At 32.1% G+C, this 72,089-nt stretch overlaps 5 protein-coding genes, 1 long non-coding RNA gene and 1 pseudogene across 20 annotated transcripts in view; 1 reads left to right on the top strand and 6 right to left on the bottom strand.

Annotated features, from left to right (window-relative positions):
* Nucleotides 1-634, bottom strand: part of LOC105803404 (protein NOI4) — a 2,136-nt gene extending 1,502 nt beyond the window's left edge. The window contains exon 1 of the mRNA XM_012635564.2: nucleotides 438-634. Within this exon, the coding sequence (XP_012491018.1) occupies nucleotides 438-443 (6 nt within the window). The 5' untranslated portion in view covers nucleotides 444-634. The remainder of the gene's footprint in view (nucleotides 1-437) is intronic.
* A 309-nt stretch (nucleotides 635-943) lies between these two features.
* On the bottom strand, nucleotides 944-5,189 carry LOC105803403 (acetyl-CoA acetyltransferase, cytosolic 1). Its single transcript, XM_012635562.2, has 14 exons — nucleotides 5,042-5,189; nucleotides 4,375-4,434; nucleotides 3,918-4,016; nucleotides 3,638-3,811; nucleotides 3,432-3,537; nucleotides 3,218-3,356; nucleotides 3,055-3,132; nucleotides 2,911-2,976; nucleotides 2,678-2,763; nucleotides 2,255-2,354; nucleotides 2,017-2,127; nucleotides 1,891-1,932; nucleotides 1,504-1,695; nucleotides 944-1,285 (listed from the first exon to the last, which is right to left on the bottom strand). Exons 2-13 carry the CDS (start codon nucleotides 4,418-4,420, stop codon nucleotides 1,519-1,521), a joined length of 1,224 nt encoding a protein of 407 aa, XP_012491016.1. The 5' UTR covers nucleotides 4,421-4,434; nucleotides 5,042-5,189; the 3' UTR covers nucleotides 944-1,285; nucleotides 1,504-1,518.
* A 15,617-nt stretch (nucleotides 5,190-20,806) lies between these two features.
* Nucleotides 20,807-23,829, bottom strand: LOC105803405 (uncharacterized). Its single transcript, XR_001136445.2, has 3 exons — nucleotides 23,708-23,829; nucleotides 22,351-22,436; nucleotides 20,807-21,032 (listed from the first exon to the last, which is right to left on the bottom strand). It is a non-coding gene; the product is annotated as an uncharacterized LOC105803405 (long non-coding RNA).
* Nucleotides 23,830-29,176: 5,347 nt separating this feature from the next.
* Nucleotides 29,177-37,293, top strand: LOC105803406 (nudix hydrolase 2). Its single transcript, XM_012635565.2, has 9 exons — nucleotides 29,177-29,516; nucleotides 29,798-30,026; nucleotides 30,101-30,166; nucleotides 30,258-30,395; nucleotides 30,471-30,548; nucleotides 30,626-30,676; nucleotides 30,750-30,784; nucleotides 36,159-36,267; nucleotides 36,887-37,293. Exons 1-9 carry the CDS (start codon nucleotides 29,428-29,430, stop codon nucleotides 37,073-37,075), a joined length of 984 nt encoding a protein of 327 aa, XP_012491019.1. The 5' UTR covers nucleotides 29,177-29,427; the 3' UTR covers nucleotides 37,076-37,293.
* Nucleotides 37,294-55,168: 17,875 nt separating this feature from the next.
* Nucleotides 55,169-55,634, bottom strand: LOC128034680 (uncharacterized; annotated as a pseudogene).
* Nucleotides 55,635-56,685: 1,051 nt separating this feature from the next.
* On the bottom strand, nucleotides 56,686-58,229 carry LOC105803408 (fasciclin-like arabinogalactan protein 2). Its single transcript, XM_012635570.2, has 2 exons — nucleotides 57,666-58,229; nucleotides 56,686-57,559 (listed from the first exon to the last, which is right to left on the bottom strand). The coding sequence occupies exons 1-2, from the start codon at nucleotides 58,179-58,181 to the stop codon at nucleotides 56,918-56,920; spliced, it is 1,158 nt and encodes a 385-aa protein (XP_012491024.1). The 5' UTR covers nucleotides 58,182-58,229; the 3' UTR covers nucleotides 56,686-56,917.
* Nucleotides 58,230-68,584: 10,355 nt separating this feature from the next.
* On the bottom strand, nucleotides 68,585-71,764 carry LOC105803409 (uncharacterized). 15 transcript variants are annotated; one of them, XR_008191059.1, is made up of 9 exons: nucleotides 71,488-71,764; nucleotides 71,323-71,413; nucleotides 70,815-70,871; nucleotides 70,666-70,713; nucleotides 70,488-70,565; nucleotides 70,321-70,410; nucleotides 69,882-70,223; nucleotides 69,635-69,792; nucleotides 68,585-69,514 (listed from the first exon to the last, which is right to left on the bottom strand). XR_008191059.1 is itself a non-coding variant. In XM_052624064.1 (9 exons), exons 6-9 carry the CDS (start codon nucleotides 70,172-70,174, stop codon nucleotides 69,333-69,335), a joined length of 507 nt encoding a protein of 168 aa, XP_052480024.1. In that variant the 5' UTR covers nucleotides 70,175-70,223; nucleotides 70,321-70,401; nucleotides 70,488-70,565; nucleotides 70,666-70,871; nucleotides 71,323-71,413; nucleotides 71,488-71,746; the 3' UTR covers nucleotides 68,585-69,332. The 15 variants fall into 15 exon arrangements, 13 of the variants coding, with proteins under 13 accessions (XP_052480024.1, XP_052480025.1, XP_052480018.1 ...); XM_052624064.1 differs by having other exon boundaries at nucleotides 69,882-70,037; nucleotides 70,164-70,223; nucleotides 70,321-70,401; nucleotides 70,666-70,871; nucleotides 71,488-71,746; XM_052624065.1 differs by having other exon boundaries at nucleotides 69,882-70,037; nucleotides 70,164-70,223; nucleotides 70,321-70,345; nucleotides 70,666-70,871; nucleotides 71,488-71,746.
* Between the last annotated feature and the right edge of the window lie 325 nt (nucleotides 71,765-72,089).

Here is a 72,089-nt window from a genome sequence, read left to right as displayed (position 1 = left end):
TTTGAAAATTAGGAAATGAATTCATATGCTTCTTTTATCATATATTAAATAGATATTAATAAATAAGAACAAACAGTAAAACGCATTAGAACTTTGTTTTTTTTTCCAAATGAAACTTATAGATAAATTAGAAGCGTAATCTATAAAAATAAATGCTGAGAAAGGAAATACAAATAATAAATAACAATATATTTTTGGTATGATCGAAATCGTGAATCGCATTCACTCCATCACAAAAAGTTCAACAAAATTCATCTGAAAATAAATAAATAGAAAAATTATCAACTACAAACATTGGGCAAGAGGAGGAGGATTAGGAAAAAAAGTATATAATTAAAACGAACAATGTGAAACAAAAAGAAAAATCGATCTTTAAAAAGGAAAGACAAATCTGAAAAAAAATAGATATAAAAGAAGGAAAATAAAAGGGAAATTACCGCCATGGTAGATTGAAAAAGAGAGATTTGTTTGCGATGGAGAGAGTTGCTGGGGTACGGTATTTAAGGTTGCCCCTCTCCTCTCCTCCTCTTCTCCTTTGATGATCTTTGGTTTTCTTTCTAATGAAAGAGAGAGAAAGAAAGGAAAGTGGGCTCTATGGGTATTTAACCTTTTTATATGGGAAAAGAAGAAAAAAACATCCACAATTCTGCAACTATGAAAATGGGGAATTAATAGGCTTAGGCCTCCGCATTAGTCGCAGGGGTAAGATCGACCGAAATCGCGTATACGCTATTTATTTAAGTTTAATTTTTGTTTTTAAATTTATTCTAAATTAATGCTTCTAATCAAATAAAATCAGGAATCATGATTCAATTAGTTTGTTGAACTGACCATTTTCTTTGCTTCTTTTTACCATTCTTCCTTCTCATATCTATTTTTACACCTTTATTTAATTTTCTAAATATAAAAAAAAAATCTTTTTCAGAAATTGAATATGCTAATATTGGACAAAACCACAAATTCAAATTCCATTGCCAATTTTGCCATTGGAGTAGAGAAAATCTAACATTTTAGCTACTAACATTAAATTGAATCACAACGTTAACTAAGTTCAGAGAATCCAATGATAAAGATTTCCTTATTCTCTATGCTAGAGACAGCTTTAAAAGGAAAATCAAACTCTACATTGGACATATATTTCTTCTCAAACCTAATTAAACATTCCATTCGTTACATAACTTATTTGAGAGCGGAATAAAAATTGCACAACATCAAACTGTGTTTTGGCAGAGCATGAATTTATCCCCCGAAAAAGAAATGGTCGCAACATCGTACAATATCGAACCTGAAATCAAACAGCAGATGGTCACATCTTTGGACAAGATAATTAATGATATGTTTTGATCCTAGGAGTTCCAAAGTTTTTTAATACCCTTCTGATAAACCAACTCGTGTATCAAAATTTCCTTGTAAGCTCCTTCATTTATGCAGTTTTGTAGATGAGAATTCACATCTAAAAACTATCCCTTACCAACTAATTTCGGTATGCATGAGATGACTTACCTACTTTAAAACCGCTTACAGAAGCTCTACAACGAGTGCAGATGCACCTCCACCACCATTGCAAACACCACCAACTCCGTATTTCCCATTTTTCTGCTTCAAAACCCCCAAAAGTGTGACCAAGATACGAGCTCCACTGCAACCCAAAGGATGTCCCAAGGATACAGCTCCACCATTCACATTAACCTTCTCCTGCAGGGAAAAAACTTAAAATTAAGAATGAAATAGCAACTTTGTTGCTGACAAAAGCCGACTGGGGAACAGCAAAAAGAGAACTATTTTACAATATCACGTAATTTTTGTCTCACTTTTAGCAATTCATGCTATCAATTCACATATTCAAACTAGAACATACAAATGCAGATGCCTTAGAGAGAGAAAACTCACTGGATTAAGGTCAAGCAGTTTCTGATTTGCAAGAGCCACAACCTGCAGAGAATGGGGCATTGTTTCAAAACTGCTAACTTCATCAGCAAGAAATTAATACCTTTAGAAAAATAAATGGAATCTTACAGCAAAGGCTTCATTGATTTCGTAGTAATCAACTTGAGAAGCATCCAAGCCAGCATTTGAAATGGCTTTGGGTATTGCAAGGGCTGGCGCTGTTGTGAAAAACTCTGGTGCCTGTAAACTTTCTCATGTAAGTATCAGGTTGTATATCAATTAAACGTCAAAAGTAAATTTCAAGATTTCTGATTTGGCAGTTTCTCTAGAACACTTCGTAAAATTTATTAATAGTTGTGAAAAGCACCTGCGCAGCATCTGCATATCCTGCAATCTTTGCAATCACTTGCAATCCCAGCTTAAGTGCCTTTTCTCCACTGACTAGGATTAAAGCAGCAGCACCATCACTGCTCATAAGACCAACTTCACTTTAATTACAAACTCCAGATGACGTCCATGAAGGACTTATGAGGTCAAGTTGAAAATCGTTCCTTAATTTTCAACCAAACAGACAATTGCCTGATTGCACAACCCTCAAGAAGAGGCCTATAAAATAATGGGTTCATTGAAGTGGGATACAAGCTACCAATATAGGGTAAACAAAAAGTTTATAGATGATTTCAGTCAAGAGGTAAGGTTTTTACTTGAGCATTTCCAATCTGATTATGGTTTGATATAAATGTAATTTTGGCCTAAGCATACAAATGAATAAAGATGTCAAGTAAATGACCTTATACTGGAGGCATTGCCAGCAGTAACAGTGCCTCCATTATCCTTGAAACTTGGTCGCAGCTTCCTCAATTTTGCAGCATCAAACTGAAATGATATCAATATTTGAATTTAGCTATTACTCAAGAGGTCTAATATCTATGTAATTTATTTAGGCAATTTAAAGAAAGGAAAAGAAAAGAACAGGAAGCAATCGAAGTCTGAAGGGATGGATAGCTCTAAATTATGATTTACCTTTCCTAGACCTTCATCCTTGTCGACTATGATGGATGGCTTTCCCCTCCCCCCAGGAACTTCAACCTGTGTGATAGCAGATTTAGTTTTACACATAATATATGTAACAAAATGTACAAACTTAATACTAAGAATATGCCCAACCGGAGCAATTTCCCATGCAAAGGCTCCACCCTGTTGAGCAGCAATGCCACGCTCAAAGCTTTGAACAGCAAAGTTATCCTGCAGAAATCATTAAGAAATAAGTCCAAAGTTCTATCCAGGAAAAGGAAGTTCTTCAGGCGACCAATTAGAGAGACCATGGTACCTGCTCCTCCCTTGTAATAACATGTTTCTCAGCACATAATTCAGCACAGCTGCCCATGCCACAATCACTATAAACATCCCATAGTCCATCTTTCAACATTCCATCGACAAGAGTATCATGCCCAAGCCGAGATCCTTTCCTGCATTGCCAATACTAATCAGAAATCACAACTTGAATACAACAAGGCAACCATGAAAAGGAGAGCAGTATTAACCTTGCTTCTCCCAAATATTTAGGTACATTAGACATGCTCTCCATGCCACCAGCCACAACAACATCATTAATGCCCAACTGAATGCTCTGTGCGGCAAGCATTGTTGCTGCAAAGCCCCAAACAAAAAGGAAAAGAATTAACGCACATTTTAGAAATACTCCTCTAAGATCCTCAAAACAATAATACTTAAACTGTAAGGTGCAGACCTTTCATCCCAGATGCACAAACTTTGTTAACAGTGGTGCATATGACCGAGTTAGGAATTCCTGCACCTAGCGCAGCCTGTCTAGCTGGAGCCTGTCCCAAATTCGCGCTGAGTACATTGCCAAAGAAAACTTCTTGCACAAGTGATGGATTAACATTTGCCCTTTTAAGAGCAGCTGCAATTTGACGTATATAGGAATTAAGTAAAATGGAAGAGCATCCTAAAAATATAAAAATGGACCAACTTATCAGACAAGTAAACAAAGATTTTTCCAGTCAAACCTTCTATGGCTATCGAACCAAGCTTGGTGGCAGATAAAGATGACAGAGAGCCAAGAAATCCACCCATTGGAGTACGTGCAACACCAACAACACAAACATCTGCACAAAATATACAACAAACATTGATCAAACCATAAGGAAGTTGAATATAAAGTTTTAGTTATCCTGTGGAAAGTGAAACAACTAAACTACTGTCCTCAATGATCTCAATTATTTTTTGTATGCTAAAGGGTTATTAGCTGTGCAAATTGATAAAATATGCATACATATTTCCACCTATAAATAAGGAAATCGTTATTCAAGTATTGCTATAACATATTTAGTTAAGTAAACGTATAAAGGTATATATCCGCTCATGGATTTTTTAAACTCAAAAGCATAAGATAATAATCCTGTAATGGAAATTACCAACTATGCAAATCTTTCTAGATGCATCAACTCATAGAAAATTTAATACCTCTAGGCTTTATAGAATCTGAAGATGCTGCTGCTACTGGAGCCATAGGTGAAAATGGATCTGCAAGAAGTAGAAACTGTTGCTTAATTCTAACATAAAAGGGTATTGAAAATTGCTCAGAAATAAAACATAATTCTAATAAAACTTTTGCTTTTATTTTCTTCTTAAACTTCATATCAAAAGGATGAGCTAACTTTGGACTAACGTCAGAAACAAAATGTCACTTATTTTATAACAACCCAAAAAGGTTGATCTTAAAAGAAGATATATTTTACTCAATATTTTAAGCTCAATAATGGAATCCCAAAACAAATTCGACTTAAATATGGCTTATCCAAATCTTACAACTTAAAAGGAAAAAAGTTCTCACTGTGAATCACACTCTTTTATTAACAAAATACATAAATATTATAAAGAAAACATAAAGAAAATTCCACTGTACCACCCGAGTGAAAATCTTACGAACGCAAGAAAAAAACTACTTTAAAGAAAGATGCCGCATAAACAATAAATTCTCAAGATAAACAGATCTGATGTAAACATGAATTCAATCAGAAAACTGAAAAGATCAAGATGAAAAAACATAGAGAAATCAAAATAAAAAAGTCTCGAGAGGAGCAAGAAAATGATCGAGATTATTAGGAGAAAGTAGAATCTGTGGAAATACCTGTGGATTTGGAGAAAGTAGAAATCCGTGGAAATACCTGTGGATATTTTCGTTGAAAAAAATTGAAGCAGAAATGAGGGAAATGATGAACTGACTGAATTGAGTTAACGTATTTATAGAAGGGAGAAGCACTACCGTCGAGCACGTGCCTCCTCCGCAGAATGTTTATTTACAAATCAATCCACAAGCAATAATTTATTGACTCTTGTATCCACTATCCACATGAATTTATTTTTTATTTTATTCGCCACAGGAAAAAATGAATGTCGATGAGAATAATTTTCTTTACGAAATGGAAAATAATACGTATTTTTATTATATTAGATTCGAAATTTAGGGAAAAAAATATTATTCTTTCCCCTCTCTTCTTGCAATGAGCATTTTTCATTGCTTCTAAATCAAATCGATTTATTTTTTAAATTAAAAAAGTTATTTCCTAATTATTTTTAAAATCAACATTTATGCCTAATTTCTCCTTATGTTCGTAATATAAGTGAAAATAATTATATAATATATATTTGTAAAAATATTTATTAATTCATAAATGAGGATTTATATACAGATCTTTATTAATTTCGGGTTTAATCTCAAGATTTTTCATATTAAGTAATGTTTTTAGTTTTTATTTAAATATGTTATATAAAAATATGAAAATATAGTAACACAATTTGTATTCGGTATACGAGAGTATATTTTTCTAATTTTCTAATTAAAATTAAAATTATCACGTGTTAATTTCTTTACTGTAATTAAATAATTTTAACTTATACAAAATAATAAATAACTATGAAAATTTATTTGAGCTCAAAATTAAGTATTTTAACTTATACAAAATAGTAAACACAAAATAATAGATAACTATGAAATCTTGTTCCAACTCAACATAGAAATGAATACTTTTATTGGTGGGTTAATGTGAAAATCTGCCACCCTATTTTCAGTTAAAATTTGTCTATTATACTTTATTTTGATTGATATTTGTCTTCGTATTTTTAAACTAAAGATAAATTTACGACTATATTTTTATTTTATTCTAAATTTTCCATTTTACTTTTCTTTGATTGAAATTTGTCATTAATTATTGAATTATATTATTCAAATTTACTATTTTATTTTAATAAAAATAATAAACTAATTATTATAATATTAAAAAGAACAATTATTTATAAAAAAAGTAAAGTTATTTTTTCCTATATATAAATTTTACTTTTTAAGTTTTTCTTTCATTAAATAAAATTATAAATTAATTTATTATAATTTTAATATGTCACAATTAATTCATTATTAACTATTAAAATAAAATATTTAAAATAATATTTTCTTGTTAAATTTTATTTTCAAATCATCAAAGTCAATATTAAGCGATAATATTTAATTAAAACCAAAATGTTGAAAATATAATAACAAACATAATTCAAAATAGAGTATAAGGGCAAATTTCAACATTCACTTATGATATGATAATAAAATTACATTTTAATCCTAAATTGTTTTGTAATGAAGTAATGAGGAAGTCTAAAACCGTTTCATCTTTTCGTTCCTAGCTTTTAAGTATTGTATTTAAATCTTAAAAGCTTGAAGTTTTAAAAGAATTATTATTAAAAAATACATATAATGAATTTACATAATCGAAATAATAATTAAAAGTGGAAAGCGAAGCATTATTCTCTCACAAGCGCGAAGAAGACAAAGAAAATAAATAAATTAGTTGAAAATTTGAATGATAAGGGTAGGTGAGGTAAATGGGCAAAATTGTAAAATAAAGAAAAATAATGACGTCGGAGTTTGAAAATTCACAAATTCTCGTCCCAAATAAGTCAGTTATATTTTAGTAAAATGGTCAATTCGGGGCTGCGCCGGCTCACTCACAAAGTCATTGCCGCTGCTGCTACCAATTTTAATGTAAAAAATAAATAATTTGAGTCGTATTTGTTAGTTTTAATCTATTTTAATGTTGTGTGTAAAATGATTAGATCTAACGTAAAGATTCTTGAGCATGTTTTATTTGGCAGGCGACAATATCGATGTTGTTATTATAATTTAAAGATTGCAGCTCAAATCAGGCAACGCAAAACAAATCGTAGAATATGGTTTCCCAATTTCCCATGGCCTTTGCATGTTTTGTGCCAAAAAGAAAGAAACTGAATTTCTTTGTATTAGAATAGATTCAAGATTGGGCATCTATCCTGTTCCTATTCCTCTTACCATCACGAAACATAATACCATTCTCATAACAATCATATTTTTGTTACATAATTAACATAACAATAATAAATGCTTTTCGCATCAATTTAAAGGGTAGAGATGAAATCCACAACTTTGACTAAGTGAATAAAGTAAGACTTGCGGCACAAACTCATACATAATATTTATTTTTGAAACATATGTTTTAACATATTTAATACATTTATTGTGAATCATATAAAAAAGAATAAATCAATTACAAACGATTGGGTCAATATATATATGGTCGAATAGTTATTGCTAAATGAAAACAAATCTAACCTATTAAGTAGGACAGGTACAAGAGGATTTGGCAATGAGGGTTGGGAGCTGAAAAAATACACCTTTAAGTTCCTTACAGAGTGGAACCAATAAAAAAAAAACAATTAAAAGAGTATTGAAGCCAAAATTGACTTAAATTGTGAGTCCAACAAGTAGGTAAAAGTCCAAGCAAAGATGAGATTGTTGCCAATCTTGGAGTAGGTATACATGCAATTCATCTTCAACTCAACTCAACCTATAATCTATTATTTTATTTTTACAAATCATATTATCATGAATGCTTTTAATTTAAACGTATTTAATGTGCAATTTGGATTTTTTTTGGGTACACAATCCAAAATTACGTAAGACACTTTTGTTGCAGTCTGCCATTTGATACAAAAAAAGGGTTCAAACTAAGTGTGTGATATTTAAAGTTAGCCTTTATTGACTCACTGCATTGCTGATTTCATCTGTTCCAATATAAAAAAAAATGAAAAGACTAAAATTAAGACCATTCAATGTTAGAAAACAAAGAGGGCGTTGCTTGTACAAATTCCTTAATTAAAACAAATAAAGAATTATTATTAAAATGAGGGGGGTTTTTTTTTTCTCGTTTGACCCCGATTCGCACTTTCTCCGATAGAAGATTATTTAAAATACATGTTGTATCAGATTATAAAATAAAAATTTAAAAATTAAAATATATTTTAAGTAAGACTTTTTGAAATTAGATTAGTAGCCAAATTGATAAGCTGGATCAATTTAATTGGATTGGTGAGTTATGCTGTTGAATTAAATAAATTATTAAAAATAATAAAAAACAGGTTCAAGTAATTTTAGCTCAATTCAACTAATTTGTATCAGTTCACGGGTCAACTAATTTGATGCCTCTCTTCAGATCGGTACCTCAATCGGTTCCCAGTTCAACTGATCCAGTCCAGACAACCATGACTTTAAGTCTCTATGCACATTGAAAATTTGGAATTTAATTCCCTAACTTTAGTGTTCAAGAATTTAATCTAAATACTTTTAAAAGAAAAGTTAATGATATTACTATTTAGACTAATTAATAATATTCTACAAATATAGAGACTAATTTATATGAAAAGTTAAAGAATAATGGTTAAATATCAAATTCAAGTACAATAGATTAACCCAAATTAAAATTTAACCATTTTTTATAATGAAAAAGAAAATTCGGCATTGTAACACTCCTAACCCGTATCTGTCGTCGGAACAAGGTTACGGAGCATCCCCAGAATTTACAAAACAGATAAACAGATAAATTCATGCCTTATAACATTCATACCAGAAATAAATCATAATGTCTCTAATATGAGCCCTCGGGGCCCAAAATATACATTAGAATCAGGTCGGGACTAAACCGGGTACTCAGAAAATACCAAATTTTACCTAGGTTTAGGGGACACACGCCCGTGTGGTCAGACCGTGTGAGGGACACACCAGTGTCTCAGGCCGTGTAACTCTCTGGCATGGGTCACACGGCCAAGTCACACGCCCGTGTGTCAGGCCGTGTGATCAATTCTAAGCATTCTGTTTCTCAATTTTTAAGATTCAGGGGACACACGGCCAGATCACACGCTCATGTGCTAGGCCGTGTGTCACACACAACTAAGACACACGCCCGTGTCTCTACCCGTGTGGACGAAAATAAACTATTTTCCAAGCCATATTTCTCACCCAATTTGTCTTCCACCTACACCAACATTTTTACATATTCATAATGCAATACAAACATTCAACCAATGTGCCTTTAGGCACCTCAAATGATAATTTATTATCATGTCAATCTTATACTTATACTTACCTAGATATCAAGTTCACCTTTATGCATATTTTATCAAATATACTAGCTTAAATGAATCATTTCAAACACATACCAAACATGACATAATTTCTATTATAAATTAAAACATATTCATCACGAGCCATACCAATGGCTAATTATAAAAAAATATACATATGTCAATATTGACCAATTAACCTATACATGTCATTATAACCATAACTGATTTACCATATATACCGAATTGGACCGATGGATAGTGTGAGTGATCTCTGCCAAGCTTCAAATCCAACGAGTTTCCGATTTACTATAGGACATGGGAAAATAAAACAGAGTAAGCATGAATTTAATTGATTTACCATATAATTCATTTCGTACTCATATTTTCTCATGTCAGGATTTTGCTCTTTGAATTTATTTGAAATATCGATGGATATACATGTAGTACACTCGAGGTCTACAATTTATAATCCGTCAATTCATATTCGAGGGTGCTCATTAAAACACATAATCGGGAAACCCTCTCTCGAGTCATATAACGGGAAACTCATACGAGTCATATAATGAGAAGCTTATCCAGGCTTTATAACTGGAAGCTCATAAAAGCCAAATCAAGAAGCCCACAAAGATTTTTTAATCGGGAAGCTCACAAAGAGCCATATAACAGGAGCTCTGTATAGCCATATATCGGGAAGTTCAAGCGAGCAATATCGAGAAGCTCACAAAGAGCCTATCGGGAAGCTCAAGAAGAGCCTATTGAGAAGCTCACAAAAAGCCATATAACAGGACGCTCATAACAGCTGCGGTGTGTCCACAACACATGCAGGATCACAACTGATCGAGATGCTCTGAAGAGCCATTAACGGGAAGCTCTTTCGAGTCGTGGTGTGTCCCCAACATATGCAGGACCACAACCAATTCGGGAAATCTTGTATCCATCGAATTACATTTATTCAAACAGGATTTGACATTTTATCAGGCTTTGTTGGATATGTAATCAATTTCATATACATGACAATAATACATTTCACATATATATCATTCAATTCAAAGATATAAATATAAACAATTTAGTTACACAAACTTACCTCAACAAATGTTCGTGTACACAATCAACAAATGTTCGTGTACGTAAAATCTTCTAATCCGACACATTCTCTTTTCCTTATTCTAACTCCGAATTTGGTCTATTCGGATCTATACGAGTAAATTTAACATCAATTTAATACAATTTATACTCAATTCAGTCCAATTCACATCTTAGGTAATATTACCATTTTGCCCCTATACTTTTAATTAATGATGATTTTGTCCCTAGGCTCGGAAAGTGAAATTCATGTAATTTAATCTTTATTCCAAGCCTAGCTAAATTTTACATATAACATTTACAATCCGTTTATTTCATAAAATTCAGAATTTTTCTATGAATTTCACGTCTTTTAATTTAGTCCATAAATCTTTAATTTTATCAAAATTCACTTTACAAAAGTTGTTTATCTATCAACAACCTTTCATTTTCTTCCATAAAACTTCATAATTCATCTATGTTCATCCATGACATAACCTTAGTACCTTGATAACTTTACCAATTAATTCCCGAGATAGCTAGATTAAGCTATTACGATATCGGAAATATAAAAATTATTAAAAATCGGGCAAGAATACTTACCTAATCAAGAAAAATAAGTTGGTTTGAGCTTAGGTTTCCATGGCTAGGGTTTCCATACTTTTAATTTGGGAAAGATGATATAAATGATTATATTTTCATTATTTTATTATTTTATTATTTTATCATTTATCATCATTTATTATTTTACTTTCCAATTTAGTCCTTTTCTTTATTTTATTTTCCATGAATGAATCATCATCCTTAATCACTAAGCATTTTTAATAGTCTATTTACCATATAAGGACCTCCAATTTAAAGTTCTATAGCTATTTAATCCATTTAGCTATTAGAACTCAACTTTTGCACTTTGTGCAATTTGGTCCTTTATCAAATTAAACATGTAATCGGTAAAATTTCTCTACGAAACTTTCATATGACATTATTATCGTATTGTAGACCATAAAATAATATTAAAAAAATTTCTTTTCAGACTCGAATTTGTGATCCCGAAACCGCTATTTCGATTTTTCTGAAAACGGGCTGTTACAGGCATGGTACATCTATGTCCAAGTAGGGGTGTTCAAACGGTAACTAAATCGAATTATTATTAATCGAATTACTCAAAATGTAAAAATATTTAACCGTTAACCAAATCAAATTTTTTCAAATATATTAACTAAATCGAAATATTTCGATTAATTCAATCAGTTAACCGAATTAATCGAAATTTATATATTTTATTTTTAGTTAAAATATGTATAAAACATATAGAAAAACACATTGCTAAGGTTCATTTTTTTAATAGTTCAAAAATATACATATTATACATATTATATATAATATTTATTTTGATTAATTTGGTTAATTATTCGATTTCAAAGCAAATGAATCGATAACCGAAATTTCAAAAAAATATTAACCAACCTCCAATCGAACTAAATTTGACAACTGACTGATTAACCAAATAAAATTGATTTGATCGATTAATTCGATTTTAATCGAATTATGAATACCCCTACGTTCAAACACCTTCCTTTGATATAAAATTATATAAATATTTTGAAATTTATTTGTTTAATATTTTAAAATTTATTGTGTCATAATTTGTTTATCAAGTTTGTAACTATTTGTTTATGAAGTCGTATGGAACAATCACAACTCTCATATAGTTATAATATATTCTAAGTGAAAAAATATTGATACCAATGATTTGTGACACTAATTCAATAGGAATTTAAACATAGTATATATTGTTTAATTCTATTAGCATCCTCAAATAGCAATCATATTTTAAATTGGTTCGTAAACTTTAAAATGTTTTATTTGAGTTCTTAAAATATAAATATTACATCAATTAGGTTTTTTAATTTGTCTAATAGTAGCTTGGTGTTGGAGTATGCCTTGTAACACCCCAAATCCGGTCTAAACGTTATGACCGAATCTGGCGATGCCACATTGTAACACCCCTTACCCGTATTCAACGCCGGAATAGGGTACCAGGCATTACCAGAACACATACACTTATAAACATGTTAAACCGAGTTATAAAATTTCATTCAAATTTAAACTCTTCAAATTTTTAACATGCTTTTATAAATTTTCACGTTATAACTTCAAAATACTATATTTGTAACAAATAGGGCTTCTGAGACCCAATACATACTCATGCAATTCAATACTTCATTTCCATTTCATTTAATTCACAATTCTCATTTTCATGATTCAATTCAATTTCTCAATCCAATATACATTTCAATACCACAATAATTCATTTAATTCAAATCATATCATTTGCAATTTCCATTTAATTCACATACAATTCAGTTTCATTAAGTTCAATACTAATACATATTTATCGTTTAACTTAACGTCCCCTTTTTGCATCATTTTACACTTCAAGCATGAACCTAGTATTTCATTTCCTTTCCACTCCCATTTCCTATGCATATCACACAAGATATAAACGTTACACTCAACCATTGTCGCAAGCTAGTCTTTTTGAAGACTAACCACATGATAAACCATTTTAATAAAGATTACAAACTTTAAACCTTACCACCCTTTTATGATCACAAGCATATTTTCATCTAGACATTTACCATCTCAATGCATGATTTTATAAATTTAATGTGGCGTAATCCGGCCACAACTTGACCAAAGCCTAAGCATACACACCAAACATGCTAGCCAAATAAACATATATTATAAGCATTATAAGCATGGATAAGCACCACATTTATTTATGTATCAAACTTATCAACATGAGTTAATTCATAAACCATTTCTGACATTGCTACATACCAAATCATATACCAAGTATACCACATACACATACTATGAAACTTTATTTTCTCACATGAACTTTAACTATAACTAATAATGCACAATTATAAACATCATTTCTTTTCAATCGTTTATCGATTATAATCGAGCATATGACCAATTATACACAAATCATTCATATGTTCTTCCAATTTTCCTCCTCCTCCTCTCCATTCCACATCTTTAATGTGTATAACACACTTAAACAACATTAACTACAATTTCACTATTCACTCACATGTATATTCAAAGCTATCTATTCGAGTCAGAGTTACTAAATTATTTTTAACTAGAGCTACAGAACTCCAAATTAAGATCCGTGAATTTTCTCTGAAACTAGATTCACATATCTTCTTACCATAAAATTTTCAGAACTTCTGGTTTAGCCAAATAGTATAGTTTATTCTTTAAAGTTTCCCCTGTTTCATTGCTTGACAGTTCTGACCTCTCTTCACTAAAAATTAATTATCTCATTGTACAGAATTTAGATATTGTTTCCGTTTGTTTCTCTTGAAAATATATTCACTGAGGATTCTAAACATATAAACTTTATCCCATAATTTTTTTTTTACAATTTTGACAATTTTTCAAAGTCAGAACAGGGAATTCCAAACTCATTCTGACTCTGTCTAACTAAACTTCAAATATCTCAAAATATATAACTCTTTTGCTTGCTCTGTTTCTTTTATGTGAAAATAGACTCATTCAACTTCAATTTCATATATTATTCAGCCTCTAATTTAATCTCCACCATTTTTGGTGATTTTTCAAATTCACACAACTGTTGCTGTCTAAACTGTTTTATTGCTAAATGTACTCTTTCATAATTTCACTTTTTCACTTTCAATCACAATTCAATTCAAAATTCACTTTTCCATTTCTACGTCGATATTAAATTCAATTCCACACGTATATTCATTATTCAATTACACTTAGTCAATTTCCCGATGAACACTTCGAAATAATAACAAATACTCGGTGGATTCAGCACATAGCAACCACCTTATTAATCAATGATGTCCGATGGAATTTGCACATAGCAACCATCTTACTAATCAATGATGTCCGGTTCATATAGTAGCCTGCACATAGTACTATCGAAACTATCCGGTACGCATAGTAGCCTACACAAAGTACTACACATGCGACCTATCATTCCGGTACACGTAGTAGCCTGCATATAGTACAACACACGTGACCATCACTTTCACTTTTACATAGTGGCCTACACACAATCCGTGCCATACATGTGATCATTTCTATCACTTCATTTGTATCCCTTTTTATTCCAAAGGTTCATTCAGGAATTTTTCACTTTTTCTCACTTTTCTTTTTATCGATCAATTTCAATTTCTCATCTTTCTTGATTTATAACAATACATTTAACTTATATAACCTTCACACTATTCATTCCAGTCCAAAAGTCATACTTTGACAAAATTACATTTTTGCCCCTAAAGTTTCACAAAATTACAATTTTGCCCCTAGGCTTGTAAAATAATTTTATTCAATTTCCTTGCATTTTAGGGCTAGCTGAACCATTTTCATAACTATAGCAGTCCAAAATACTCACTTATTCACACACTTGTGACATATTTTATAACTTTTACAAATTAATCCTTTTAGGCATTTTCATCGAAAATTACTTAGTACAAATCATTTATCACACTCCAAACATTCATATTCTTCCATGAAACATCAAAATACATGCATATCATTCATGGGTAAATTTTTAAACACAAACCCTAGTTCAAAACAATGGTAAAAATAGGTAAATCTTGTTACGAGGATTTCAAAAACATAAAAATCATTAAAAACGGGGATAGAACGGACTTACAATGGAGCTTGGAAGCTTGAAAAACCCTAGCTATGGTTTATTCATGCAATTTTCAGCCTAGGTGTTGAAGATGGACAAAATTTGGCTTTTAATTTTGTTTTTAATTTATTTTAATAACTAAATAACCAAAATACCCTTAATGAAAAACTTTGGAAACATGCCTAACCATACCCATTTTTGTCTACCAACTTAACCAATGGTCTAATTATCATATAAAGACCTCCAATTTAAAATTTCATAACAATTGAGCACCTCTAACATAAAAAACTCAACTTTTGCGCTTTTACAATTGAGTCCTTTTGACTAAATTAAGTGCCCAAACGTTAAAATTTTCGAACGAAATTTTCACGAAATCATTTTGTGAAATCGTAGACCATAAAAATATAATGAAAATAATTTTTTTTTCTCGTTGAATTTGTGGTCCCGAAACCACTAATCCGACTATCCCCAAATTCGGGTTGTTACATGCCTAAAGGCCAATAATAAAGATGATTATAATAACATACTTATTTACTTAATTTATTAATAAAGATGTTGTCATTATTATTTTTGGTCTTTATTTTTGTGTTAAATAAATTGTATAATGATAAAGTCTTAAGAATAATATCTTTATTCTTAAATGTTCTTAATCAAGTATTATTTTGGGCTTGGTCAACAATAATGCATTGAGATTAATACATGCTTGGTTGATGATAAGTGTTGTTACGAATATGTGATATCAAGTCAACACATAAGTATATATTAGAAAGCAATATATTGTACTAACCTACCATTAGAATGTTTATTGGATTATTATGTAATAGTCACAACATTTCTCATAGTGTTAATTGCATATATGATTCTTAGACTTAAGATCGCCATAGTTCCAACATTGTGAACCATATGTTTTAACATAGTCAAACATCTTTTGTAAATGGTTGAACTATAAAGATTGCTGCTAGATATGCCACAATCCATGTAGTGGGATATGAATGATCAATATATGATTTTTATCTCTTACATAATAGGAGTGATATCTCAAGCCTCTTGATTGGGTGAGACTAGAAATGTATGGTCATACTCATATGAATTTATATATGATATCAAACTTATTTGTTTATTTCATTCTACTTGAGAATAGGAAATAAGAGATTGAACTATATAAGTATGACTAATCCATGACTTCTACTCAATCTGGATATCAAAGACAAAAGGATATATTACACGATAATATTATCACAAAAAGTTATATCCAACCATGACTTATTGTAATTTAGGTAACAATTATGCACCGCTAGATGCCACTCATTGTTTGTAATATTAGAAATGTTTTGATATTATGTCAACGTTACAAGATTCTATAGTGTAAACATTTATTAAATATTAAATTAAAAATTAATTTTAAGATGATTATATATAAAATTTTAATAAATAAATTTATTAAATATTAAATTAAAAATAATATGGATGGGTTTAAAATGAGTCTAGGTTAGCTATTTATAAATATGGACGAGCTTTGGCAAATTTTTTTGTCAATATTTCAAGTTTAGCAAGGCTTGGGCAATCATAAAGTATGTTAATATCATGCTTAGGCCCAATCCGACTCGAACATGACCTAACCAAACCATGAACACCTTTACTAAACAACCATAATAGACATTAACAATTAATATAGTTTTATAATATTACTTAAAATAAAATATAAATAAAATATAATTCTTTATTTTATGAAGATATATCCATAAGCGTCGCATATTTATATTAACATTTTATTAATAGGAAAAGTAATTAATAATAAATTTATATGTTAAATTATAAAGTGAAACAAAAATTTTAAAATATTAATTTTAAAAATATTTTAAATACTATAATGATATAGTATTGCAAGATATAGTATTTTAAAAATAATGATATACTATAATGATATAGTATTTTAAATACTATAATGATATAGTATTTTAAAAATAATTATTAAAAGATATAGTATTGCAAGATATTATAATGTTCAATCATTGATGTATATATATAAACCATTAATATACTATAAACTATATGATATGATATAGCATTATATGACATAGTAGGATGGCTTGTACGAAAAGTGTAAAACTTCATACACGATCCGATTGCTGGGTCCAAGCTATGGGATGCCACATTTGTTGTGTAACACCCCTAACCCGTATCTCTCGTCGAAATAGGGTTACAGAGCATTATCGGAGTTTACAGAATAATTAAATAAATATTTCATATAATATAACATTCATGTTGGAAACCAATCGAAATCAAACATATTGTCCCTTATAAGAGCCATCGGGGCCCAAAATACGTATTAGGAACAAATCGGACTAAACTGGGTACTCAAAGAATTTTTCAGAAAACATTAGAATTTTTCAAAGCTGCAGGGGTCAGACGGCCGTGTGGCCAGGCCATGTGACTCACATGGTCAGGAGACACACCCGTGTTTCAGGCCGTGTGCCCATTCGAAATAGAGATACACGACTGTGTCCAGCCCGTGTCCATACCCGTGTAACTCTCTGACTTGAGTCACACGGCCAAGTTACACGCCCCGTGTGCTAGGCCGTGTGAGCATATTGACTTGCCTTCTTGAGAAGATATAGGGGTCACACGACTTGAGATACGGGCTTGTCTATTGACCATATGAGTCACACGGCTTGGCCACACGGCCATGTGACCCCTGCAGCTTTGAAAAATTCTAATATTTTCTGAAAAATTCTTTGAGTACCCGATTTAGTCCCGACTTGTTTTTAATACGTATTTTGGGCTCTGAGGGCTCGTATAAGGGACAATATGTTTGATTTCGATTGGTTTTCGACATGAATGTTATATTACATAAAATATCTGTTTAATTATTATGTAAACTCCGGTAATGCTCTGTAACCCTGTTCCGACGATAGATACGGGTTTGAGGTGTTACACGTTGTCGGAGCAACTATGATTCAATTTAACCACGTAAACGTGTTATTAATCATAATACTCAGTCATAATATGTTATTCATTGCTAGGTCCTTTACGAGCTTAAGAAAGCTCTTAAGGTAACTTGGGGTCAACTAAGGGCCAAACTATAAAGTTTTCAAAGTATCGGGTTGACATCGCGACTTCGACGTTCCTCGTCATGATTCAACTCACTAACTTGATCTTATCTCGAGATTAAGGAGCTCAACATCGTGATGTGACTGCCTATTTCCAAATGGTTCAAATGGTACCAATTCGCAATGACCTCACAAGTCGGTCAAATTCATATTCAACTTGTTTTTAACATATCACATACATCCAATACCTCAAATATTACATTAAATGTTTCATCAGTAACCAAATTATCAAATTAACCATTTAATTCAAGAACAAACCTTATCATACAATACCATTCTACCATTTAAACCATCCAAAACTTTAGGCATTACATATATACATATGCAAACTTAACTTTTCTTATATTATATCAATTTCAATTACGCAACACACCATTTGACCATATCAAAATTAACCATTTCTAGCATTAATTAACCATATAATCATATAATATACAAAACCGATTCACAACCCAAGTACTTGCCATATAACCGATTCACAACCCAAGTACTTGCCATATATTGAAACGAAAAGAGACTATCCAAATATTGCTGAGTCGAGGATTGATGGTTGAATGATAAATCACACCTCGAAACTTTGAGGTATGCCTAAATTTGCGCACGGAGTAAACAAACCAGATGCTGAGTGATAAAGCTCAGTGTTACTTCCATGATTCAAGTCAATATATCACAAGTATTAATTAAATGCACTTAACCAATTCAAGTTCAATGTTTAGTCATTTCACATACACATACATGCCAAAAGCTTCCAATATCATATGAAATATGCATATAACCATTTTGTACATCAATTCATTTGATATTATCATATCATGCCATTCAACATTACAATGGAATTGACCAAATCATACCATTTGTCAAGTGCCAATCTTTATATCATTTAAACATTCAGAACCATTTATGTATCAAACATGTATACCTTTGATATTAAGCTCTTCAATTTTCATGTTCAATCAATACCATTTAACCATTTAACTTACCATTTGAATATCTTTCTAGAGTCTATTAACTCATTCGTATTCAATTCGGTCCCAGAACTCGATTCTAAATGGATCGCATAATCTTTTATATACGTTATTATCAGGAATTATATATATACACTCATATAGTTCCATATTATCATATCATTTCATTTACTATTATCAATTCAAAATTTTATATCATTTTAATTCAAATTATACATGATAATAGTTTAGCAAAATTTAGTTTATTTCATTTTACGTTCTTTAGTTTTGATTTCAATGTTTCACTGAATGGAATCCTAGTAAAATGGACACGGATATACAGGTGAGCTACACCACACCAAGATAGCTTGTATGAGCAAAACTGCACCACACCAAAGCACTGAAGTGCTCAGCCCGTAGGCATAAAATGCATATTCATATAAAAATATATCCCTCCAACACACCAAGGTCTCGTAGAGACAAAAACTACTTGATGATCCACAATAAATGTTGGATCTCAATATAATCTATCATAATCTCCATATCATCAAATATCTCCTACAAGCACACATAAGACCTTATTGGCATGCCAAACATATCCTATTATTTCTATAAGTTTTATACTCTTTTGAGACCCAAATTGGCCAAACGTGTCATGAGGAACCTAACAATGTCCTTAAGTGGTGTAGAGAGTCGGTAATGACCCAAATTTGAAGAAAACATCACTTGGAAAAGGGTATTGTGTTATCAAGCATAAAAGTCGTGATAACCTTGACAGTGCTGAAGTGAGAAAAATTATGGCCAACTACAATTATATCGTAATATTAGAGCCAAGGTATTGCGATACCGAGACCCAAGCTTCCCAAGTTCAAGACTACTTTGGGTATCATGATACCACTACCTGATGGGTGAAAACACTGCAAGGGCAATTTTATGTCCAAACAAGCTTAAGTCTTTATTTTCATTTAAGGGCATAATGGTCAATGTAAAGTTAAATTTTAGTAGACTATAAATACTTCTTTATAAGTTATGTATTTGGAGATTTGGTGGCTAAACAATTTTCTCTCATTAGTTTTCATAGTTTTAGGTTAGGTTTTTCTTTTCTTTTCTTTTCTTTTTAGATTAGGTTTTCTCTTTTCTTTTTAGGATAATTTTATTTTGTTGTTTCATTTCTTTCTCATTGTTGAAGACTATGTAAAGGGAGATGATCAAACTCTTAGGCTTCATTGGATTTCTATCAATTAAATGAACATTTCACAAACTCTTTACTTTTATTTTATACCTACCATGTGTTTGATAAAATGCTTGTTTGAAATTTAAGTTTGATTTTGTGATAAATTTGTTGATGGTTGGTTGATTGGTTATTTGTTAGTTTAAGTTAATGTTTATACTTGATTAATTAATTGTTTGATTATATCGAAATGCTTAATACGCTAGAATTGACGTCTCTAGTGGAAAATCTAGATAAACGAGACTGGGAGGAGAGTTTATCCTTAGATAGTTTGATATAATTGTGTCGAATAGTGAGACCAAGAGGAGATCTATATGCCTAGGTGAGACCGAGAGGAGAGCTTATGTAACACCCCTAACCCGTATCCGTCACTAGAATAGGATTATGGAGCATTACCGGACCTATTGGACAATTTACAATCAATATGAAAACCAACACATTTTCACATTCAAACCTATTTAAAACATGCTTTTCATAAGTAAATACTCATCATATACCAAATGATCAAATGGTCATCTTGAACCATCACCAAAAACCTTTATCAAAAAGACTCAAGCCTATACATGCCATATAACCAAAATCACAAAGCTTATAAATGTCAAACCATAACTGGATAGTGTGATGACATCTCCGACGACTTCCAAACCGAGCAAGCCTCCGAAACTCTATAAACAAAAAAAAAGCTCTAAGACTTAGTAAGCTCGTATAGAAATAAACTCATGTTATTAACTAACCGTATTTAAAAAAATTATTCAAAGTATGATATAATACATATGATTGCACCATTCTATTTCAAATTCATGCACATAATTAATCCAAATTTTCATGAGTTTATTCATTCAAAACACGTATAGTTTGAATACTTCTTATCATTTCATTCACATTTTCATATGCGTAAATAATTATATAAATATACTTTATTATTCAATATAATCACCTTTTCTTTAGCCAAGTAAATTATCATCAAATAACAATATTTCGCACACCATGTGCCATATGTATATTTAGTTAACACAACTATAACTCATATCTCACATATCATTTAATTCATACCTCATTATAGTCAAATAAACACATTTTGGCATGAATCATATTTATACATAATCTTTCTCATTTCATATGCATGATACACTAAGAAATTACCAAATTACCTTCATATGATTCTCACTTAGGTTCTATACGTATCTGTATCACTTAATTCAATTGTACTTTCATTCTCATCTTGACTTTGCCAAATTGAATCTTTCAGAATCGTTAAGGATACTCAGAAATCATAATAGCTCGTATAATGTCATATCCCAGATATGTTCTTACATGTTATTACATATCGATGCCACTGTCCCAGACAGGGTCTTATACGAAATCATATAACGATGTCAATGTCCCAGACATGGTCTTATACGTAATCACAGTACAATGCTAATGTCCCAGACATGGTCTTACATGTTATCACATATTGATGCCACTGTCCCAGACAGGGTCTTATACGAAATCATATAACAATGCCAATGCCCCAGGCATGGTCTTATACGTAATCACAGTACAATGCCAATGTCCCAGACATGGTCTTACATGTTATCACATATCGGTGCCACTGTCCCAGACAGGGTCTTATACGTAATCACAGTACAATGCTAATGTCTCAAACATGGTCTTACATGTTATCACATATCGATGCCACTGTCCCAGACAGGGTCTTATACGAAATCATATAATGATGCCAATGTCCCAGACATGGTCTTATACGTAATCACAGTATAATGCCAATGTCCCAAACATGGTCTTACATGTTATCAAATCTTGGTAACCTTAATGTTATGACATTTGTATCTTATTCTATTCTTTAGGTTCATACGGGACTTTTGGACGTCGTAACTCTGCCAATTTCGTCTCGTTTTCATGACCATTCATCATTCAATTCAATTTAATAATAATTAAGCATTTATAAAAAAAATTAAATACGTTATTACCATACGAACTTACCTCGTTCGCTGTAACGACAAATTAGGTCGACTAATCCGATACTTTGTTTTCCCCGTTCTAGATCCGAATCTCATTTTTTTCTCAATCTATATAATAATAAAATTTTCTTATTTAATCATTAATTCATTCAATTTAACATAATTTACACATTTTGGCAAAAATTACACTTTTAACCACATAATTTCAATATTTCACAATTTAATCTCTAATTGCATTTTCATCAAAAATTACTTCATAAAATATGAAAATCTAACATCAAATATTCATATTTTACCATTAAACATCAAAGAATACATAAGCTCATCAATGACAACTATATTTTGCGCAAGTATCGACAAGCACTTATTATGTTTGAGGCTACATGAGCCTTGAACGTCATGCTTCATTTTTGGATCTTAACAAGGGGAAAGGCATGCTCACAAATAAACATAATCGAGTTCTCACGAAAAATATTTCATTTCTATACACATAAATCATGCATCATAATTGAAATATTTTTATCATTTCATATATCCAATACTTACCTATATTTTGTATTAAAATTTGATATCAATATAATCGATTTTCATTTAATTTACCATACAAGATCATGCAACACGATAGCTCAATTTTAAGTACATGGCTTCTTGTCCGGTTTGAAACGGTACAACAATGACTCTAGTGTATAGACGGGTTTGAATATCATACACATTCAACCTACCTAAACAAAACACTCCAGTGTTTTAATTTTCAGCGTGAATTTGGACATATTGAATTCTAGCATGCATTCGGACACTAAAAAAAATCAATATACATTTGAACATTAAATTTTCACTAGCTGACAAAAATAATTTTCAGACAATTTAGCTCCCTACATCCTTTCAACAAATGCTTGGTTCCTTAGCTTCAACCAATAATAATGGGACATTACTAAAACTGAAATTTGGAAATGTAAATCCTAAATTAAACTGTTTTAAGCTCCAAAATTTAATAACTCTTCAAACATAAATCGAACAGTAATGCATGTCAATTTCAACCATCTTTATATTTTGCTTATTACCACAAAACAGGACATTTATCAACCACCATTTTACTTTAATTAGAACAGCAGCAGATCAATTACACCAAGATTTATTGCACTATAAAATACAGCAATTACATGTTGAAACTATCAGCATTCAACAGCAGGTTTCAACACCAACTATAGATTTATTTATCAACTCTTCTTCACTTCTAACATCATTATTTTGGTAACAAATAACATGTATTTTAACTACTATAACTTTGCTTAACAATCCTTAAATCTGCATTTTACTTGCATGTATTAAACACATAATAAACATGGAAACATTTTCAAAGTTTCATTGCAGGGACTTACCGAACAGCAGCTGAACCTACTCTTGATCAGTTTCTTAAGGAACCAACTCCTAAATTAGCTCAAAAATTAAACATGCAGCAGCCCTCTTCTTCCCTCTCCATTCGAACAGCCAAGAAAATAGGCAGAACTCAACAAATTTTTTTTATTTCGGTGGAAGAGATGAGAAAATAAGCTTAAAATTGTTTTTTTTTCTTTTTTTTTAATTAACTAATTACCAAAATATCCTTTAAAAACATTAGTAATTACACCAAATGCCACTCCACTATCATCTACTAACTCATAAATGGCCTATTTACCACTTAAGGACCTTTACTTTAATGTTCTATAGCTATTAGACACCTTTAGCTTATAGAACACAACTTTTACGCTTTACGTGATTTAGTCCTTTTTACCGAATTAAATATTCAAACAGTAAAATTTCTTTACGAAACTTTCACATAATAATTCTATCATGCTGTAAACTTTAATATAATAATAAAATTAATATTTTAACTTTGGATTTGTGGTCTCAAAATCACTATTCCGACTTGACCCAAAAACGAGCTGTTACAGCTTAGGTGGTATCTTTTAATCTAGGATGAAATCGAGAGGAGACTCTTAACTAAGAGTGGCAAAAAATATAATCGGTACAGGTTTATTTGCTTAGTTAGCGATTAACGAATCAATCAATCATTGTTTTAATAATTTACATTGTCTAAAACAATAGGAAAAAAGTGTAGCTTAATTTGTTTAATTGATAATTTAAATTTAGTTTATAAACAATTTGTATTTTTGAATTTGCACTAATAATTTTCGACTCAATTAGATTAATAATTGTTTAACTTGTAATTAACTTGATAAACACATTTACCAATTTGACAATCCCTAGAGTTCGATCCTTGGAGTACTCGGGTGCTCCATTGATACTATAAATATTACAATTAACATTGCTCGCTTGTAGTTAAAACCACACTTTTAAATCGTTTTATAAAATTATTTGTTTTCTGTACAAGCGCGCATGTGGTCACTCACTTCGATATTCAATCATGCACTATGAAATGAATATGTAAAGAAATAAATGGATCTCGAACCATAAAACTACAAACTGAAATCTCAATTCAATTGTCGATGACTCTCGCTTTTCTTTTCCCTCTCGATGGTCCGACGTCATCTTTCACTACAATCGATAATTTAATAAATAAAACAATATCAAATTTCATTCAATCCATATCCAAATAAAAAGTAACATATTTTGCATTTTATTCAATTTAGTCATTGAACTAAGGATAAACATATATTTTGATATTTAGCTTCGATCAAAATCTAATTTCATATTCTTTCATTAGAGACCCTATACTTTTTATTTCTAGCATAATTTCATGATAGGTTTTAAATTTTTCAAATTGGTTCCTAATGTAACAAAGTTAACCATCAAGCTTTTATAGGCCTAATTTTAAGCTTTACAAACTTTTACAATTTAGTCTTTGAGCTTTAATTAACTACTTTTTCGCTAAATTACTTAACCGAACTTTATTATATTTTCATATTGGTTTCAGTAAATATTCTTATTTTATATTTATAGGTTCGGTTTATGGAAATGAGGTTTCAAACCGCATTTACCAACACTACCGAATTTGGGTAATTACAAAAGTATAGGGACGTAGAGTATATTTCAACAATTCAACTAGTATCATTATAAACAATAATATACAATAATTAATATATAATGTATTACTATTATATATAACTATTATTATATTATACATTATAATAAAAGATACAATATTACATGATATTATAATGTTTAATCATTGATGCATATATATAAACTATTAATATATTATATACCATATGATATGATATAATATAGTAGGAGGGCTAACTTTCAAATGTACGAAAAGTATAGGGATCTAAAGTATATTTCAAATAGTATAATAATAAACAATAATATATAATATACTACAATTATATATAACTATTATTATATTATAGATTATAATAAAAGATATAGCATTACATGATATTGTAATGTTTAATCATTAATGCATATATATAAATAAACCATTAATATGTCATATACTCTATGATATGATATTATATAGTATAGTAGGAGGCTAACTTTCAAATGTACGAAAAATATAGAGACTTAAAACATATTTGACGCAGATAATTATAAACAATAATATATAATGTACTACTATTATAAATAACTATTATTATATTATAGATTATAATAAAATATATAGTATTACATGTTATTATAATGTTTAATCATTGATGCACATATATAATTATAACTAGCAATACATAAAATATTATTAAAATTTAATATCTTAATAAAATATTATTTTTATTAAATAAATTTTGAATTGTGCTTAAACTTTTACAAATTGTATTTGGGTATTAGATTTAAGGGTAAACTACACCCATGGTCACTTTTGCTTACCTTAGGTTACATTTCAGTCACTTATGTTTGAAATGTTACGTTTTAGTCACTCATTATCGTGTTGTAACATTTTAGTCATTGAGTAGTTAATTGTCGTGAATGGTGTAATGGTAGTGACGTGGCACATTAAATCATCATTTCAAACAAAACCTTTAGGTTAAATTATACAATTGGTCCCCATAATTTTTCGTTTTGAGCAAATTAATTCTTTTATGTTCTTTTAACTTTCTTTTTTTTTTTTTCTTTTTTCTTTTTCCATTCTCTTCTGCTTCTCCCTCTGTTTTTCTACCTTCTTTATTTCTTTTAACATACCAGGAAGTCGAATTGGTAGTGAAGAAAGAAGCATGGTATGGGTTTATGGGTTTTGGTTATAGGCAAATAATGACAGTCGACTTCCTACTTCTTTTTTCATTGCCAATTCGACTTCCTAATATGTTAAAAGAAATGGGAAAGGTATGAAATCAGAGGGAGAAACAAAAAAGAATGGGAAAAAAGAGGAAAGTTTAAAGAACATAAAAGAAAAAAAATTAAATTACTTAAAACAAAAAAAATATGGGGATCAATTGTATAATTTAACCTAAAATTTTGTTTAAAATGATGATTTAACGTACACGTCACTACTGCTACACCATTAACGATTTATTAATGACTCAATGACTAAAATGTTACAACATGATAACGTAAATGACTAAAACGTAACATTTCAAACATAAGTGACTAAAACGTAACCTAAGGTAAACAAAAGTGACCATGGGTGTAGTTTACCCTAGATTTAATTTCTTTTATGTTAGATTTGATATTTGGGCTATAATTATTTTATTTTAAGTTTGGGTAATAATGAGTATATTATTTGTGTTTGAACTTAGTATAATATATTTGAGTTTTGGAATAAATATTTTAGAATATAAGTATTAGGTTTATACATTTAATAAAAATTAAAATTCATTCAATTTTAATATAATATAATATAATAAATAGTAAAAATATTTTCTTCAATTAATATAATAAAATAAAATAATAAATTTTACCTATAATAATTATTTTTCATAAAAATTCTATTAAACATATATAATTTATACCTTTTATAAGATAAATAAATTTAAATTATATTGTAATCGAATAAAAATAAAATAAATTATTACATTTTAAATTAAAATATTTATAATTCAAACAATTTAAAATTATTTGAATTTATCCGAGTACACCCAACTTAACCCAAGTCCAAATCCAAAAAACCTAAATTCAAAATGTCGTCTTCCTCAATCATTCCCACTCTTTTTATCTCTGCAAACAAAAACTTTCAGAGAAACAGTAAGAAATTAAAGTTTTAGGTTTGTAATAACGGCAATAACGGACCCATTTTGCTGCTTTTCTCCGTTATTACACTATTTGCTGCCGCGATACACTGCTATTAGTGTGAACCGCTGCTCACCCGCTACCGCTAAATAGAGGCCGTTATTCCGCGACGCGGCCGCTATTTGAATCCCTCCGTAATTAATGAGTTGGGTCATAATGGGAATGCCATTCATTCAAATGAACGCAGTTTTGGGCAAAATTTTTAAAGGAAGTATGAACTTGGATGCCTTTGTTTGCAGAATTTTTATTTCGGCTTACACTAAGGAAGGTAGACTTGAAGAAGCAAGCGAGGTTAAAATGAAGGATATGTTGTGCCATAATCCAATTATAAGAGGCCACTGCAAAGCCAGAAGGATGGTAGAAGCAAAGACATACTTAGCCTTAGGTGAAATGTTTGGGAGGGGATTAAAGCCAGCCAGATGCTTCCACATATGGAACTTTCATCTCTGGGTATAGTAACACGGCGGAGAAGTGGCAAAGTCGGTTAGTCCGGGAAAGACCAGCGGCTACTTGAGGTAATGTGGAAGAAAGGCGTGGTTCCTACCCTCACCATGCGGATACATTGATTTTGTAAAGATGGAAAGCTACAAGAAGCACATCAATTGTTTGAAGAAATGTCTGAAAGGCATACCTGATCAAGCCATCTTCATAACATTAATTAAACAGTGCTGCCAAGTACAAGATATGGAGAAAGCAAGGCAAGTTTTTGTGCTGATGCAGGAGAGAAATCTAACCCATGGTTACAGTAAAGTTGGAAGAGATGTTGGGCAAGGGAATTAAACATGATAAGAAAACTTGCCATGTAATGAATGATTTGTGCCTACCGTAAAGAAGGGAACCTAAAAGAAGCCTTGGAAGTTGAGGAATATAATTTTAGACAATGGTATGCAGATGAATGTGTCTAAACCCTGTGCGAAAAGACGGAATTATCTGAAGCATTGAAATTGCTTAATGAAGTAGAAGAGTGTGGATTCAGCCTCAGTACTAACATATGTAGTTCCGTAGCTTCCCATTTTAACATTGCAGGTGATATGAACAAAGCCAGGCAAGCATTGGAGCATATGATGCGCTTTGGTTGGGATGCCCATTGCCATTAGCGGATGAAAATTCCTTTTACAAATTGTGAGTGGATAGTAGTAAAATGACATAAATGTTTTTAGAAAATTGTGAGTGGATAGTTCATTTATCCAATGAAATAAATACAAATGCGTTTCTTTTGAAAATTAATAACTCGTGTGGTTAGGGTGTTCAGCGGTCCAACTGTGCCTTGAGTTTGAGTTGCACTAGTCGCTTTGCTCTCCTCTTATAATTCACCAAAAAAGAGAAACAAAAGACCAATTGGCAAAATTTGCATTATAGATAAATAGATAAATTTCATTTTTGATTTTTTTATCATGCTTAAAATTTGAGATTTAATATTTATATTTTTATAATATTATTAATTAATTTACTTAAAAGTAGAAGTAAATTCTTAAAAATTAAAGTGGAAAGCTTAAATTTCAAATGTACAAAATATATAAAAACTTAAATTCATTGTTGTTTGAATGGAATTAGATTGACTAACTGAAGAGAGACATGAGATTTATTGTACCAGGTTAAAAATTCAGTTGAGTCGAATTTTAAAGAGATAAATTTAATAATTTTTTAATAATTTAATTAATTAATTGTATGAATCAACGACTTGATCGGTTGCCCTGATCTGATCAGGGTAGGGCAGAAGTAGTACACATCATGTTTGAAAAGGTCCATTGCACATTGATTTCAATTTCTACTAGCTTTCCCAATGTTTTCCTCCTTTGCCAAAGTCTTTTATCATCCAACTGCATCAGTTCATATATTTCATGGTAGTTCTCCGCATCTTGCTTCGTAGGAAAGACAAAATCGAATCAAAGAAGGAAGTTTGAGATTTTACCTCTAACATCTGTTTTATCTGATTTACATGCCCAAACTTGTCTTCGAACTATTTTCAACATCTTCCACTCTAGTATCAATATCATCACCCTCAACAATTCCCAATCATCTTGTCTTGTAACTCTTCAACTCTTACTCTTATCTTCTTGGGTCTTGTTTTTTTGACTCTCAAAGGGTATTGCAATTGTTTTCTTATTTTCTATTATCTTACCAGAGTTATTCATTGGTTTTGCCTACTGTGTCAGTTTAGATATATATATATATATATATATTGATTTTCTTGAAATTGGTGCTTTGGTTGAGATTAATTTAATGGAGGGAATAGCGGTTTCTAAGGATCGAAGCGTACAATTTTAATTTAATCAAATCTGTTTTTTCTTTTCTGGTTGTATTCTTAGAGGTCAACATAATATCAAATCATTAAGCTCCGTCAGATGCATGTTGACTTCAACAAATACTTTAGCAATTGAAAAGAAGATGGTACCTGGAAATGAAGTCCAACAGGTTGAATTACTTGCTGGGGTCGAGGATTTATACGGAGGCATCATTATAGACATGGAGAAAACTATGGATTCTGAGGCCTTCGTTCCTTTACTTAGGGCTTCATTATCGCAGTGGAAGCAACGAGTCTGTAATTTCATATCTCTGTTCATTTGCTTTTAGTTGAAATTCATGAATTTTTGTTAGATAATATTTTGCAGGGAAAGAGGGCGGTTTGGATTAAATTGCCTATCGAACTTGCTAATCTGGTCGAACCGGCGGTTAAGGTAAATAAGGGAACTTAGAGCATAAGAATGGGGGTTGAGTTCATTCATTTTCTTAATGGCATGGCATGTTCTTGCTTTGTTAATTGATCAGGAAGGGTTTAAATACCACCATGCGGAACCAGATTATGTAATGCTTGTAAATTGGATCAGCAAATCTACCAATAGTCTTCCTAAAAACGCCTCGCATCGCGTTGGGATTAGTGCTTTTGTCATGAATGACAAAAGACAGGTACCCCTTTCTTCAACCCTTTTTTTGTTACCGGTTTATTAATATGGAAACCTAAGGCAGTTTCTTCAAATTTAGGTGCTTGTAGTTCAAGAGAAGAGTGGCAAGTTCAAAGGCACAGGTGTCTGGAAATTCCCTACTGGAGTTGTTGATGAGGTTAATTATCTAAAAATATGGTGCTTTTTTTCTTCCTTTTATCTTTTTTGGCTTCAACTGACAACTTCTGCCCGTAGGGTGAGGATATTTCTATGGCAGCAATAAGGGAAGTTAAAGAAGAGACAGGGGTAAGTAAGTGAGGAAATGGCATATATATTTCAACCATGAGTCTGACCCTGTCTCCTTTTGTTTTTCCTTCAGATTGACACTGAATTTGTGGAAATTTTAGCATTCAGGTATGTGCTTTCCTATTTGTTGTTGATGGTTCCATTGATTGTCTACATAAGATGTTTGTTAAAATGATTGACTCATTGTTCTTCAGGCAATAACATGTTTGAAAGAATGTTTTGCTTCCAAGAACTTGTTAGACCATTGATGTGGATGTTTTCATTGGAAACCAATATCAGACAAGGAATATGAATTAGAGTTTTAGATTTATTTAATTTCTTTAGGAGTTTTAGTTTTACTTATTTTATTAGGTTTTTTATTTCCTTATAAACTTTAAATTAGGAATTCTATTAGGACTTTCCCTTTGTAATTAACAGCCTATAAAAAGGTTGCCAATATGAAATAAAGCAAGCAGTTTATTTTTATCACAAACGTTAGTTTGGGAAGGGGTTCAGTCAAGGACGAATCTGCCTTTGAGTAACCATAGGTCGAAGGAAGAATTTTTTCTCGTCTAGACCTGTGACTAGATCTTCCGCCAAGGCTCATAACAACTTGGTATCAGAGTTAGCTGTCATAGGTGACGAAAAAACTTTGACAGCCAAGCTGGAGGCATTCATGGAACAAATGGCTACAAGGCAACAAGCATTAGAGGAGCAGATGGTGATGTTATCTCTTTCGATCCAAAAGACAATGAAAGGGGATTCAGAAAAAAATAATGAAGAACATGGCAGCAGTGGAGGCAAGAAAAGAAATTCAGATTTGCAACACGGTGGGGGCATGGTGCCGTGATACTCTAAGATGGAATTTCCCACTTATAATGGTGTTGGAGATCCTTTAGGATGGTTAAAAAGATGCGAAATTTTTTTTGGCAATCAATGGACCAACGAAGAAGACAAAGTAGGCTTAGCTTCATTCCATCTCTTAGGAGAGGCAAAATTGTGGTTTTATCAAATCGAAGAAGGGTGAGTTTGGATGGGCGATTAGGTGCGGTGCAGTCGTTTAGCTTACTTTTTGTCTCACGTTACAGTATTGCTACAATATCTAATCTCACTGCCACTACTGTTTTTACACTAACTGCAGGTAAACGCACCGCCCATCCAAACTCATCCGAAGAGGAGGCAAATCTGGATTGGGAGCGCTTTAGAGAGTGTTGTCATGTCAGGTTTGGGCCACCTATGAGTAATAATCCCTTGGGAAACTTGCAAACCTAAGACAAACTGGGACGGTAGAAGAATATCAACGCCAATTTCAATCACTACTGGCTAGGACTACTGATCTTAAACCTCGACAACAAGTAAACCTTCCTACTGCCGGATTGGTAGAGGAACTTATAATTGATATTGAGATGCAACAACTGGGAAACCTTGGAGTTGCAATGAATATGGCTTGAGGTTTTGAACGTAAACAAAAAGTCTCTTCCAAGGTGTTATCTCAAACCAATCTAATCTGGTTAGCTTCCCAAAACGGTGGCAGCACTTCAATTATTCCAACAACTAAGAGCTTTGCAAAGGGAGGAGGACAAACAACGAAACCAATGGGGAATAACAACAAAATAGGTTCTTTCGCACCATTTATCAAGAGATTGACACGAGCAGAAATGGCGGAAAGAAGGGCTAGGGGATTGTGTTATAATTGTGACAAGTCTTACTCCATGGGACACAGATGTAAACGGCTATTTTGGATAGAAGTACCAGATATTGAAGATGAGCAAGATGATGAGGTAGATGATCTTGAAATTTCTTTACATGCCATTAAAGGAACTTGCAATTCATCTACTATGCAACTAACAGCAAAGGTGTCAGGAAAAACAGTGTTAGTTCTCGTTGATTCGGGCAGTATACATAACTTTCTACGTGAAGGTCTAGTGCCAAGATTGGGACTGAAAATACAAAAAAAATCTGGGCTGCAAGTATGTGTGTGGGAAATAGAGAATGGGTTCCTAGCATAGGCATTTGTAAATCAGTACAGTTCATTGTGGCCAATGACAACTTTCAAGCTGATTTTTATACAATACCATTAGAAGGGTTTGATGTGATTTTGGGGGTTAAATGGTTGTGTACCCTTGGTCCGATTTTATGGGATTTCAGCTCCTTAACTATGCAATTTGCAGTAAACAAAAAGAAGATACTATGGCAAGGGCAGCACCTAGAGGAAGTTCCACGACTTAGTTTGATACAAGGACAGGATTTAACTAATATAGTATTGGATAAACTACAGGTAGAATTTATGCATTTATTCCAAGAACCGTCTGGGTTGCCTCCTAACCGCAAATGTAACCATCGTATAACTCTTAAACCAGGAATGAGACCAATTTTAGTCAGGTCTTATCGATATCCACATTTTCAAAAGGATGAGATTGAGAAACAGTGTGATCAAATGTTACAACAAGGAATCATTCGACCCAGTAGATCACCATTCTCTTCTCCGGTACTCCTGGTAAAGAAACATGACGGGTCATGGCGTTTTTGCATTGATTATCGAGAGCTTAATGCTTGCATTGTTAAAGATAAATATCTGATTCCTGTAGTGGATGATTGTTGGACGAACTTAATGGGGTAAAACAATTTACAAAATTGGATTTACGGTCGGGATATGTTCAAATTAGAATGGCAACTACAGATGTGAAAAAGACAACCTTCCGAACCCACCATGGACACTTTGAATTTCTTGTCATGCCATTCGGGCTTGCCAATGCCCCTTCCACATTTCAGAGTTTGATGAATGACATTTTTCACCCTTACTTGCGTAAGTTTGTTTTGGTCTTCTTTGATGACATATTAATTAATAGCAAAACATGGACTGAACATATGCATCATGTAAGATTAGTTTTTGAACTCTTGCTGGATAACATGTTGTTCTTAAAGAAATCCAAGTGTTTCTTTGGAGAGTCTTAGGTAACCTACCTTGGTCATGTCATCCATGGTGAGGGAGTCGTGGTTGATCACACTAAAATTAAAGATGTCACCGATTGGCCAACTCTTAAAACTACCAAGGCTCTACGAGGCTTTCTTGGGTTGGCAGGATATTACAGAAAATTTATCAAGAATTATGGACAAGTGGTTGGACCCTTAATATTTCTTCTAAAGAAAAATGCCTTCAACTGGACTAAGGAAGCTGATGTTGCTTTCAACCAATTAAAAACTTCTCTTTCAGCAGCCCCAATCTTGCAATTACCCAACTTTGAGGAGGAATTTGTGGTCGAATGTGATGCTTCGGATAGCGGGTTTGGAGCCGTACTGCAACAAAAGGGACACTCTATTGCCTTTTTCAGTTGCAAGATTACAGATCGACACCTTAATTTGGCTGCCTACGAACATGAATTAATTGGTTTGGCAAATGCAGTGACTCATTGGCGACCCTATCTTTGGGGAAGACACTTCCTCATTTGTATTGATCACTTCCGTATTAAATACTTGTTAGACCAACGACTTACGACATCCCCACAACAACATTGGATCAGCAAGCTAATGGGGTTTGATTTGCGAGTGGAGTATAAAGCAGGAAAGTTGAATAGAGCTGCAGATGCTTTATCTAGAAAAGACAAAGACTTACCACACTTCATGACTGTTTCATTCCCTCAAGTTGAAATTCTTAAAGCCATCAGACAAGAAATAGAAGCTTCTCCAGAATTATTACAACTCCAGCAAAGAATTCTACAAGGAGAATTGGTGTCCGATTGGGTCGCACAAGATCAGTTGATTTTCTTCAAAGAGAGGCTGTACCTTTTACCTACCTCACCAATTATTCCCACTATTATTTCCTCTATACATGCTATGACACATGAAGGGGGATTGAAAACATTGCATCGTCTTCGTTAAGATTTTTGTGGAAAGGAATGAAGCTTGCAACCTCAGAATTTGTGCAACATTGTTTAGTATGCCAACGCCACAAATGGCAAAATTTATAGCCCGCAGGTTTACTTCAACCCCTTCCAATACCACAACATGTTTGGCCTGATATCTCTATGGATTTCGTGGAGGGTTTACCCAAAGTAAAAGGGAAATCGGTACTTATGGTGGTTGTGGATAGACTATAGAAGTACGCTCATTTTTTACCCTTGTCCCATCCGTTTACTGCTATATCTGTTGCTACCGTCTTCTTTGCAGAGGTATTCCGACTTCATGGCTTGCCGAAATCCATAGTTTCGGACCGTGATAAAGTTTTCCTCAGCCTATTTTGGAAGGAATCATTTCATCAAAGTGGTTCTAAGCTCTCTTTTTCTTCAGCATACCATCCCTAATCTGATGGTCAGACAAAGGTAGTTAACCAAACAAGGAAATATACCTACGATGCCTCTCTAGTGATTGTCCTCGACAGTGGGTCGATTGGGTTCCATGGGCTGAGTATTGCTACAACACCTCATATCACACTGCCCTAAGGGCCACCCCTTTCCAATTAGTATACGGTAGGGATCCACCTCGACTTCTCTCCTATTCAGCTGGTTCTACTAGGATTGAAGCTGTGGATAAGGCTCTACAAGATAGGGATGCACTTTTACAAATTGCTCAGGATAAAAACACTTATGATTTGGGGCATAGAGAGTTGAATTTTAAAGTCGGGGATTGGGTTTGGTTACGGCTTCAGCAATATCGACAATTGACGATAACTAAACAGAAGCATCACAAGTTGTTGCCAAAATATTTTGGTCCTTTTAAGGTCTTGAACAAAATAGGAACAGTGGCCTATCAGCTTGAATTACCTACAGGCAACAGAATACATGATGTATTCCATGTTTCTTTCCCTAAAGAATACAAGGGACCTCAGCCAGATGCGGTAGGAGACTTGCCCTTAGTATATGATGGCAAGACCTTGCCTACTCTACAAGCTATTATTAAAACCAGGCTTAATCGAGGTTGATGGGAACTATTAGTGCAATGGGCAGGATGTCCTTAAGAAGATGCCACTTGGGAACCAATTGATAGTTTTCGAGCAGCTTATCCTGAATTTGAGCTTGAGGACAAGCTCAACTCCGAGAGGGGGAGTAATGATGTGGATGTTTTCATTGGAAACCAATATCAGAGAGGGAATAGGAATTAGAGTTTTAGATTTATTTAATTTCTTAGGAGTTTTTAGTTTTACTTATTATATTAGGTTTTTTATTTCCTTATAAACTTTACTAGGAATTCTATTAGGACTTTAAATTAGGAATTCTATTAGGACTTTCCCTTTGTAATTAACAGCCTATAAAAAGGCTGCTAATATGAAATAAGGCAAGCAGTTTATTTTTATCACAAACGTTAGTTTGGGAAGGGAGTTCAATCAAGGACAAATTTGCCTTTTGAGTAACCATAGGTCGAAGCAAGAATTTTTTCTCGTCTAGACCTGTGACTAGATCCTATGCCAAGGCTCATAACAACCACATGCTAGTAATATCAATTTTCTGGTTGCTTTAGAGATTTAGACTCAAGTCCTAACTCTGCTTTTTTGTTCCCCAAAATACAGGCAAAGTCACAAGTCATTCTTTACAAAATCAGATTTACTTTTTGTTTGTATGTTACGTCCACGCTCGTTTGACATCCAGAAGCAAGATACAGAGATTGAAGCTGCCCAGGTACATTCCTATGGACAATTATGATGAATATGCTGGTAGCAATAGGACCCTATTAGCTGATCAGAATAGTTCTTACTGGACAAAATCAGCTTAGCTGGAGCAAAGCAATAATCAACATGGCTGTAACCCTCCCATGAATAAGTTAGTATATAGGTCCTATCGGGTGGAAAACTAACAAGGGTCTATAATTTGAATATGGCATGGCTTATGGATTACAGAGAGTAGAGGAGATAACATAGGTGAAGGTTGTATATATCTGAACCATTCGCCATGCTTTGATTTAGACTATGGAAAGATGTGAGTGATAGAGATAACACAATAGTTCCAAACAAACATGCAACCACAACTGGGCTTTCTCATTCCCTTTATTTATACAAATGCCTAAATATGCAGGGGACACATGATATAAGGAAATTGAAGTAACATAATTGTGGCATTTAGCACCATTTAATGGATAGTGGATAAAGATCTTTTTTTTTTTCTAACATAGGAGTAGGAATAGGAATAGGATGGTTTAAGTTGGGAAGCAAATGGCTGAGTGATGAGCTTAACCATTATCTAAAAAATTGTTAAACAAAACAAGTAATGGTGTTTCCTTTTATATTAATTGTTGCTTCAGTGGATACCAGTGGAGGAGTATGCAGAGCAGCCTTTTATGAAGAAACATGATAGCTTTAGTAGTGTAGCCAAAGTATGTTTAACAAAGTCAGAGAAGGAATATGCGGGATTTTCCCCAATTCCTAGAACTACAGCTTCTGGCAAGACCAGTTACTTATACTTCAACACCAAGGATCTCACCCAACTATGAACCGTGCTGTACTACTCTTCATTCTTTCCATGCCGGTAGCTCCAGGTCAATGATTGAAAGCTATTTATTTTACTAGAATTTAAGTCTTAAGGCTTTCTGGAAGGTCTTGGGTATCATATTTTTATACTGATGTTGGAATATACGTTGGACATGGAATAAGGGTTGTTGAAAAATAATGAAGAGAAATGGAAATGAAGTTCAGCATACATTATTTATTATATCCTTTACTAGTAATTCTTTTTGTTAATTAAAATATCAATCTAATCGATTGAAAAACAGAGAACAAAGGAGCAAAAAACAACAGCAAAAACGTTGCTGAACTTATCTGTATTACTTTCGACAAAGCTTAACAAGTTTTTAAATCAATCAACCTACCAATTACTACCTACTATCGCTAAGTAAACTTAAACTCGTAAAACATTACTTGCACACATAGATAAACTGACTAATCAGCTCAATCAACACCTAAATACATCAAAACCATCATCGACTAATAAAGGAACTAAACAAATTTGCCATTCTAACTCGACAGAGTCAGCATGCACCAAAGCTTTAGCCGTATGTCGCACCTTGCTCCCTCGCGGATTCATCTCGCACTTTGCCACCTCGCGGATTAATTTACTATGGTGATTGATTTCAATTTCAAATAAAATAAATTTATTAGCAAATGGAAAGGCCAAAAAGGAAAGTTGCATTGCATTGATTATAGATAAAATTATAAAAGAATAAAAGTTGGAATGATAGATTGAATCGTTCCAGATTTCCCAGTTTCCACTTTAATATTTATAATTTTTTATCAATTTCATAATTTTATTTATTTAAATATTAAAACCAGTTGAAACAGTAGTTAAACCAGATAGGTTAGTTTAATAAAATTTCATAATTTACATAAATATGAACTCATTGGTTACTTATAGATGATCATGGATCAGGTCGGGTTTGGGCCGGGCCCAGACAAAATGTTAGGCCCAGATCCGGCTTGAAATATGGGCCTAAAAATTTATCCAAGTCCGGCCCAAAAGAAAATTGGTAAGCCCCGGCCCGGGCCGACCCATATTAAATTTTACAACACCAAAAAAGTATATATTTAATATATATATTTGATTAAAAATAAAAAATATATATCTAATATATAATTCGGGCCGGGCTGGGCTCGGGACAAAAGTTTTACTCGAGGCCCATCCCATTTTCTAAACGGGCCTCGTTTTTTGCCCAAACCTATATTTTGAGCTTATATTTTTACCCAAACCCTCTCATTTTTCGGGCGGGCCGTCGGGCCGGGCCGGGTAGCCCAACCCATGATCACCTCTAGTTACTTAATCTTTAATTAATATTAAGTTAGATTATATGGTTGGATCATAATGCAAGAAAACAACTTATATTTGTATTTAATCTAAAAGTTTCGTAGTTTGATGAATCAAAACTGAGTAAACTAATTTAAGAATTATTATATTGTTTATCAAGACCAGTAGGGGAGATGCATTGTCTTGGGTATCAAAATGATTAACTCCTAAAAGATAGAGAGATATAGATATGATTGTCTAGATTGACAATACATATGATATGACCCCAGTTGAATAAATCCTAGATTTATTTGTGGATTAATTCACTTGTAATGTTCATAATATGACTTACCTTAATCTTGAATAAGTGACTGACTATGCGTGCGTGACTTGTATATTATGATGTATTGAAATCCCGAGTTCAAAAAAATAATAAAGCCGAAAGTTTGTACATTGGATATATAATTTTTGCATGCCATAGTTTTATTTACAATAGTGGAATTCGTAGCCCAATAATAAATGATATCATTTCATTGGCATTACACAATAAATAGAAAAATAATGTGACCACGGGTCATTTGTCTAAGACAAATGATTTAATTACTATTTGTAATTGACTTTTTCATAGAGGAAGATTTAATGGTTACTATGATATAAAATAAGATCATATAGGGTGCACAAATTTAAGCCAAAGAGGTTAAAGATTTCCTATGAGGGTAAGACACTTACGACAGGGTCATTGGACGAACTTAATAATTAAATAATATTATAATTAATAGACGAAGAGTCAGAACTTAATTACAATTTATTTGAGCCTAGTTACATATGTCCAACTGTCCATTTGCTAGTTCAACATAACCCAAAACAAATTGCAAGTAAAATTGATGTGTGAAAATTCGTTATGCAAGTGCACGTGTCGAATCAAGTAATAAAGTACAAATTATTTGTTCCCATGAGGACCAAATTATAAGCTACTAAGTACTAACTATTCAATTTTATCCAATTTGGATCAATAAAATAAATTATAATTACTGCTAAAATTAAACTAACAAATTAAAGAGATTTTATCTAACTAAAACAATGAAAATTAATGAGTTTCTCAAACAATTTTAAGATTTTGGAACTCTAACTTCACTTAATTCAGATAATCAATTATCTTTTATTCAATTGTTCAATCCAAGTAATTACTAACCCAGGATTCAATGACATTAACTAGTTCTCTTCCGGTAACTAATTAAGTTACTTCCCCTTCCCACTAGCTATGCTAGGCAAGTTGAACGAAATCACCACGAATAGGCCTATTGGGTTGATTAGGGCATAAGATACATTCTTATCCTAGTTGTAAATTAACTCATTCGTCGGTGCTACTAAGTTAACCCTAATCTATTTAGTCGAGTTCTAAATCTTAAATTTCTCTTCCAAGACAAATCAAGATTATTATATTAATACTGCTTGATGATCAGGCAAGCAGACTAAATAAGTACAAGACTAAATAAATAATTAACAGAAATCGAAACAATTGAAGAGAAACTAAATAATCAACTAAGAAATAGGATCCATTGTTGTTCCAAGAAAAGAGAGTTTAATTCAAGTTGATTTGAGAAAACCACACAAAAAGAGATTCACAACTAACTTGCATCGATAAAAAGTAAAAAGAAATAATCTAGAGAGAAAAACAATTATCGAATTCATGCCGAGTGCTCCAAATCTCTTTTTCTTCTTCTTCTCGTCTTTGCAAGCTTGAAGTCCTCATTGGTGTGAGAGAATTGTTTCTTAGACTCCAAGTTGATTCTTTACTTCCCCCATTTTCCTTTTAAATCACGTCACTACTTATTTTTAGGGTTTTAATCTTTTCTCTCCATTGGATGCATAATTGTGGTGGAGCAGGTTGCTTGTTTGGAAATTCTGAATTGAAGATTGTGCTCGATTGCCCTCTCTTCACTACTTTTTACTCTATACTCCAAGCATTCCATTATTCATTCAAAACCTACAATGTATAGAGGAAAGTAGAAAGTAAATCCAAACTAACTCTAAAAATAATAAAAATCAAATAAAATAAAATCAAGCTAAAAAAATAATAAAATGTAATAAACCTAACATAAATGCTAAAATCATCTCTTAAAATGTTATAGAGCTATAATTAACTCTAAATATGAGAGTTATCAAGTATCAATACAATTAAATTAATGAAAACAATAGTAAAGAGAAATAGATTATGTGTATCACTATCTGCAGCGCTTTCCCACTAAGTACAAGAGATGACTTAGAGATGAAATTAATTTTTTTGAGTTATTATTTAATTTATTATAATTAAATACTTGAAATTTAAAGTCAAAATTAAATCAATCAATCAACACAGTTTTATTGAACGAGGCAATTAAATATATCCTCATAGATTTTGGTATGATGAAGTCGTCATGACTTTGATGAAAATAGAATTGAGTTGAGAAAATAAATTAATTGGATGAAATTGTAACAACTCGATTTTCAATGGTACCAAAAAATGTGGTCTTGAAATCCCATTTTCGTAAATCAAGTCCGTAAATATAAATTAGAAATATCTACAAAGTTAATATAGAAAACGTTAAAGAATGATCAAATAATTTTGTTGATTAAATGGTTAATTAAAGCTCGAGGATTAAATTATAAAAGTCTAATCGCTATAGAATTTTAATTTAAAAAAAGCTTGATGACCTAGATGATAATTATTCAATGAACAAAATGGAAAATAAACCAATAGTAAATATGAGATAGTAGATGATAATGGTGGAAAACATTAAGAAAGATTAGTCATTAATAAAGGAATAATAAAGTTTAATTAAACAAATTAACCAAAGTTAATTAACCTATAATCTATGTATAAAAGTGAAGTGAGTAGAGAAACCATCATCTTTTTCTATCATCCCACCGTCCACCATTTTTGAAACAAAAAAAAAACCTTCCAAGCTTTTAAAGCATTCGACCAAGCAAAATTTAAGGTAATTTAGTCTTTTTTTCATGTAGGTTTTATAGATTTATGATCATGGAAGGTTGATTTAACTAGGGGTGAGCAAAATCTGATTCGATTAGAAAAACTTGATAAAAAATTCAAATTTTGAATTAAATAGTTTGAGTTATTTGAGTTAATCAAGTTATTCGGATCAACCCGAATAAAAAAAATTAAGTTTTTTGGTTTAACTCAAATATGAATTACACAATTCTAGTTATCCGAAAATCCGAATAAGAAAAGGTAAAACTACATCGTTTTGATAAATGTTTACCTTTTCTAAAGTTAAAAGTCAAAACTATTAAGTTAAAAGGAAAAATTACGTTGTTTTGATAAATATTTACTCATTAAGTTAAAGGTAAAACAATTATATTGTTTATGTAGTCAAATAATCTTATACTTTGTCTGCTAGTTAAATAATCAGTCTATGTAAACGCAACATTGAGTATAAATAATATTTTACAAGCCCAATTTTAGCCCAGGGCCCAAAACCCAAAACAAATTAAACCCAACCCACCTAGACCTAACCCACCAGCCCAAATGAGCCCAACTCAGTCTACCTCAAGCCCAAAATTCCCATGGCCCAAACCTTAGCCCAATTAACAACAAGCCCAAATCAAACCCTAATAACCCATAACAGAAAAAAACAAAAAATAAACAAAACCCTAGGTGTGCCGCACCTAGGGTCTTCTGCCCTCTAGCTTGCTGCCGCCACACCTAGGCCTGCCCTAGCCGCCGTTACTGCCACTGCTCCACTGCCCTTAAGTGGCCTGCAAGAAATGACAAGAAATAATATAAAAATGTTGTAAAAGATGGCTATAAAAAGCCATTCGAAAAATGTAATGGCGGGGGAGGGGGTTCTTTTTTTAAAAAAAAAAAAACAAAAGAAACAAAGAGAAATGAAAAACAGATATCAGTTTTTTAAAGGTGATTGTTTTTTCTTTTCTTTATTTATTTTTTATATTATTTTTGAAGCATTAAATAATAAAAAAGAGTTTTTTTTACCTATTTGATGACGCCGGAGTGTTCGGAGTGTCGGAGGGACGATTCGGTGTAAAAGGGGAAGTTTTTCGGCTTCCAGGCTACCGCACAAGGTGGCACCAGCGCCGGCGACTGGCGGATGGCGCAACGGGCGATGGCTGGTGCTCAGGCCGAGTTTTGGTTTTTTTTTTGAGATGGGGGGAGAGTGATTTCGGTATTTTTTTTGAGAGAAAAAATGAAAATGAATTTTTTTAGGCCCCCTAAACGACGTTGTTTTGGGCAGGCCTCTCAGGCACCAAAACGGCGTCATTTTGGCTTTGACCCGATCTGCCCGGCCTACTCCAGGCTAGGATCCACGCGTTTTTTTAGCAGAATGGCTAATTGCGCTTTCAGCCCTTCCGCTTTTCAATGGTTTTACAATCAAGTATCTTTATTTTTTTTAATTTTACCCCACGATTTTTCAACGATTTCAATTTGGTCTTTGCTGTAATGACATCGTTTTGGGAGAGAGGGGAAAATTTCCCTTTAGGTTCCTCTATGTTATGCGCGCGTTCAGAAGGATTCCCTTTTTATTTTATTTGCAGATTTGCCCCCAAAGTTCAGTTTTCAGTTCAAGTTAGTCCTTTTTTTGTTATATTTTGCTATTAGATTAATCAATTTTAATAATGTTATCATTATTTTTACTATTGTTATTTTTAATATTGTTATTACTATTACCATGGTTATTATTAGTTACTTATTTATACCTTTTAATTTTAGATTTAATTATATATATACATACATATCTTTGATTCATATATATATACATACTCCTACACTTTTATACTTCATAATTTATATATACATTATACATACATTTTATAATATATATATACACGTACATATTTTTATAACTTATTTACATATATATGTACATATACATACTTATATATTTTTATATACTCTATAATTTGTTTACATATCTATATATATCTATATACGTGTTTTTATTTTCATAAACATACATATATATACATACTTATATATATCTTTTTATATTTTTATAATTTTATTCATTTTCTTTATTCATTTATTTATTTACTTTTTATTGATATTTTGAAAGAATGTTTTAATTTTGTTTGTTTATATATTTTTATTTTGTATGTTATTGATTTGTCTTTTATTTAACTTATCTTCGTTGCTATTGCTCGTATTATTTATGCTTACATTATCGAATTCATTATTGTTTTGTTACGAGTATTAACACCGTGTTTTATTTCTGCTATTTCGTGTTAGATTAATTTTATTCAATGCATAAATTATGATTTTGAATAAGCAAAATCTTGTGTTTAGATTCGAGAAGGTCGTACCCTAACTTACTGGGTTTCGATTTTCACAATAAATCTAAATACACGAATCTTTTCAAACTCAAGTTTTAAACGATTTCGGGAATTAAGAAGAGATCGTGTCCTAACTTATTGGGCATGATCTTTTTTTTTCCTTAAGTTTTTAAACGATCTCGGGAATTAAGAAAAGATCGTGTCCTAACTTACTGGGCATGATCCATTTTCTAAACCCGAGATAATTAAATATCTTTTTAAATAAGTAAATTTTTGGCATTCATTCGCGCATCGGGAATTCAAGACATTGTGTCCTAACTTACTGGATATAATTCACTTTCTCGAATAACGTAAAATATGCCCTTTTCCCAAAAATTTTCAACATTTTAATAAATGATTGTATTTTAAATCTCTTCAAAGTTTTCAATTTTCGACACTGAGACATTAAGTAATCAACTAGGTACCAATTTGGGCATATCGAATGTGTTAATCCTTCCTCGTGCGTAACCGACTCCCGAACCCGTGTTTTTGAATTTCGTGAACCAATATTGTTGCTTTAATAAAATTAAATCGTTTATTAAAAACAACCACTTTTCGAGGTGAGCCGATCACACCTCATCAAAAAGGATTGGTGGCGAATCCCATTTTCGTTTTCATTTTTAAAATTCAAGTTGATCCCGTTTTATCAAAAAAATGGTGTCAACAGCTTGGCGACTCCGCTGGGGACCTCAAAATAAGAGAGTCAAGACATGAGTTGATTATTTTTTTGTCTTTTTGTCAAAGATTGAAAACCTAATTTAAATATACGATCCCTTCGTTACATTTTATCCATCTTTATTATGATCTTTATCATTGTGGTTTATAATTGCTATGTTAGTTTAAGTTTTGGTATCTTTCTGCACATTGCATTGCATGACCGTTGGTCACACCCTTTTAAGTGAGAGTGAGAAACTACGTCTTCGTGAGGTTTTCACCTCCGCATGGGATAGTGAATCGCTTCCAGGATACATCCGTACCTATGTCTTCGTGAGATTTTCATCTCCGCATGGCCATAGGGAAATGTATTTCCCTGAACTGAACTCAGTCTATATGAGCCTATGATGGGTGAGGATCGAGGAATCTGCTGGTTTGGGTACCTTTGTTTTAGAACCAAACAACATGTAGAAGACCTTAGGAGCCCACCCTAGGTAGAGCCACTTCAAACCCTTAGTGGTTACTCGAATAGGTACTCTATTTTTCTTGTTTGCTTTTGCTTTTTACTAATCCGTTTTGTTTTGTTTTGTTTTAGTTATGATTGCATTGCATTTTCATCTTAGAAAAAATGTGTTGATTCAAATTTGATTACTAAATTAGAAAGCTTGTCATGGAAAAATAAATTTTTTGATAAAATAGAAGATAATATGGCTGCCCGAATATATCCCAAGAAACACAGCAAAATAAGGGTGATGGAAAAGTACATAACTTTACTTCGTGGCCCGAAGATTCAAGCTAATTATTTGAGGGTAGCCAACATTTCGACTTTCTTAAAGAAGCTGATGAACATTACGAGGATGAGCAGACGATGGATCACAACCAGGATCAAGCAAGAAGGAGTTAGTAGTGGCATTTCATGAGATTCATTTTAACATCCGGATGAAGAAAAGGATCGATGTTGTTTCTTGGAGTATGAAGGAAATGCCGTACATGCATCCATTTTATGTAAATAAATTTATTTTTTAGTAAAGTTTTCTAAATGGAATTGAATTAGAGTCAACGCTTTTTTTTGCATTCATGCATCTGCATTACATTTCATTGCATGCATCAAATTTCACTAAAAGACCCTAATTAAACAAAATCATTTAAGAGTCAATAGAAACCAACCTACCACTTGCGCTACCCGAACAGAAACTAAAGGAATGGACCAAAGGTTGGAGAGATTAAAGCAAATGCAAATACATATGAGCAATTGGCCAAATTTCAACAAGATATGAGGAATCAGCTGATAGAATTCCAAAGAAATATGATGAGCCAGTTATTGGCTAAAGGGTTAGAAAAAAGAAAGAACCAAGTGGTCCATTTTAGGGATGATAATAATGACCATGCATATCCTCCAGGCTTTACCCCAACAAACATCCAAACACAACCAAATACATATCCACAAAGGGTAACTGTTAACATTCGACCATAATACCAGACCAGTACATTGATATCGGTGAATCTCGCGACAGGCTCGAGTTCCAACCTTAGGGGAAATCTAACTAATCCCGTTGTCCTTGATGATCTAGCGGGAACAAAACAGGCTAGAGTGAATTTTTCAAAATAATTTAGAGATCGTTACAAATGGAAAGGGCAAGAGTCGAACTCCCAAATCAATACTTTAATGGCCCCGAGAAAGAGGAAAAATGAGGTGAATAATGCGAGTAGGTATAAAGAGGGTTATTCAAAGCCGATTACCACAAGCCAGCCAAAGACGGTTGCTTCTAGGCATCAGATCCCCTCGAGACAAAAATCTGGCACAAAGCACAACATTGAGAAGTCTCAATTTGCACCAATCCCAATGTCATACTGGGAGCTGTATCAGAGTTATTTGACGCATATGTTGTTTCCCCTTTTTACTTGAAGCCTTTACAACCTCCGTACCCCAAATGGTACGACGCGGATGCACAATGAGATTATCATGCGGGAATTACAGGGTATTCTATAAAAAATTGCACTGCCTTCAAAAAGTTAGTTGAAAGATTCATCAATATGGGCATTGTCAAGTTCGATGACTTATCTAATGCAGAAAATTCGCTACCCAATCATATTGATAATGTGGTGAAAGGGATGTATGAAAAAGTGTTAGAAAACGTTCACGTCAATGCCATATATGAAGACGTAATTGAAAAGGGACCTTGTTAGATACTCGCCCTTATAAACTTGGGAGTGATCTGAATAATTAGACTGCAGAAGAAATCCCTGTAGTATTTAGAGCTTGCTCAGAGTAATATTTGGAACACACTTGTTGCTTTTAGCCTAGAGGCAATAAGAACTCTTTTGTGAAATAGGCTCATGTCTGAACGTCGTTATTTTAATGAAATATATCTTTACGATCATTTTTGAGACAATATTCTTTCATTCTTTATGAATAATTATTTTTAATCATTCATTCTTTTTCTTCCATATCATTCTTTCATTCATTCATAATCATACTAAATAAATAATTACTCATAAGTTCATATATTCTTTATACATTCTTTTGTACCTATAATAGGTCCCTAGATATCAATGACATGAGTGACGTTGCTACAAACTCAGAATCTCCTTTTGAGTGAGATATGTGTTTAGAGGGATCTCATGACTTTGAAGATGACATAGATTATAGCTTATCTCGGGACTTACTAAGGATGGTAGAATAAGATGAAAAATAGATCCTACCCTACAAAGAATCAATGAAATCCATGACTTCTTCTTATGTGGGGCATGAAGGTCATTAGGTCGATCTCACTAAAAAATTCTGGTGGTCATCGATTTATCTTCGTGGATAGAAGCTGCTTTATATGCCAGTGTCACGAAGTCGACAGTCAGCAAATCCTTGAAAAATCATATGTTAGTATAGAATGCTAAAAAGGATCATATCTGACAATGCATCAAATATGAACAATGGCACGATATCAGAAGTTTGCAGTTTGTTCAAGATTAACACCATATCGCCCCAAAATGAACGACGCGATAAAAAAAACTCTATCAGGCAACGCCTTTCACTTTGACCTATCGCAGTTTTGCCCATCGAAGTCAAAATTCATTCTCTCTGAGTTTTTGGATCCCATATCGATTGAAGAGAAAGTTTTAAAGTTATCCGTCATGGTCAAATGCACCAAAAACAAATGATACGGGCTCACAAAAAAAAGTTTGCCCTAGAGAATTCCATAAGAGGGACCTAGTATTGAAGAAGATCCTTCCCATACAAAAAGAGCTTCATGCCAAACTGGGAATGACCTTATGTGGAAGGCCTTATCTAGAAAAATGTTGATTTTGATCAGAAGGAATAATAAGGACACGCCTAACCCTATGAGTTTAGAAAAAGAAGAAGAAAAGAAAACAAAAAGAAAAAGAACAAAAAGAAAAGAAAAAGGAGATGCCAATGTGAAAACCCGCAAAGGGCGCATTGAGACCAAAGAGGATTTGAGTTGAAAAACCAAAAAAGACGGCTCAAATTTTGATCAGAATGGGACATGAGATGACCAGAACAGCTGAAATTTTGATCAGATTGGGGTATGAGGTGATCTTGTTATAACTAAATCAACAGGAAAGGGTAAGTGACATCTTAGGGCATTGACAAAGTCCTGTAGATCTCCTAAACACATGTCAAACTCAGAATGGTCTTTCAAAGAGTTTGTAAAGAGAAGTTCAAGCTGCGATATATCGGGCACCTAATATTTATGCTATTTATATTGAATTTGTTATTCTTGGAATACTTTATTCTTTTTTAAGATACGTGTTCTAATCAATTCCTCTTTTATTCTTGCTATCATTGATAATTTATTTCGAGCTAGGCTCCCAAATCAATTCTATTTTTATCCATCGTTATGATCTTTTGCAAGCATGTTGCATTGGAATAATGATTAATGGACTAATAATACTTTTTCAAAGGAAGTTTTGCATATTACTCTAGAAGTTTCTAAATAATACAAGAATCTGAAACAAGACTATTGTTTAGAACGCACCAAATTTAAAGGATGAAATATCTAAGAAGGGAAAGCCTAAGACTATCCCTTCAGATTTTGTTGTCAAAATATTGATTGAACAAAATGACAGGATATCGTGTTAGTCACAAAGCTTCAATGAACAAACAAGCAATGATCACCAAGTGATAAGAAGAGGTTTCTCAGAAGAGAAAGTTCTACAATTGTGTATAAACATTTGGTATGACACCTTGGGAATGGTGTAAGGCCAAAGAGATTCAGATCCTGTATCCTTGATTTGTGATAACAGAGGATTGAGAAAAGGCCAGATCTTTCTACCCTTGGGTTACAGCAGGAGAAAGATGGTACAAATTTTGCATTTAGTGGATTGAACTTGGAGGTTTATAGTGGAGGCAATTTGACTAAGTGTTTCTTTAGAAAAGTCAGTCGAGCAAGAAGGCGTTGTAGCACGTCAGTGATAAAGCCTTAATAAACTTTGAGTAATGATAACCTAAGTGATAAAGAAGGATAATTCTCGAAAAAATGACATTCTGTATGCATTCAAATGTCATTCATACACGTCTAGTTAAGAGCATTTGATTCATTCTGATGATGTCATCCTAATCACTAGGCATAATTAGGTTCATAAAATAGATTATACAAGTCATGTTCCCCAAAGAACAGATCAGTGAAGATAGTAGATCTTGCCTTCCTGCACTGACAGCGAAGCAGATCGAAGACACTAGCCTTGCCTTTCTGTACTGACAGCGGAGCAGACTGAAGATAACAGATCTTGCCTTCCTGTACTGACAGTGAAACAGATCGAAGACACTAGCCTTACCTTCCTGTACTGATAGCGAAACAGACTAAAGATAGCAAATCTTGTCTTCCTGTACTGACAGCGGAGCAGACTGAAGATAGTAGATCTTGCATTCCTGTACTGACAGCGAAGCAGATCAAAGACCCCGGCATTGCCTTCCTGTACTGATAGTAGAGCAAACTAAAGATATCAGATTTTACCTTTCTGTACTGACAGCGAAGCAGATCGAAGACACCAGTCTTGCCTTTCTGTATTGACAACGGAGTAGACTGAAGATAATAGATCTTGCCTTCCTGTACTGACACAAAGTAGATCGAAGACACCAGTCTTGCCTCCCTGGGTTTGCAGCGGAGCAAACTGAAGATAACATATATTGCCTTCCTATACTGACAGCGAAATAGATCGAAGACACCAGTCTTGCCTCCCTGGGTTTGCAGCAGAGCAGACTGAAGATAGCAGATCTTGCCTTCCTGTACTAACAGTGAAGCAGATCGAAGATACCATAGTTTGCAGCGAAGCAGATCGAAGACACCATGATTTGCAGCAAAGCAGATTAAAGATAGCAAATCTTATTTCTCTGAAGTTGCAGTGGAGTAGGTTAAATCTACCATAGAAGATCTCATCTCTCTGAAGTTACAGTAGAGCATATCATATCAAACTTTATCTCTCTAAAGTTGCAGTAGAGCAGGTTGAAGCAACAAGTCTTATCTCCCTGACGTTGTAGTGGAGTAGACTAGAACCAATAATCTCGTCCCCCTGAAGTTACAGTGGAGCAGATTAGAAATATCAAATCTTATTTCCCTCAAGTTACAGTGGAACAGATTAAATCTACCATAACAGATCTCATCTCTCTGAAGTTGCAGTAGAGCAGATCATATCAAACTTTATCTCTCTGAAGTTGCAGTAAAGCAGGTTGAAATAGCAAACATTATCCCTATGAAGTTGCAGTGGGACAAGTTGAAGATACAAGTCTTATCTTCTTGAAGTTGCAGTAGAGCAGACTGAAGATAGCAAATCTTACCTCTGAAGTTGCGTCATAGCGAAGCGGGTTGAAGCAACAAACTTTATCTCCCTAAAGTTGCAGTGGAGCATATTAAAACTATAAATCCTATACCTCTGAAGTTGCAGTAGGCCAGATTAAATTTACCATGACAAGTCTTATCTCCCTGACGTTGCAGTGGAGCAGACTAAAACCACAAACTTCGTCCCCTTGAAGTTGCTACGAAGAAGATTGAAGTTACAACTCATATCTCTCTGAAATGCAGTGGAGTGGATCAAAGCAACAAGACACAGTGGACTGAAATGAAGCTATTTGAAGAAGAAAAGCACCGGAACAAGTCAAGAATCGACGAGATCGGGCAAAATTGGTCTTTCTTAGTCATTGTTCTGTTCTCGTTACACGACAACGAGCAAAGAGGGGCAGCTATACAAGCCCAATTTAGCCCGAGCCTAAAACCCATAATACCAACCCACCTAGACCTAACCCACCAGCCCAAACGAGCCCAATTCAGTCAAACCTCAGCCCAATAACCCACTTGGCCCAACAAGACCCAAATCGAGAAACCAAAGTCAAACTTTTTTTGAAACCCTAGCTCCTGGCCGCCGCACGTCTGTCGCATCACCAGCAGCCATGACCCATCGCCATAGTCACGTCTCCACCGCCACAAGCACCTGCAAACACGCAACAAGAAAAAGTAGAAGCAGACAAGACAAAACAATAGCAAAGATTGAATTTTTATTTTCTTTTCTTTCAGCTATAAAGCCGAACATATTGTAAAGAAAAAAAGGGGTTGAATGAAAAAAAAGAATAAAATATCAATAAAAAGATCCCGAAGGTTTACTTCTACCATTTATTTTAATTTTTATTCTACTTTTTATTTTTTTATATAGTTTTTACATACGAAAGTAAAGCAAAAAAGAAAAAAAGGGGAATAACAAAACTAACCTATATCCTGGTTTTTTTAACCTAGTTTTTACATGCGTGTTTTTAACTTTTGGGCTATTTGCGCTTTAGGCCCTCCTGCATTTTTGGTTTGTTTCAATTTGGTCCTTTTTCTTTTTTTTCTTTATTTTTTAATTTGGACGGCAGATTTGTCCCGGTTTTCAATTTGGTCCTCAATTCGTTGGACCCCTAGGATAAAGACGCGTGGCCTGGAAATCGGGTTTATTACCCATTTGGCCCTCCGCCCTTTCACGCTCTTTCATTTTGGTCCTTCTTTATTTATTTTATTATAGATTCGACCTTTAAATTTAATTTTTATCACGAATTAGTCCATTTTTTTTATTAACCTAGCTATTATCTATTAATATTTTCTTCTTATATTTACTTAGTCATTAATATTATATCATTATATCATATTACTAGCTTTGCATTATTATTATTATTATTATTATTATTATTATTATTATTATTATTATTATTATTATTATTATACTCCCATTTATTATGTTCACTTATTTAAATATTAAATATATCTGTCTTACTATATTATTATTATGTTTATCTATATCTATTTATTTTAAATTTAGTTATGCACACATTTTTTAAACATACATATGTACATATATTTAATGTTTTATATATATTTATACATACATATTTTTATATATATTTTATAATCTTAAAATATACATATACATCTATACATTTTATAATACATATATGTACATATATTTTATAATTTATATGTATACATATATATTTGTTATATTTTTAAAATATGCATATATATACACACATATTTTTATACTTTTATACTTTTATTAATTTCATTTATCGCATTTTGTTTCACTCGATGTTAATTTGTTTATTTACGTATATGTTCATTATCATTTGAAAAGAATGTCTTAATATTGCATTTATTTATTTGTTGTGATATGGTGGATTTGTCTCTCCTATTATTTATCTCATTTACGATGTCGTTCGTATTATTTATGCTTACATTATCGTGTTCATTATCGTTATGTTACGCACATTAACGCCGTGTTTTATTTCTACTATTCCGAGTTAGATGAATAAATTTTGATTTTTGAATAAGCAAAATCTCGTGTTTAGATTCGAGAAGGTCGTACCCTAACTTACTGGGTTTCGATTTTCACAATAAATCTAAATACACAAATCTTTTCAAACTCAAGTTTTAAACGATCTCGGGAATTAAGAAGAGATCGTGTCCTAACTTACTGTGCATGATCTATTTTTTCCTCAAGTTTTTAAACGATCTCGAGAATTAAAAAAAGATTGTGTCCTAACTTACTGGGCATGATCCCTTTTCTAAACCCGAGATAATTAAATATCATTTTAAATAAGTAAATTTTTGGCATTCATTCGTGCATCGAGAATTCAAGACATTGTGTCCTAACTTACTGGATATAATTCTCTTTCTCGAATAACGTGAAATGTGTCTTTTTCCCAAAAATTTTCAACATTTCAATAAAGGATCGTATTTTAAATCTCTTCAAAGTTTTCAATTTTCGACACTAAGACATTAAGTAATCAACTAGGTACCAATTTTAGGCATATCGAGGGTGTTAATCCTTCCTCGTGCGTAATCGACTCCCAAACCCGTTTTTTTGAATTTCGTGGACCAAAATCGTTGTTTTAATAAAATTAAATCATTTATTAAAAACAACCACTTTTCGAGGTGAGCCGATCACACCTCATCAAAAAGAATTGGTGGCGACTTCCATTTTCGTTTTCATTTTTAAAATCCAAGTCGACCCCGTTTTCACAAAAAAAATGGTGTCAACACAATGGATATTGGATTGATTTTTGAGCAAGAAGATAATCATGGTGTGGTTGGATATTGTGATTTAGCCTATGTTGGTGATTTGGACAAACGACAATAAACTACTGGTTATGTGTTTACTCCTGCAAAGGCACTAGTTAGTTAGAAGTCTACTTTACAGTCAACAATTGCCTCATCTACTACAGAGGCGGAGTACATGGCAATCATAGAGTCTGTTTTGGCTTCAAGGGTTGCTTGGTGAACTGGAAATTAAACAGAAATATGTTAAAGTGCATTGTGATAGTCAGAGTGCTATTCAATTAGCAAAGAATCAAGTTTATTATGTAAGGACGAAAGACATTGATGTCTAGTATTATTTTTTGTGAAAGATTCTGGAAAAAAGGTGGAGTAAAGATCCATAAAATTTCAACTACTAAGAATCTTGCAGATATGATGACTAAGGTTGTGACTGTGGTCAAGTTCCAACTATGTTTGGAGTTTATCAATGTTAAAGCTTGAAGTTTGAATTTTGAAGGCACTATCGAATGTTGTTTTGCAAGGAGATTGAAGATGTGGAAATTAAGGTGGAGATTTGTTGAAATAGCACAATCCCACATCTAAAAAATAAAAGGTTATGGGGTGCTTGTACTACTAGAAATAGAGGTGGTTTCTCCACCTTTAAATCATGTCAAAATTTGTCATTTCCTTCATAAGGCAATCTTTCTCTTTCTATTTGTAATTTTTCACTTTATATTTTGCAGTGAAATATATTTGGCAGTGTCTGAGGACGTAGGCGTAACCTCGTTAAAATTTTGGTGTTCTTTATTGTTTTTTCTTTCAATATTTCATAGGATACATTTGTAATGACATATTGTGTTATTAAATTATATTTGAGAGAGATTTTGTCTAAGAGATTGGATTTTAAGCGGGATCGTCTGTGACCCCTCCAATCTTTCCTGAGAATTAAACCTAGTGTACTTTTTTTGTAAAATAATTTGCTCTCTTTTATCTTATTTGCACGACACTCTTTTTATACTGACATTTTTAAAAAATAAAACAATTAAGATAGAAAATTAGATTGGGGTGAAAAAGGAAAAAAATAGAAAGAATATTTTGATTTAAAAACTTAACTTATGTGTTTTTTTTCAATGCGTTTGTTTTGAGTAAAGATGCTCTTTCCATTCACCTTTAGAAGTATAAAATATTGAGAGTTGATTTTATTTGTTAGAATTTTTTAGGCTGTTTGAATGAGTTGTGAATAAATTGGCTCTAAATTGGATTGTAATTAGGTTTATATAGATAGTAATGTGTGAATATTTATTTTTGGTAATTATAAATTTAATGTAAATTAAATTCATATGAGTCAAAGATTTAATTATAAATTTTATTTCTGACTCATTCATTTATGATAAATGGTTGACTAAAATATGAAAGATTTTAGGTGTGGAAAAATATTTGGACAATTAACATTATTTTGAGATTTAATTATGTTAATAAAGTAAATTCATCTTAGTTCGATTGGTATAAATATTGTTACCAATATAGGAGGATGTGTGTTCGAGTTTCTTTGAGCGTATTATGTATTAAAAAGAGCGAGATATGATCAAAACCTATAATAAGATTATTTAAAAAAATATTATGTGAATAATTTTTTATGATGCCAATAAATATTTTTAAATCTCCATAATGTTATAAAATATGTTTGACTAGTTTTCATTATTAGCATTTGTTATGTATTTTCTTTTGTGGACAAATATTTATTTTATTTGGAATGTAACATATTATGAGTACCTTTAATGCTCCCACGTCCCTAAAAGTATGTTGTTCATCATAATTAAATTCGTTCTAGGCTTATATATTGGTTTTAGACATGTCATATTATCATGCTGTTAAATGACAATCAAATAACTCGTCCAACAAATTAAATTTTCCTTTCTGAACTTTAACTAATTTGTTTTATAATAATAATAATAAGGCATAATTGTATAAAATATCCTCAAGGTTTAGGTTTTTTTATTTTATTTTGTGCCCTTGATCCCTTTTTTTTTTATTGATGCCCTCAACATTATGATTTTTTCACAAATCAATCTAACTTTAACGGAAAACATCAGTTAACCGTTAGTCAAGCACCGTCAACGAAATATCTTATGTGGCGTACTGACGTGTCAAAAATAAAGAATTAAGTATAAAATTAAAACCCCTAAACCTTACTCCCAAATCGTAAAACCCCTACAAACTCTTTGGATGAAAAAAATTCAACAAAAAACTTCTACCATCTCCAACTATTGACAAATTGAGACAACTTGACCATGCAAATTAATCAAGGGAACAAAACAAGAAAGATTACCTATTCTTCAATTACCGCATTGCTAACATCTGCCAACTACTGACAAATTCAAATTGATTCAAGCAATTCTCAAAATTCAGAGTCATTTTTCGTTCTATACCTGAATAGAAGCACTATGATTGCAAGCACCATCACTGTCGATGAGTTTCCAACAGGAAGAGTGGTAGCGCAAGGAGACAATGCTGGAACAAGGACAAGACCGGCAAAAACCATTTTCTCCATAGGTTGATTATGAGAATGACTGTGCCCACCCTTTCCAGAGAAAAGCAACAGTATATAGCTACCACCAAGAACTATAAGCAAAAGTGAAGCAAGTTTATGCACTATCTTCTCCGTTTCTTGGCCCGTTTGACGATGGAGAAAGGAAGCCAACGGGTGGGAATGAAGGAATGAAGAAGGGAAACGGTGGCTATGCCGCCTATTGTTGACGGATCTTTGGCGCTGACACTCTCCATTTTCGCCTTTTTGTTCAAAGTGAAAAGGAGATTAATTCTGTGTGTTACCTGGATTCAAAATAACTACTTTTTTACTCTCTTTTTTTTGATTTTTTCCTTCGATGGAGAGCAATGGTGAAAGAATTAATTGGTTGGTGTCTGTTGAAGCTCTGAAAAACAACAAAAATTATAATACATAGATTTTAATGATAGGTTTTAATTTTAGGGTTAAATTTTTTTATAAATTATTTTTTTAATTTCATATTTAATTCTTTATTTTTGACACGTCAACACGCCAGATAAGCTATTTCGTTGACCGACGCTTGATTGACGGTTAACTGACGTTTTCGTTAAAGTTGGGCTAATTTGTGAAAAAATTGTAACATTGAAGGCGTAAATCCAAAAAAAAAAAGGTCAATGGCACAAAACCAAAAACCCCTAAACATTGAGGATATTTTACACAATTATGATTAGTAATAATAATAACAACAACTATATTTTAGGTAAAAATATCATGAAAGTCCTTGTCCTAGGAGTCTGATGTTCCATCAACTCAAAAAATAAGTAAATTAGTCATTGTATATTAGATAAAATGAAAATTGGTCATTTTGTTAAAAATTCATTTATTTGTACTATTAAAAATGATCTTTGTACATCACGGTCATTGTCTAGTTATTTCATTAGTCACACTAATTTTAATAGTACAAATGGATGAAATTTTTAGCGAAGGACCAATTTGCTTTTAAATTTAACATATTGCGATTAATTTACCCAGTTTTAGTGAAGGGGTCAAAATGCAATCTAATTATGATAATTTTACCTCTATTTTACCAATTCAACCAAAGCAATATTTAATTGTTATATTTAAAAAAATGGTACATAATTTTGGAATAGAATGTAACTTGTTTTAGTATAGGTTGAATAAAAGTAAGTAGAATATTAGTTTTAATGTCAAAGATGATAATTTAACCAAATAAAAGACTTGTTAATTCAGTTGGTATATTATAGAATTAAGAAAACAAAATAAAGAAATGGGATGATATTGGTGAAGACTGAAGAGCACATAAAGAAATTTAAAAAGAAAATTGGATTTACAGCCTTGCATGGGCCATTTTATTTGTAAACAATACAAAAAGAAAAAATGCATTTACAGCTCAAACAATGTGCATCATAACTCTATAATCTATCCAACCAAAATAATGATAAGAAAAAGAAGAGCATGGAAGTGAGACTGATCACTTATTGCTGGAAATATCCAAATATTTTCACATGAATTGTGTGTTCTGTGTTGCAATTTGAATCAATCATATCAACAATATCCCAATCCACAAGCTCAACACCACCATTACCAATCTCCCACCGCCCAATCCTTGAACCCCATTAGTGTTATCTTCCGCATCAGCCGGCTCGCTGTCCGCCGGTGCATCTGCCTCCGGCGCATTTGCCTCCTTCGCTACCACCGGCTTGAACAGCTCCTTTGGCATCAACACCTTATTGATTTTGAACACAATCAACGGCTCTTCCTCTTTCAAAATCCCCAAAACCTTGGAGGTCACGACAGTCGTATCCAAGGACACCACCTCGTCTTCGTTGCTCACCGAGAAATCGTAGCTGTTCGCTCCATCCGTTGCCAACGTGTTCATAACTCCATTGTTGGTCTTCAGCATTTGCAACGACATGAACACCGGAATCCCATGGTACAACAGCAGCGACACTTTCTTCGACGCCGTCAGATTCTTGTATTTGGGCATGAAACTTTTGACGGCACTGTCGGTCGGGCAAAACACCGTTAAACCCGCGTCCATGTTTTCGTTAAATTTGTCATCGGCTCCCGAAGCTGTCAGCAAATCCGCAAAAGCTTTACACCCTTGCTTCGACATGATTTCCGTTAGGTTAAGCTGGCTTGGTGCCGCCGTTGGTGCTTCAGCTTCAGCTGAATTCAAAGCCTGGATGGAAGTTTTAGAACATTTTCATCAATATTACAACAACTGATGACACGTAAGTGACTGAAGACTTCTAACAAAGGCTTAAAAAAAAAAAAAAAACACTTACATGACTGATTTGCACAATGGAGATATTGTAAGGAATCTCTTTTATGGATTTAACGAAAGTAGCATCGAGTTTTCCCTCGTTGTCTTCAGCCCCGAACCCAACTTTTCCGCCTTTAAGGTTAGTGATGTTGACGTACCCCGAAGTTCCAGGGGCGGCGCCGGTGGCCTGGAACATGGTGGAAGTCAAAGTTGATCTTTTGGAAATGCGGTGAAGCTTCTTGGAACCGAAGTAGTCAACGAGAACGTGGAGGGAGAGGATGTTCTTGAGGGTGTAGAGGGAGTAATGCTTGGCCAGGAGAGACGACATGGCGGTGTTGTCGAGGGCTAGGACGGTTATGGTTTGGCGTCGGTTGATCTGGGAGGCCAGGTGAGTGGTGGTGAGGTAGTGGTTGAAGGTGGAGAATTGGGGATATTTGGCGAGGAGGCGTGTGATGTTGTGTGCATTTGAGGTGGTGGTGGAAGAGAGGAGGAGGAGGAAGAAGAGGAGGAAGAGGGTGGCGGCTTTTGGTAGCGACATGGTGGAACAGAGGTGGAGACTGGTGAAGGAGAAGAGGCATGGGTGTTTAAGTAGGGAGGGGGATGGATGGAGTACACGTTGGCGAGGCTCACCATTGCCAACTAAGAGTGACTGGGAGGGGACCTACATTTAGCTGCCCCTTTATCCTCACATGCCTATTGGTTGATGGAGAATAATCTATATTTCAATCATCCTTGTAAAACCAAACTTATACCCTCAACCTTAATATTCATCACGCTTATCTCTTTTTATCTTATAGTGCCTGATTCACAAAATCAACGAGTTTGTGCCAAGGAAGTACATAGTTTGACAAAAAAGAAAAAATAATGAAAATCGAATCAATTTGATTAAAAATTATTAAAAATTCATAAAAATAAAAATAAAATAGACTCCATTCTCAATTTATTCAAATTTTATCGATTTACTAATCAAACAGTCTAATCTTTTATTCTAAACAGATCCCTTCTTAATTTAATTGAAAGTTTTTATTTGGTTAAAAGAAAAACATGACTTTTAAGTTATTCTTTGCTAACAAACTTCTTTTTTATTTTCCTAACAAACGATTTCTTAAAAAAAAAAAATTAAAATTATACATTTGATGCTATCTTTACCCGGCATTTTGAAAATAATGTATAGAATTGGATTTATTTAATTATTATAACAATAATAAGAGTGGGTAGGCTCTACCGACAGTCACCTCACCTTTTCTTTTTAACGGTTAGGATTTTGTTTTCAGGCCGCTGTGTTTGTTCTTTTTGTGTTTTTGTTCATTGTGACACTCTGACTTTGTTTAACCACTTTCATTAATTAGTTTTAAAACCTGTATTTTAATATCAAAAAAAAATGTTTCAATCAACATTCGACATTTTAACTGACAATTATTCATGTTTAATGAAATAATATTACTATAAATTCATTGTTTACTAACTTAATGATGCTGCAAAATTGAAATAAATATTAATTTTATACATTAATTTTGATAATTTGATATATGGATTTTGATTTTGCGTAATTATACACATAAAATTTGAATCATGGTGCATATATATACATGAAACTCGATTTTGATTCAATTGTACATATTAAAAATAAGAAGAATACATACAATTATTTTCATGTTGGTTTAATATAATTGTTTATGTATGTAATATATCAATGCAAAATTGTGTTAGTTCAATAATATTGTTAGTGACTTGTGAAAATTGAATCAAATCAAAATTTTATGTATCAATATGACATCGCACATTGAATTAAAGTTCGTACACAATTTTGATATTTATCCCTACAAAAGTTTAAGTCGATTTGGAAGGAGATGGTTCCATTCAAGCCTATGCATGATATTAATAATATTATAATTAATCAAATTTAGTTTAGTTTTATCTAACTTTTTAGTTCAAATTTTTATTTTGAATTTTATATTTTGTTTAAACTTTTTAAATTTTGAATGACTCTTTAAACTTGGATGAGTAATCGATTCTTAAATTGATGTACAACAAATCAACTATTTCTACGATTTTGAATAAAATATTTTTATATATTTGAAACCCAAATTACGTTTTCACATAGGTAAAATGACTTGTTCAGATTCCAATTCTTCTCAATTTTAAACTTGAGTAAATTAGACACTTTCAAAAATTAAAGTAATTTAATCCTGTTAATTTTGAAAGTAAACAATCAAAAAAAACACGATGCCGTGTCTTTCATCAATTGTGAATACTTTGATTGATATAATAATAAATTTAGTTCTCATTATTGACATATTTTATTAATTTGGTCTTGATTCTAAAAAAATTAATAAATTTAGTCTCAACGATTACACATTTACAAAAATATTGCAAGCTAAATTTATTAAATCATGATCAAATTAATAAAATGTGTAAATTATAAAACCTGATTTATTATTATATCAATCAAATTTATGTAAAATTAATTAATTACTCACTTTCAAAACTTCAATTTTTTATAGAGATGAATTGGCAAAAGAAAGAGCAGAAAGGGTTTTTATTTTTTCCACATGCGATTGTTTACTTTGAAACGTGGTTGTTGGTTACCATTCCCCTTCATAATTCCAAACATTTTAGAGCATTTTCAAATATTTGGTATAAGAATAACTTAAGAAAATAAGAATAAAGTAAGATAACTTTTTTGGTTATTCTTAAAGATAAGGTTATTTCAGGGAAAAAAGAAAGAGAGAGAGAGTTTATAAACGGATGTTGGTACTAGTTTAAGTTCTTGAAAATAATTAAATACAAATTAACATTAATGTAAAATAAGTAAACATATGTATAAATTTACGCAATTTGGTATAAAATTCTATGGAGATCAAACTTAAGTAATTTGTATAAGTTTTTTTTTCTTTATCTCAATATATATATATATATATATATATATTTAAAAAAGTTAATATATAGTTTGCTTTTTGAACTTATTTAAAAGTACGGTATTTAATTTTTTTTTTGACTTAGTTGATACCTGAAATTAATAGATATATTTTTTGGGCCGAGGTTGATACCTCCGCATTGACATCGTTAGTTTGTGCTAACGTGACACTGATAGTCATTCGGGTGGTGACATGTGGTAGCATCTTAATATGTTATGTGGCAGACTTAAATTTAAAAGGCTAAAGGAGTACCTAAAAACTTTGGCAAAAAAAAAATCAATTAAGCCCTTAAACTCTCAAATTATATCAATTAAGCCCTTTAACCAATGTTTTTCGTCTTTGATCATTACAACGCTAACATGACTGTTAATGATGCTAACATGGCACTCCATGTTAGCAACGGTTGTTGACGTGGAATTTCCATGTTAGAAAAATTTAAAAAAACTTCAATTTTTAAAAAAGATTAAAATAAATATTTAAATTTTTATTGGAATGAACCTGGACATACTATTGTCCAGGTTCATCCCTTTAAAAGCTTAATTTTTTTATAAATTTACAAAACATTATTAAAATTTATAAAATATTAAATAATTTAAACATTTTAAAAAATTAGAAATTAATAAAAACTATTTAAAATTTCTAAATTATATAAAGTTAAAAAATAACAATTAATGTTCTTTAAAAATGATATGTTTATATTTTTCTTAATTCTATTCGTACTTTTAAGATATACAAAAATAAAAATATTTTAAAAATAAATATAAAAAATAATTTTAATTTTATTAATCTTATGTGTAAAGTTTTTTTCTTAAATGTGAATAAATCTATTAAAAATGTGTATCAATTATTTCATTATTTGTTAGCCTAAAAGTTCAAAAATTGGATATATTCACAAGTTAAAAAAGAAAAAAGAAAAAACTTTACACATACTACTAATAAAATTAAAATATATTTATATTTATTTATTTTCTAAAATATTTTTATTTTATAAGACTAAAATGTATCAGTATAATTAAAATATAGATAAACATATCTTATTTTTAAATAGAATTCATTTTAATATTTTTAAACTTTATATAATTTAGAAAATCTTCTTTAATGAATCTAGACAATCATATGTCGAGATTCATTATGGAGTTAACTTTTAAATGATTTTTATTAATTTTGAATTTTATTTAATATTTTATAATTTTCAATAATGTTTTATAAATTTATAAAATATTTTTTAAAATTATTTTTTAAAAATTAAGCTTTGAAACGAATGAACATAGACAACCATATGTCAATGTTCATTCCAATAAAAATTAAATTTTTTAGAGAAACGCTTTCTATCATAAATAAAATAAAACAATCACCAAATCGATAAAATGGGGAAAAGCTAAAACCCAAGCCAACAAACTTACCCATTATACCTGTTCTATACTTAATGTTCTTTTTAAAAAAATACAACATTCCTTGTTTTATATAATATACTAGTTTTTTTTATTCATGTGATGCACGAGTTTCTTATATGTATTAATTAAAATATATTAAAATTATTTAATAATTTTGCATAAATTTTACAACTAATATTATAAAGGGATAATTGATTGTGCCACGACATACGAACACCAAGCAGAGAATCAATATAAAATATCAAGAATTAAAGCGGCTTGATTGCAAGCATGACAGATCAATTGTAGTATTTGAAAGTGTTATATTATAACACTTAAAGCATTCCAAAGATTGAACCCAAGAGAGGTTGGGTGATAAGGTGACTAACAATGATAATGCATTAATGCATGCAATTAAGAAATCTAGCTAGCTAATCACTAAGTATTATATTACGACAAATCACGTAACAACCCGTTTTCAGTGAAATCAGAACAATAGTTTTGGGACCACAAATCTGACTCCAAAAGAGAATTTATTTAATATTATTTTTAATTTACCTTATGATAGGAATATCGTATAAAAATTTTGTTAAGAAAATTTTTACCGATTACATGTTTAATTGTTAGAAAGGACCAAATTGCATAAAGTCCAAAAGTTGAATTCTAGTAGCTAGAGGGATCAAATAGCTATGGAATTCAAAATTTGTGGTCCTTATAAGACAAATAGACCATTAAAAGGAGTTAGTAGATAATTATGATGATTCATCCATGGAAAATTGAGTAAAGAAAAGGAACACATTGGAAAGTAGAAATAATAAAAGATGATAATTAATTAAATAACAAAATATCATCTTTCCCCAAATTATTTTCATGGAAACCCTAACTAAGAGAAAGCATTCAAGCAAACTTACTTGGCTTAATTGGGTAAGTAATTTTATTTCGTTTTATTAATTTTTATATTTTCGAGATCGTAATAACCTAATCTAGCTATTTTGGGGTTAATTTGCAAAGTTATCAAAGTATTAAAGTTTTTCCATGGATGAATAAGCATGAACTATGAAGTTTTATGGTATAAATGGAAAGGTTGTTGATAGATGAACAACTTTTGTAAATGAAATCTTCATGAAATTGTGATGTAGGGATTAAATTGTAAAGATATAAAATACATAGAAAAATTTTGAATTTTGTGAAATACAAGGGATGTAAATGTTATATGTAAAAATCGGCTAGGCTTGGAATAAGGATTAAATTGCATGAATTTCATTTTTCGAGACTAGGGATGAAATCAGAATTAATTAAAAGTATAGGGGCAAAACGGTACTTTTGCCTAAGATGTGAGTTGGACTGAATTGATATGAATTGTATTACATTGAGTTAAATTTACTCGTATAGATCCAAATAAACCTATTACGGAATTGGATCGAAGAAAACAAAAAGTATCGGATTAGTAGCCTGTAAACACGAACAAGTGTCGAGGTAATCTTGTGTAACTAAATTGTGTACATTTATATGTTTGAATTAAATGTTGTACATGTGAGTTATGTAATTGCTATGTATATGAAACTAATCACATATCTGACGATGACCGATAAATATTAAATCCCATCTGAATAAATGAAATTCGATTGGATACAGGGTTCTCGTATTGGTTGTGGTCTTGTATATGTTGCAGACACACCATAGCTCGAAAGAGTGTCCTATTATTAGCTCTCATGAGCTCCCCGTTATATGATTCTTGCGAGCTTCCAGTTATAGTTCTTCAGAACATCCCAATAGGTTGTGATCCTACATGTGTTATGGACACACCTTAGCTCTTATGAGCATCCCGATATATGACTCTTCATGAGCTTCCTGATTAAGGACTCTTTGTGAGCTTCCAATATGTCTCGCTTGAACTTCCCAATATATGGCTATCTGGAGCTTCCTAATTAAAGACTCTTCGGAGCTACCCGTTTTAGGCTCGCTTGAGCTTCCTGAGTATGGCTCTTACGAGCTTCCTGTTATAGCTCGGATAAGCTTCCCGTTTATGTGCTTCTATGAGCACTCCCTGATATGAGTTGACGAATTTAACGTATTGTACACTTTGTGTGTATTACCCATGTGTCCATCGAAATTTCATATGATTCAACGGGTGAAATTTTGATATAAGATGAATTCCGAATGAATCGTTACCCTTATTTACTTGAAAACACATGGAAATATGATATTTGATGAGCTCATTCTTGTTCTTGTTATTTATATGAAATACATGACTAACATGTTTGATGAGGATGTGAGTGTTTAGGTTATTGATTAAATTGATTTGGATGTACTTTGTATGCTTACTTTAAATGTGAATGAATGGTAAGTTAATTTCTCGTTATAAGAACTTACTAAGCTTAAAAGCTTACTTTGTTTTATTTCTTCTGTTTTATAGTACTCGGAAGCTCGTAAAGGTTGGAAGCGGGTTGGAGCAAGATCACACTATCCTTCAGCTCTTTTTTTTTAGTATAAATAGAAAACTTTAATTAGGATATAATGGCATGTATAGGTTAAATTGGCCAAATGATGGCATATAAATATTTGGTTGAAACTAGCCATTGGTATGACTTGTATTGGTATATTTTGAGATGTAAATATATGGCTTAAACATGTTTGATGTGTTGATGAAATGGTTATATGGTGGGAATTATATAAACTAATTGATGAATGGTTTTGAGTTAGCATAATTAATAAAATATGCCTATAAGCATATGTGTGTTTTTGGTAAGTTTAAACACTTGAACATATGTGATAATATGTCATGCATAAGACTTAGTTTTGGCTTGATTTTAATGTCTTGAATTGGTTGGTGAATGTATTCAAGTGTTGATGTAGGTGGAGGACAAATTGGGTGAGAAAAGTGGCCTTGGAAAATGGTTTATTTTTGTCCACATGGGAAGAGACACGGGTGTGTGTCTCAGCCGTGTGTGACACACGGCCATGCGCACGGGTATGCGGTTTGGCCGTATGTCTCCTACATCCTTAAATTTGAGGAATAGAATGCTCAAAATTGTTTACATAGGCATAGACACATGTGTGTGTCTCTGCCGTGTGTGACACACGGCCTATCACACAAGCGTATGTCTTGGCCGTGTGACCCTTGCACCTAATTAATGCAAATTAAATTGTTCACACGGCCTAGCACACGGGCGTGTGGCTTGGCTATGTGACCCAAGTCAGAGAGTTACACGGGGATGGACACGGGCTGGGACACGGCCGTGTGCCTCACATCGAATGCCCACACAACCTGAGACAAGGGTGTGTCACCTCACACGGCCTGGCCACACGAGTGGGTGTCCCTTGTATCTAGGAAAAAAATTTAAAAATTTTGCAAAAAATTCTCTGAGTTCTCGATTTAGTCCCGACTTGTTTCTAATGCAAATTTTGGACCTTAAGGGCCCATATAAGGGACATTATGATTGATTTATGATATGAATAGTAAATGTTAAGAATTTACTGTATTTGATCTGTAAGCTCTGGTAATATTCCATAACCCTGTTCTGGCAACGGATATGGGTTAGGGGTGTTACAAATCAAAATAAAAGATTAATTACACTAAACTACACCTAAGAGGACTAAATTGAATAACAGATAAAAGTGCACAAATATCAATTCAATGAAATAAAGTGGTCGGTTGATATCCATGTTTCTATTTAATTCTTGAATTAAGGATCTAAATTGCTCAAACTCCTAATTGGTCCAATGTTACCTTTCGGTCACCATTTTACCCAATTGGATAATTTAGTTCGGTTTATCTCTCGACCTCACTAAATTAAATCAGGACAATCAAAATGGTACACAATAGGTTCTCCTATCGATATCACCTATCTAATTGTTCATCTAGAGACGTCAATTCTAGGTTTTGAAGTCTATTTGATTCAGTCTAATTTTTACGATTTAGTCCCTAACCCAAAAACTATCCATACAACATTTCAAACAACCAACCACATAAGATTTAGCGCCTATCCATCATCAACATACAAATATCAGTCAATTTCATGCTTAAATGATTCATCAAAGAAAACATAAAAAAATGACAAAGTTGAGAAGTTCTTAATGGTTATTGAGGGAGTCCTTTTTAAAGATGATAACAACAAGAAAGGAGAAGAAAATACAACCCAAAGATGATATTTTTATACTTTTGAAAGCTGACAAAGAGAAAATCTATTAGGTACTTTAAAGAGAAATCAAAATAACAAGAGAATGTTTTGCATCTAATTGTAAAAAGTTAAAGCTACAATAAAATGAAGAAACTAACAACTACTAACTAACTAAGCTAAGAAAGGAAAAAACTAAAAACCTAAACATGATAAAAGTAATAAAAGAGAGAACTAGAAAGATGATAAAAGAGACTCATTTATGTTTGACATTAAGTAGGCCTTTAATACAACTAAGTTTACAACCCTAACATTTGACAAAAATGCTCTTGGAGTTCATAAGTTGACTTCATAGATGTTAAACACAAAATTGCCCTTGCTACATGTAGAGGAGAAACTTAATTATAAAGTAATTATACCAAACCACTGAATGGAAAATAGTATGTTCAATTGGTTTAACCTAAGAATGTCTTAAACCCTAACTCACCAAAATCAATTAGCCATTAGCCAAACAATTTACCATTAGTGTAAATAGACAAGGAATCATTGAGTAATATGGACTTTTGCAATGACAAATTTTGTCATTTAGTTTTAAGAATTTAATTTAAAGTTTTAAATGTTTTAGTGCTTGTATGAGAATTTATTTTAAAAGAAATTAAGAGTCTAGTTAAATTTAAATAAATTAAAAGTAGTAATGAGAATTATCTAAAAAATGAGAAATTATTTTTCAAAATATTTTAAAAGGTTAATAGTAATTTCTGAAAAATTGAAGAGACTTAATTAAGATTAAAAATTTAAAATGTAATGAGAATTTTTAAAAAAAATTAGAATCTAATATCGACTCCTATTACCGTTCGAACTTTTGGTTTTAAGAAAAACACAACATAGAAAAACGTAGATAAGAGTTAGGGCAGGTCAATGACACTATTAAATTTTAAATAAAAGAAATAAAATAAAGATATAATAACTTATTTGACCCTTCAATTTTATAAAAAAATCATTTTAACTCTATTTTTTTATCTCTTTTAGCCCGTGAATTTGCATTGCCTGTCAAGTTACCTCAAAATGGATGAAAAAATGTTACTAACATGGCATCTATGTGGTAGTCCACGTTATCAGTTAATTAATTTTTTAAAAATTTTAAAAAATATATTTTATATTTAATTTTTTTTAAAATTTTAAATTTTTAAAAAATTAATTAATTTCTGATATGATATCCACATAGCAATTCACGTGTTAATAAAGCTAACAAGTGTTAACTTTTTTATCTATTTTTTAGTGATTTGATAAATAATACAAATATATAAATTAAAATAACTTTTTTTTCTATAAAATTAGAGTTCCTTGTAAATCATTATGCATAAAATAATTCAAAGTCAACCACATAGATTAGCACAGATAAAGGATACATTGATGGCCTGTGGAATGTTTTTGGACCTTGTTTCCGATTTTAGATGAATTAAAATGGCCGAAAAATTGGACTGAATCACATTTAATTCAAGTGAGTATTAACTCAATTAGTATTAGGGCCAGTTCTTTACTACTTTTGAGAAGTGCTTTTGAGAAGTACTTTTGAGAAATTTGAGTGTTTGGCATTGCTGTTAAAAAGTGCTTTTGAAGAATAAAATGTCTATTTTAGACATGAGATTATAAAGTAACAAATATGTATTTAAATAATGTTCAAATTAGTTAATATTATGATATTTTAGCAAAATATAAAAAATAATTTATTATAACTTATTGTTAATATTTTAATATATAATATTAATTTTAAATATTTCTAAGTAATTAATATTAATTATTTATAAATTTTAATTAGATTATATAAACTATATTTAAATATTTAAATATAAAAATTAAATATTTGTAATTAGATATTGACACGATTGTATTATTATAAAATTATTTTTATTTTTAATTAATGCTTTTAATACATTTGTATTATTTTATTTTAAAATGTATTTGAATATATAACTCATATTATATACTAACATAACATAGAAAATATAAACCTAACGAATTAAAATATTATATATATTTGGATTAAAGTTTTAAAAGGGATAATATTTATATACAAAATATAAATACTAAAAATTTGTCAATAGCATTTACAATTTAAAGTGAATTCATTAAACTAGATGCTATATTTGATAAGCATATGAAAATGATTTAGTTATATTCAATAAATGATTTGGTTAATACAATACTTATATTTGATAAGCATATGAAAATGATTTGGTTAATACAATACTTATATTTGATAAGCATATGAAAATGAAAGTCGAGACTGTCTAATGAAGAACGCAAAAAAGAATATTTCATGGAAAGAAGATTGTTAGGATGAATTCTTCAATTCCAATCATTTAAATAACGGGTCTCAGGAACCAAACAATATGCCAAGTTAGTGGACAGTCCACATCATTAACATTGCATACTGTTTTAAGATGAACAAGAATGGAACTAAAGTGTCTACCGAGGAGTAACATACTGCTATTTTTGTAAATAAAGTACAGAAATTGTATAAATAGATGGTTGAATAATACACCTCCAGAAAAGATCATTGCCAATAAGCCACTAACAAAGTTGCCTCATAAACAAAGAAATAGTTCTTAGGTTCTGCCTAAATTTCATGATAATGATATAAAACTACATCAAAGATCAGAGTCAAACTTTGTTCATAAGAACATAAAATAAATCATTGGCAAGAAACAATTTTGCAGCATGTCATATGTGTTGAGCATCCAAAGGAAATAAGAAATTGTCGGCCAGTGGCTCTCATCTTACTCGCCAGCATAGTAGTGTCGCCTCACTATGGCATCCTTAACCCCCATTTCAACTTCTTGTCCAAAACACAATAATTTACAGGTTGTTTATTCAACACTTAGGTCTAATAGCAAAAAACTGACATCATATTTATAAGAACATATGTAAGCACTAAAAGACACCAAAGCTCCAACATTTGGAAACCATATATTACTCTCTTTTTTCCTTAAGAGACGTGAATTTCTCCACTGGCATGTACCTCTTTTACCGTTTTCTCGTACTCATCTTCTTCGTCTTCTTTTGCATCTTCTTCCTTTGCATCCTCATCTTCTTCTCCACCCTAGCCAAAGCCTCTGATAGGCCGTGATACTCTAGGGGCAACTTTGGCCTCTTCAACTATTTTCATGATTTCATCAACACTTTGGAACAGCATATAATCACTCATAACATGTGCCAAGAAACACCAGCTGATCTTTAGAACAGCATGTAAAGCCATCAATTACTCTAGCACACAAGATCATTTATTGAACACTTGCAATGATAGACAAAAGAAACTAAAAACGGTAAAACACTTGCAATTTGGCATGAGAATCACACAAAGCTGATGCCGCAAATCAATGAGGCGAATTGAGCCCTTTGAACTACTATATGCTAGCATATTACAGTGGGTAGGGTGAAACTCTGCTGATGTTATAACCTCTGCAATGATAGACATTACAATAACCATTACTTTTGCAAATATATTGAACAGCACTGAACTTGCATATGCTTTAAGAAGTGAAAGCAACAAACTAAAGTACCAAAATAGAATAGGCTTACCAGTTAGATCCTCCATGTTTGCAGGCTTTACATCGACAATATTGAAACTTTGATTGCTAATTTCCAAGTTCCAAAGATTTATACTGGAGGACACTGCTTCAACTCTGATAGCCTCCTTGAAAAAGTGCTTTCTTCTCAAAGCATTGGTCAAAAGGCTCCTGAAAGATGAAACAAAAGGAGGTCCACACAGAATAAGACATTAACTACGGCCCTCGCAAAAACTACAAAGTTCTGTGAATTAGCATACCTACAATTTTTGGAAATAACTGCTTTAGCTCGTTCCATAGAGAGACCAAGCAAATATGCTAAGTTTGCAACATCATTAGGCCCTCTTAACTTCACATACAGAAGGTGCAGCACTAGAAAGTATGACATTTTTTCCTCGAGTCCAATCCAGCAGCAACTGGAAAGTATGCTACAGATAATTAGTTCACATTGACAGCATCCACTACTATCTAGAACAACCAAAATTGCATCTTATAAAGCAACTAAAAAATCATAACTAAATCTCTCAATTTTTGCTACTCACCAATTGTTCATATCCTAGTTCATCACCATTTCATCAGCTATAAATTTATATTTTAATGCGCTAAAACACAAGAATTATTAGAACACAGTAAAAAAAAAGAAGAAAAAAGAAAGAAACAACCGTTCAAAAACAATGCGACAAGCTCTGGATTCCTCACCTTAGCATTGGATATGATTTGCCTCCTTTGATGAACATCCACAATAAGATCAGAATATGTTATTTCAAAATATATCCCACGCTGTGAGACCTCAAGATGAAATTATCCATTAAAACAAATCAAATTTTCAATTTTGAATGAGTATAGAAATCAAGTCAATAACAAACCTTAATAGCAGCTTTAACCATAGGCAATTTCAATCGAAACAGCAACTTGTCTGAGAAATCAATTGAAATTATATCCACCTAAATCACAAAAAAAAGAGTTAAAACCTATATCTTTAAAACCAAATTGGAAAAGGAACCAAATATATATATCTATCTTATTCCCAGATCTTGTCCATACCTTTATTCTTTAGAATAACCTTCTGGCCTGGTTGAGTGCCAGGACGGACTTGCAAATTGAAAGCAACATAGATTAGGAGCCTCAACTATAACAAATAATTAAAGGTCCCTTTCTAAGCTTATCACAATCATACACAATTTCCAACAAACCTTGAGCACAACATCACTGGTAAGAGTTGGGACCTGGATGGTTCCTCTCAAGATTGCCTGCAAAAAAGGGAAAAAATTCAAATTAATTCATTTATCAGATAGAAGGACCAGTCTCACCAGGAGGACATATACAAAAGGCACATTGAAGCAAACAGTAGGATATAATCCCAGAGTTAACAAACATATTAGTCATTGCTTAAAAAGATTTAAAAAGAAATGCACAGTTAGAAAATCCAACAAAGTTATTTGACAGTGGGATATAATCCACTGTAGGATATAATCCCAGAGTTAACAATCCCATAGTTTACTACTAAATTTCAAAGAAATGAAAACCCAAACATTCTAATGGATCAAAACCCATTAATACCATCGCAAAATCGAAACTAAATTTCAGCATAAAATTAGAAAAAAAACGAGGAGAAATCGTAGAAAATCGAAGTAAAAAAGGTAGGGAAATTGAGAGGGTGGCTGGGGTAGATCAGATAAAACCGAAGCGTTGAAAACTTACCCGGAAAGTAACCATTGTTGTCTCTTACTCTTTTTGCTCGATGTAGGAGATGAAGGAAGCGTTGACAACCTAAGTTTATCTCCTATCCAATCTTCAATCAATTACGAAAATCAATCCCAGACGAACAAAAATACACAGAAGAAGAGAAGAAAAAGATAAACTCACTGGCAGAGGGCAGAGGGCAGAGGGCAGAGGAACAAAGAACCAGCAGAGGGCAGAGACGAGGGCAAAGAAGCAGCAGAGAGCAGAGGGCAAAGAGCAAAGAGTCTGTGGCTAAAAAAAGTAGATGAACCAGCCCAAAAGCACTTTTTGGCTAAAAAGCTAAAAATTTTACTTCTTCATCTGGCCAAAAGCACTTCTTAGCTTCTGAGAATTTGCTACCAAATCAAACTTGTTCTTCATTGCTTTTCAAAGAAAAGTACTTTTCTAAGTAAAAGCCCATTTCTTAAGCAACGAAGAACACAGCCTTATTATTGTTGTCAATGTAAGATCAAATGTACTGAAACACATTATTCTTCTTCTGTTTAAGGATTGGAGAGGAGATATTATATAAAAAAAACAGATATGATAAAAATTTATAATGAGATTAATGTTAATTTTTTTTAATATTGGCTTAAGGGTGTAAAAAGCCCTCAAACATTTTCAAAAAAAGCAATTAAGCCTATTTTTTTTGCACTCAATTTGGTAATTGAACTTTCAAACTGCATAAAAAAGGCGTTCAAACTTTTTAAAAAAAAAACAATTAAGTCTCTACTTTTTTTTTACAC

Source organism: Gossypium raimondii, chromosome 11 (genome assembly GCF_025698545.1).
Source record: "Gossypium raimondii isolate GPD5lz chromosome 11, ASM2569854v1, whole genome shotgun sequence".
NCBI lineage: Eukaryota > Viridiplantae > Streptophyta > Magnoliopsida > Malvales > Malvaceae > Gossypium > Gossypium raimondii.
This window is presented reverse-complemented; position numbering and strand designations above follow the sequence as displayed.

Excerpts from the sequence above, each read along its gene's own strand:
- LOC105803406 (XM_012635565.2), top strand. The coding sequence starts at position 29,428 with ATGCCCAAACTTGTCTTCGAACTATTTTCAACATCTTCCACTCTAGTA. Across the intron at positions 30,549-30,625 it reads CTACTGGAGTTGTTGATGAG|GGTGAGGATATTTCTATGGC; the intron begins GTTAATTATCTA and ends TTCTGCCCGTAG. Across the intron at positions 30,785-36,158 it reads GTGGAAATTTTAGCATTCAG|GCAAAGTCACAAGTCATTCT; the intron begins GTATGTGCTTTC and ends CCCAAAATACAG.
- LOC105803408 (XM_012635570.2), bottom strand. The coding sequence starts at position 58,181 with ATGTCGCTACCAAAAGCCGCCACCCTCTTCCTCCTCTTCTTCCTCCTC. Across the intron at positions 57,560-57,665 it reads CCATTGTGCAAATCAGTCAT|GCTTTGAATTCAGCTGAAGC; the intron begins GTAAGTGTTTTT and ends ACTTCCATCCAG.
- LOC105803403 (XM_012635562.2), bottom strand. The coding sequence starts at position 4,420 with ATGGCTCCAGTAGCAGCAGCATCTTCAGATTCTATAAAGCCTAGAG. Across the intron at positions 3,357-3,431 it reads AAATATTTGGGAGAAGCAAG|GAAAGGATCTCGGCTTGGGC; the intron begins GTTAATACTGCT and ends TTGGCAATGCAG. Across the intron at positions 1,696-1,890 it reads AACTGCTTGACCTTAATCCA|GAGAAGGTTAATGTGAATGG; the intron begins GTGAGTTTTCTC and ends TTTTCCCTGCAG.
- LOC105803409 (XM_052624057.1), bottom strand. The coding sequence starts at position 70,358 with ATGTTCATCAAAGGAGGCAAATCATATCCAATGCTAAG. Across the intron at positions 70,038-70,320 it reads AAATCATATCCAATGCTAAG|TTGCTGCTGGATTGGACTCG; the intron begins GTGAGGAATCCA and ends CATACTTTCCAG. Across the intron at positions 69,515-69,634 it reads AAACATGGAGGATCTAACTG|AGGTTATAACATCAGCAGAG; the intron begins GTAAGCCTATTC and ends CTATCATTGCAG.